Source organism: Vicugna pacos, chromosome 19 (assembly GCF_048564905.1).
Source record: "Vicugna pacos chromosome 19, VicPac4, whole genome shotgun sequence".
In the NCBI taxonomy this organism is placed as follows: Eukaryota; Metazoa; Chordata; class Mammalia; order Artiodactyla; family Camelidae; genus Vicugna; species Vicugna pacos.
Genome location: NC_133005.1, coordinates 4580944 through 4652087, shown reverse-complemented (window position 1 = coordinate 4652087; position 71144 = coordinate 4580944). Strand labels below are relative to the sequence as shown.

Genomic DNA, 71144 nt, shown 5'->3' with positions numbered 1-71144 from the left:
TGTCCTGAGGACACCCAAGCAGCCCCGTGGAGAGATCGGTGGGGTGAAGACTAGAGGCCTCCTGCCAACGGCCAGCATGAACTCCTCATCCATGTGAGTGAGTCGCCTTGGAAGCTGACCTTCCAGCCCCAGTTAGCCTTCAGATGAGCGTACACCCCACTGCAACTTGACTGTAATGTGTGGGAGACACTGATCCAGGACTACTCCGCTAAACCACTCCTGGATTCCAGACCCACAGAAACTGTCAGAAAGTGCATGACTGTTGCTGCTTTAGGCCACCACATTGTTTCACATGATGTAGCATTAGGCAGCCTAATATTCTGGGTGACAAAGTCTGAAGAGGTCAGCCTCCAGGGGCAAGGAGCAGAGTGACAAAGGGCAGAGAATGGACATGGTCACTAATCCAGCACACGTGGTTTCCTGATCCCTTACTGTCCTGCCCCTCATTGTATAAAAGGAAGAAGGTGTTAAAAAATGTAACAGAGTTATCCAATACGCTCCAACAAGCAGTGAGGACCTAGGGAGCCCCCCTTTCATGAGCTGGACACTACCCTCCCACAAAGTGCCCCAAATTATGTTTTTCTTATAAAAAATACTATACAGCACTCTTGACTACAAGAGCCCTGAGCTCCTTTTTGCACAGACTACTGCCCAGCCAGGGCCCCTCCGCCAGTTCTGCACTTGGGCAATGGATTTCTCTTCAAAAATCTAAACTTCTCTCTCACCAGTTTCATCTTAGCTTCATGTTGAAGTTCCAGGATATCGAGATAGCTAAGCTCGGCGATCACCTTCACTCTTCCCTCCAGCATCACGTCTCCGGCACATCTGACACTGTTGTTTCTCACCATCTGCGTCTGGAAAGCTGAGTGAAATATCAACCTGGGCAGAGCTAACGCAGAGCCCTTTGGCCCTCCTCTGCAGACGCCACCACCACGCGGGGCCAGAGGTCCCCTGACTATGTAACACTTGGCAGAGAGCAGTGCAACCTGCCATAAATCTCCTGGAAGTGCTCTCACTATCAACCAGTTTGCCAGCCCGTGATTCAAATGCTGGCTGGACCCAAGCTTATTCACTCCATTCACCAGCATTGTCTACAAAGAAAGTTAGCCCTCACTTGTGTATTAGTTTCCAGCAGCCGCCGTAACAGATTACAAATCCGGTGGCGTAAAACGGTAGAAGTGTATCCTCTCACGGTTCCGGAGGCCAGAAGTCTGCATCACGGGGCGGAAATCAGGGTGCGGGCAGGGCTGTGCTCCTTCTGGGGGAGAACCGGCTCCTGTACCTTCTAGCTCAGGTGGCTGCTGGCAGTCCTTGGCTTGTGGCTGATCCACTCCAATTTTCAAGTCCAGCATCTTCAAATCTTTCTCTGCTCTGTCTTCACTTCATTTTGTCCTCTCCATGTGCCAGGTCTCCCTCTGCCTGTCTCTTATAAGGATGCACGTGATGGCATCAAGGGTCCACCCGGATAATCCAGAATAATCTACCTCAAGATCCTTAGCACATCTGCAAAGACCCTTTTTGCTTATAACATCAACAGGTTCCAGGGATTAGGACCTGATACCTCTTGGGGGCCGTTATTCAGCTCACCCCCACCAGGCTTTCTCACCTCATGATCATCGCACTCTTTTCTGATATCCACAAATAAGCCATGTCACGCTCTGGTCTATAATTTTCCAAAAGTCAGCATCAAGGTTACCACGTCTTTTATTCATCCACTTGGGAACTCTGCTTCCCCAGGCCATGTCAGTCTGGACGTAAAAATGGAGTGATAAGATACAAGAACAGTGCTTCTCCAGCCCCCTAGAAACATCGGGAATCCCTAAAATGTGTCGCTTAAGTGGGGGCAGCCTAGAGGTTGAGATCACCGTTTCTCAGCTTGGACGGCCTGGGTTTGAAATCTGGCACCATCACTGTGGCCAACTGCACTTTCCAAAGATGGCCACAAAAATCCCTCCCATCCCACGTGCCCTTCTGCAGCATGGACTCGGCCCCCACACCATCAAGAGTTGGAGCCCAGCGGGGAGAGCATAGCTCAGTGGTAGAGCGTGTGCTTAGCCGGCAGAAGGTCCCAGGTGCAACCCCCAGTACCTCCATTCATAAATAAATAAATAACTTAATTAGCTCTCCCCCCCAAAAAAAATAAAAATAAAAATAAATTATTAATTTAAAAAAAGGTGGAGTCCATTTCTCCACGCTCTTCAGTCTGGGCCAGCCTGCCGTGCTTCCTCCCACAGAACGTGGTGGAAGCGATGCTGTGCCGTTTCCAGGCAAAGCCCTCAACTGGGCTGGCAGCTTCCTGTTCCTGCCTCTGGGAGTGTTTGCTCTTGGGGCGCTCCTCTCTGAGGCCAGGCACCATGCTGCGAGCAGCCCCGCACACAGAGCCTAGCTGAGCTGCCAGCCATCAACCGCCAACATGAGGAGCCACCATGGATGTCCAGCCCAGTCGAGACTTCAGATGCCTCCAGCCCCACCAACATCTGACTGCGGCCACGGGAGACCCCAGGCGAAAACCGCCCGGCGAGTCCAGCCCGTGCACAGAACAGGAGTGGTAATAAATTGTTGCCCAAGCCATCAAGTCTCGGGGTGGCTTCTCACGCCGCGGCAATGGCTATTCAGATGAGCCACACACGTGTTAACTGCGTAGCTTGCAGCAAGTGACAGGCTTCAGTTGAGGGTCTGGCCAGAATCAGAGCCTGCAGCAGACACCTGGTACTTGTAGTTTAGCCGGATTCCAGGAAACACAGGTAGGAGGAGGGGAGGGGAGAAAGGGAAGGGGAGGCAGCCATGGAAGGAGAGCAGTTATGAGCAGGTCACCACTGTGATCATTCCCTCTGGGGACCCACAATTGTCTCATCAATAAAACAGCGCAGCTACTGTGAAAAACAGTATAAAGCTTTCTCAGAAAAGTTACAAATAAAATGACCATATGACCCAGCAACCCCACTTCTCCATGTACACCTAAAATGACTGAACACAGGATCTCATGGAGGTATGTGCACGCCCATGTTCATAGCGGCATTATTCACAGTAGCCCAGAGGTGGAAGCAACCCGCGGTCCATCAGTGGACGAATGGATAAAGAAGATGAGGTATACACCTACAAAGGAATATTTTCCAGCCTAAAAAATGAGGAAATTCCGTCACATGCTGCAGTATAGATGCACCTTGAGAACTTTATGCTGAATGAAATAAGCCAGTCACAGGACAAATGCTGCAGCTCCTACTCGTATGCAGTATTTAAAGTAGTCAAATTCATAGAAACAGAGAGTAGAATGGTGGTTGCCAGGACCGGGGGGAGGGGGAACGGGGAGCCGTTCCGTGGGTGCAGGGTTTCAGTTCTGCAAGATGAAAAGTTCTAGAGATCTGCTGCACAACACAGTGCGTACAGGTGACACCGTAAACGTCAAGATGGTTAAGGTGGTAAGTCTCACGTAATGTGTTTTTTTAACCGCAGTAAAAAAGAATTGTCTCATCAAGGAGCAACCAAGTTGGGGTATTCCCCACCAAGTCCCTGGTTAAGGGTCACCCTTGGGGCATTAAGTCCCCACACCCCGAGAGCCAGAGAACGCCCCTGCAGAGTTACAGGAAGCCGTCCCCACACATGGGACTCTCAGGAGTGAGCTCTGGGTGACTGAGGGCACGGGTTGGGGCACTGATGGGAATCTGCCACTTCACCTACCTTACGGTCTCCGTTTCCTCGTCTGTGAAGTGGGAATGAGAAATACCCACCTGGACGGTCGGTTATGAAGGCTATTTTGGGGAACATAAGCTCCCTGCCGGTCCCACCCTGTGGGCCTCCTCAGCCTGAATTTAAGTGCACATAGCTTCGTCTCAACTTGGGACTCCCCCATCACCACCTACCCTGCCTCCCCCTACCCCCTTTTATTTTTACACATCATGGTGGGACGATATAGCTCAGTGGTGGAGTGCATGTTCAGCATGTGTGAGGTGCTGGGTTCAATCCCCAGTACCTCCATCAAAAGAAAAATTTTTAAATAAGCCTAATTACCCACCCCCCAAATTAAAAAAAAATAGTTATGGAATAATGAAAATAATAAATAAACCAAATTACCTCCTGCTCAAAAAAATCTTGGAAAAAAAGTTCGGCTATTTTTATACATCAGTGAAATACTCGCCCAGCCCCAAACATTTGGAATCAGTCTCTTGATTTTTACAGAGACCGAGGCAGTGGCTCTGGGTCCCAAACATACACTCTGTCCCCTCCCTGGACTTGATTCCCTCCCACCCAGCCCCCAGATGTCATCACCACTGGGGGACGTGGACACGCAGGCCACGTCTCTTGCCACCCTCCACCAGCATGACATCACCCTCTCCAGCCAAGAAGACTTAGGTCTCCTTTATCTGGCTTCATGCTCCACGCACGACTTGAAAAGCCCTTTCTGGGACCAGGAGGAAACGTGCCAAAACATTAGCATGGGAACAGCTGGTTGCGGGGCTCAGGGAGTAGCTGTTTTCTTCTTTACGCTTTCTGGATTGTCTACGATAGGCAAAAATTCTATTTTTTATGACAGAAAAACAAGTTCGTGTTTTTTTAAGCAAGCAATTTAAAAGGCCGCGTGGTTGTCATCAGCATTTTTCATCGCCTCAGCTCATTCTGGGCGTCAGCTTTTCAAACACTATTCTGTTTCCTCCCCGTCTGGTTTGAGTCCTCTGCCTTTGCACCTTCGCTCCTATCCTTTGAAAATTTGAGCTCATTGCACTTGTGCAAACCACACCAGCCTCCCTAGATGCGTCTTGATTTCCCTTCTCCCTGGGAATGTTTAGAATCCAAATTTGTGTTACAGCCTCCCAGAGACACTGGCCTCGTGTTCTCCTGATACAATGCACTGAGACGAGCACAACCGCCCTTCCCCAATATTCTCACCAAAATGCCACGGCCTGAGTAATCGTGAGGCAACATCAGACAGACCCAGTGGAGGGACTTTCTATAAGATAACTGGCTCTTACTCTTCAAAAACGTTAATGTCATGAAAGTCAAAGAAAGCCTGCTCCAGACTGGAGGAGGGACAGGAAGACCAAATGCAACTTGTGACCCTGGAGATCATTTTGTTAAAAAGGAGGCTACTGGGACAGATGGTGGCATCTGAATCTGAGTAAGGCCTGAGATGAGGTCACAGGATGGATGGAAGGTTCCTGGCTGGGGAGGCCACACTGCAGTTTCTATAAGAAAATGTCCTTTATAGTTTTAGGAATTATACAATTGAAGCTTCGAAAGATAGAGTATCCCAATTGCGACCTATTCTTGTATGATTCAGGGGAAAAAAAAATGCACACACAGAGAATGTGGATAAAGAGTAAAAGCAAGTTCTCTGTTCTCTTCTTACGGTTTATCTATAAGCCTGAAATTACGTAAAAATTAAAAGTTAAAAGGAAACAAAGTCCTGCAGACCTCGGGCACCACAGGCACGTCGGCCCTCGGGGCGGTCCCCTCCCTCCCGTCTGGGGCTCATCTCTCTCTCACCCACAATTCCCCACCGACCCTGCAGAATTTCCACTGGGGACCACCTCAGGATCCCTTTCTGTAAGAAAGACAATGAGGACCCCCGCGCCCCCCACTGGCAGGACAGCAGGAACCCGCCTCCGCTGCGGGTCCTGGGTTCTCCTCCGTCACAACAGTGGTTCCCAGCCTCGGGAGCCCTTAAAACTCCTCGCTGAGGAAACACCCTAGATTAGACTCTCTGGTGGGGGGACCCAAGCACCTGGGCTTTGAAAGCGCTCCAGGTGATTCTATTAAGTAACCAAGACTTTAAAAAACTGACCCTGCATCCCACCCAGAAAGACGTCACAGTTCACACGCCCGGGCTGCATTCCAGAACAGTCAGCCCAGAATGCCTAGGGTTAGGGCCTGAGCAACCGGCTTTTTTAAACTCCCCAGGAAATTATACCTCCGTCATGCTGATTTCTAAATACGAAAATCGAAAATAATCGAAAACAAAGCAAAAAAATTAGTAACACTTCAAACCCACGAAGTGTACTTTTACCTTGTTCTCATTTGACCAATAGAAACCAAGATGTTCAGCTGTGAAGCATCAGGTGTTAGAAGGGAGGCACCTACTGGCAACACATGGGATTACAACCTAGCGCAATCAGACCCTGGAAACGGGCCAGAGGCGGGGCTCCGACAGCGGTCGCTGGAGTACCAGGGAGTCCGCAAGTGTGGGAGAAATCCCATATCGGGAGAGGATCGGGGATGAGCATCCAGGAGGAGACACTGAGTCAGAGAACCCCTCCATCACCAGGCTGAAATCTCCAGCATCACATACCTCACGCCTAGCACAACGCCTGTCACCAAGGAGATACTTAGTCAGTTACTTAATGACTGACTGATTGAGTCTGAGGATTCCAGAATTGCACCACTGAGCATTTCATCCTCTTACCACTTTTTTTCCAATTGGACACATCCCTTACATTATGAAGTCAATGGAGAAGCAGTATTTACTGTTTCAGACACTTAGCTGACACAAAAGTGTTCAATAATCAAGGGAGGTTATGAAATCGTCAAGACACCAACATTTTTGAGTCTCTGCTAAAACAGGAAAAGACGTTAAAACACATTAAAGCTACAAGTGCAGTGGGTGCCCACTCACCAGAACGATTAAACCAAACCTCTGGAAATGTCAAGGGAGGGAGAGACGGGAGCAGTCAGAATCGGACACAGCGTCGGTGGGAGTGTGGATTGGTGCAAGCACTTCAGTGAATACTATTCAGGTACAAAAAATATAATGAGGATGCTGTCTGTGCACAGACATTGAAAGGTTTTCAAGATATATTTTCAAGTGGGAAAAAAAGATGCGTAACAGTTCTTTAGTGTAAAATCACTTGTTTTAAGTAAATAAATACATACATACATAAATGGTGTATATATGAATAGGGTATAGAAGAATTTATTTGTTTTTATAGACCTCTCAAAAATCTTTGCAAGTGTCAGGGAGGAAAAACTCTCCTCCACCCTCTTATGTTTGTTATTGGGGCCTGCAGATTAAGCTGACAAGAGACGGAGTAGCAAGAGAAAAGACAGTTTATTCATTCACACACGTGGAAGTGCTCAATGATGCTTAAAAGCAGTCCTTAGAATTTGGCCTTACATACTCTATGCCTAACTTAGTACGAGAGATAGAGGGGGAGGAAAAAGACTTCCATGGGAAGAACAAACAGATTGCTTTAGGAAAGACAAATGGGTTTTTAGGAAAACAAACCAGCGATAAGAAAGTTTATGATTATATTTGTTTATGCAGGTTTTTCCATTTTCTTCATGGCCATGAAACTCTCCCAAGAGGGGATTTTTCTAAGGTTTGCTCTTGGTCTCTCTCTGGAATTAGAAACTGTCCCAAAGAGGAACTTTCTGGTGGTCCTCAATTCTCAGAAGTTTCTGCTTTTACTCAGATAAACTCCAAGAAGACTTCTTTCTGCATCTGTTGACTCTCAAACATTTAGTGTAAAATAATCTTTATTCCAACCCTGGGCTTCTGAGTGGGTTCTCACACAAGGATACACAAGAAACTGAAAATAGTGGTCATGCATTTGTAGGGCAGGGGGTGGAGGCAGATGGGAACTGGGAAGTTGGGACAAAGGTATAGGGAAAACATTTGGGGCACACTTTTGAAATGTTTTAAATTTTAGAAAGATATGAATGCATTGTCTATTCAAAAAATTTAAGTTCCAAGTATGTTTCCAGTTGACTTAAGGATTAGTTTCTACCTCTTATTTAAGAAAAGATGGATTTTTGCCTCATTAGTAAGGCCTAACGGGATCCAGGCCTGAGGGAGGTGCAAAGATCTTTTCATCATTGGCTGCAGCTTCTACCCAGAAAGGTTATGAGTCAGGTCACCCTTTCCACTCTGTTGGGAGGGACACTGTCAGCAATGTCTCAGCTCTAAGTCCCAGGACCGTCTCTCATTGTTCCCCTCTGGTCTCCAGGAACACAGGGCAGCTGTGGAGGACAGGGGTGGACTAAACGTGGGTCTCCAAGACCCAGCAGACAATGCAAACCTTCCCTCTTCGAACAGATGTCAGGGTCATCACGTGGGCTTCGCACGTGGGTCAAAGGACGAGTTAAATGAACACATCCCCTTTTCTCATTTATTCTCTTCAGAACCCTTACCACCCTCAAGTTCTTATTTGCTTGTCCTGTGTCTCTCCCGGTGAGAATGTCCTCTAAGGGTACTCCTTCCTTAGAGCAGCTGCCCAGCACGTGGTGGGTGCTCGAGATCTGCCCAGTTAGTGATCAGATAAGTAACGCTGAACTTGAGATGTCTGTGAAATATCCCAGGCGAGATGTCAAAAATCAAAAGTTGGAAGCATCTCCAATGTCCATCAAGAGCAGAATGGACAAACTCATGGTACATTCCTCCAATGAAATATGAATCACCAGTTAAAGCGAATGTGCTTATTCATAACAGCCAAAGGAAGAAACAGCCAAAGGAAGAAACAACCAAAGTGGCCGTCAACAGATGAATAAACAAACGCAGTATATACATAGGATGGAAATTATTCAGCTTTAAAAAAGAAATTAAATTCCGACACATGCTACAACATGAATGTACCTTGAAAACATTATGCTAAATAAAGTAAGCCAGACACCAAAACACAAAGACTATATGATTCCACTCATGTGAGGAACTTAAAATAAGCAAATTCATTGCGACAGCAAGAGGACCAGAGGTTAACAGGGACTGGGGGGAGAAGGTAACGAGGGTTTTGTTTAATGCGGACAGTTTCAATATGGGATGATGAAAATTTTCTGGAGATGGGTAATGGTGACGGTTGCACAACATTGTGAATGTACTTAACGTCACTGAATTGTGCACTTAGAAATGGTTTAGATGGTAATTTTTTGTTATGTATATTTTATAATTTAAAAATGCAAAAAAGATACTGATTTTTGCAGAAACATTGGAATATTCAGAAAACTAGAAGAAGGAAACTAATCACCCATTTAAAAAAAAAAAAAGGTTTGTCAAGTGTGGGAAAGATCCTGGATGGAGGTATGTAGTTAGACATCATTAGAAAAAATTCAGGTTTTAAATCCATAGAAATCAATTAATCACCTGAAGAGAGACTTGAGGAAGAGTCTGTGCTCCTAGGAATCCAAAATTAAGAGGTTGGGTAGAGAAAAGGGAGCAAATAAAAAAAAGCAAGAAAACCCCAGCGAGGCAGAAGGAAAACCAGAAGAAGCAGGGGTCCCAGAGGCTGAGAAACAAGAGTATTTCAAGGAGAAGGGAGCAGCCGCCTGCATGGAACGCAGCCCCTGGGGTGACCAGCCCGGAGGCGGTCAGGACAAGACAATTCCAGTGCGTGGTGGGCAGAAGTTGGTCCAGGAATGGACCGAGGACGAATGGGCAGTGAGAAAATGAGAGCATGAGGGCCGATGACCCTCTCCCGGAGGTTGGCTGCATTGGATGGCGGATAAACTGGGTGTTGCTAAAGGCAGCCATGAATCAAGGGAAGTTTCCCTTCTGCCCAACTTTGGATTGCGAAAAATTTCAAACCTGCAGAAAGTTGAAGGATGTACTCAACACAAGTCTCTTCACCTTTCACCTTAATTCATCATTTGTTAACATTCTGCCATATTTACTACACCCCCACACACACATATCTATATTCATTTTGGGGTGAATCATTGGAAGTAAAGTTGCAAATATTCCTGAATACCTTTTTAAATATATATTTTATTGATGTATAGTCAGTTTACAATGTTGTGTCAATTTCTCGTGTACAGCACAATGCTTCAGTCATACAGGAACATACACATACTCGTTTTCATATTCTTTTTCAATAAGTTACTACAAGATACTGAGTATGGTTCCCTGTGCTATACAGTATAAATTTGTTGTTTATTAAAAGTATTTATTTATTTTAATGGAGGTACTGGGGATTGAACCCAGAACCTTGTGCATGCTAAGTAAGCATGCACTCTACCACTGAGCTACACTCTCCTGCCCTCAAAATACTTGAGTTTGATTTTCCTAAGAACAAAGCCATTCTCCTATTTGGCCTCAAGGCTATATCCCACTCAGAGGAATTTGACATTGAATCAATTACATCATGTAATGAACAGACCATACTTAACATTTCTCCAACAGTCCAGGAACGTCCTCTATAGATGCCCTCTTCTTCCTGGTCCTGGATCCAAACAGGGCTCACGCATCCTTTTTGGTTGTCACATGTCTGTACTCTCCTCTAATCGGAAACAGTCCCCTGTCTCCCCTCCTTTCTCCCCTCCTTTCTCCCTTCCTTCCTCCCTCCCTCCCTCCTTTCCTTTCTTCTTCCTTTCTTTCTTTCTTTCTTTCTTTCTTTCTTTCTTTCTTTCTTTCTTTCTTTCTTTCTTTCTTTCTTTCTTTCTTTCTTCTTTCTTTCTTTCTTTCTTTCTTTCTTTCTTCCTTTCTTCCTTTCTTCCTTTCTTCCTTTCTTCCTTTCTTCCTTTCTTTCATCTCTCATGGCACTGACACGCTTGAAGAGTTCAGGCCAGTTGTCACATAGCACATCCCACAGACTGGATTTGTCTGACAGTTTCCTCATGACTGGATTCAGGTTAAACATTTTTGGCAGGAATACCACACAGATGATGTGAACTTCTCAAGGGAGAGTTTTTTTTGTCAAAGATGGAAAATACTCAGCCTACTTAAACGTGGGTGTACATGATGCTGTAGATCAGGACAGGTGATGGGGAAGGAAAGTGGAAAAATGAATGAGATAATAACATCTTTAAATTGGTGGGGGAGGGGGCTTGGGGGAGGGTGGAGCAGGAGGGAGGGTAGAACCAGATGAAGGGATTTACCCTGATCAGCAGCAGATGAGTTTCCTTGGTTGTAGCAAACAAGAAGGAGAAGCAGAAGATGGTGTGAAGGAATGAACACAGTCTGACCTAAGGGGGATGAGTCTGATCTGAGAGCTTCCACACTCTCACTGAAATGAGGCAACGTCAGCAGCAGAAATTGAGAGTCAGGGTAGAAGAGGGGAGGAGGGAGTTTTGAGGAAGGAAGACAAAGTATGACTCGGTCACTGAGAGCAGTGGAAAGCAGGCTTATTAGAGAAATATAGAAAGTTAGGCAGCATTGTTGGTGGGAATGTAAAATGGTGCAGCCGCTCCGGGAAACAGTGTGGCAGTTCCTCAAAAAATTAAACAGAGTATTGGAGCAAAGAGCACTGGCCTGCTATGAGGTTGTCAGTGCTGAAGAGCGGTGATCAGCAGTGCAGAGTTTAAGGTGACAGCAGCACCTCAGCCCAAGAAGAGGTTATGCCGCAGCAGGAGCAGAATTTGAAGTCTCAAGGACCAGTGGCTGCCATCAATTTGGACTCTCAAACTCTAGGCTTCCACTTTTGGTGTAGAAACATGCTTGCCTTGTGCTGGGTGTCAGAGGGACCATTCTTACCAATGAGAGAGCCAAGAAATTGACCTGGCAACCTTTTTCTGGAACAGGTACTTTTGGTGTCATTAAATTCATAAGTTTTCTAATATTATCTCTTTAACCAGAAGGAGCATTTGTACTTTTAAATACTGTATACATTTGTTAAGTTGAGTGAGGATCTAAGCTCTTTGAACTGAAAATTCCCTCCTGAAATTATCTCCATGGAGCTACCATAAACATAGTGCAAGAAAGAAAAAAAAAAAAGACGGTTCTTTGAAAAGAAAAATAAAATTGATAAGCCTCTAGCCAGAATAAGAAAAAATGACCAATACCAAAAATGATAGAAGGGACACACTACAGATCCCATGAACATTAAAAGGATAATAAGGGAATACTATGGACAACTCTATGCCCACAAATTCAACAACCTAGATGAAACGGACCAATTCTTTGAGAGATATAACATGCTACAACTTACACAAGAAGAAATAGGCTATCTGAATAGGCTTGTATTTATTAAAGAAATTGAATCAATAATTAATAACCTTCCAAAACAGAAAGCACCAGACCCAAATGGTTTCCTGGTGAATTCTACCAAACACTTAAGGAACAAATTTTACCAATTCTCTACAATCTCTTTCAGAGCATAGAAGCAGAAAGAATACTTCCTAATTCATTCTTTGAGGCCTGCATCACCCTACTACCAAAACAAAAGACATTACAACAAAAAAAAACTATGGACCATTATCTCTCATGAATATAGATGCAAAAACCCTCAACAAAATATTAGCAAGTCAAATCCAACCATGTATAAAGAGAATTATACAGCATGACCAAGTGGGATTTATCCCGGGTATGCAAGGCTGGTCAACATTTGAAATTCAATTAATGTAATCCATACTTGGACAGGCTGAAAAAGAAAAATCACATGATCATATTAATAGATGCAGAGACATCATTTGACAAAATCCAACACCCATTCATGATAAAAACTCTCAGTAAAGAACAAAGAACATCTACCCCCAAAAAATCTATAGCTAACATCATACTTAATCAAAGTTTTCCCACAAAATCTTATGATAGACAAGGATGTCCACTACTTTTCAACATTGTACTGGAGTTTCCAGCTAAGGTAGTAAGACAAGAAAAGGAAATAAATGGTATACAAACTGAGAAGGAAGACATAAAACTAAAACTGTTCATGGATGACATGATTGTCTATGTAGAAAATCTGAACCAATCAAGACAAAGACTCCTAAAACTAATAAGCAGTTATGGAAGGTTACAGGATACAAGGTCAATACATAAAAGTCAACCATGGGGGAGGGTGTAGCTCAGTGGTTAGAGCGCATACTTAGCATGCACAGGGTCCTGGATCCAATTCCCAATACCTCCACTTCAAACAAACAAACAAACAAACTTAATTACTTCCCCTAAATAAATAAATAAATAAAGTCCATCACATTTTTATATACCAGAAGGAAATACACAGAATTTGAAACTGAAAACACAATACCATTGGACTGCTGGTGCAGACTCAGAAACCTAGCCTGAGCCCATCCTGCCAGACCCATGCTCCCAAATTTCCCATTTTCTCCAGTCAACCCACACACCAAGGCAGCCTGACACTCCCTCACATTTTCCCTGTCCCTCCCTTGCCCCATCCCTGCCCCAGTGGCCACTACCACTCTAAAAAAAATAATCAAGTCTATTTAGAGAGGGGGAAAAAAGAGGAAAAAGTAATCCAAAAGAAACAAACCAACGTAGGGAGCAGAAAAAATTTTCCTAATATATAATTACAGATTAAGTCTCAGAGAGATATGAGAATATTGCATCCAAGAAACAAGAATAGGATGTGGGGAGGGGGGGAGCAACAATTAGAAAACAAGAATCTCTGGAAATTAAAAATAAGATAGCCAAAATTTTAAAATTCAACACAAGGAGATTTCTGCCTCCAGAAAGATGGAATAAATATACCACTAGCTTTTCTTTCTCCTGCATATGATTAAAAACCCTGAACATGGTACGCATTTAAAGGAAATATAAGAAGACTCTGAAAGACAGAGAGTAGAAGACACATGATTAGGGGCCTTGGCGCCCAAAGAATGGCATGGCAACAAATTCCCTTGTTTTTCTTTTTGTGTTTTATATTCCAATAGGTGCCTGAGAAGCCCACAACCCAGAAATGCCAACACATACAGATTTTTAAAAGCCCTAAGAAAACGCTGTTCCTTAGCCAAAGGACTGGGGGCAAAGCAGCCCTGCAGGAAAAGTTGGAAGGTAGAATTATAAAATTACCCAATCTGAAAACCAGAGAGAAAATAGGCTTTAAAAAGAAAAGCAGAGCCTCAAAAACCTATAGGACTATGACAAAAGATCTAACATTTGTGCCATCAGAATCTTGGAAGGAAAGGAGAAAGAGAGCAGGAAAAATTGCTCAAAAAATAACGACTAAAAACTTCTCAAATTTGGCAAAAGACATAAACTCATAGATTTAGGAAGTTGTGTGATTCCCCAAACAAGATAAACCTAAAAGAATCCACACCAAGATACATAATAAAACCTCTGAAAAATAAAGATAAGACAAATCTTGAAAGCAGCAAGAGAGAAATGATATGTTACCTATAAGGAAGAAATCTGAATGACAGTGGATTTCTCATCAGAAACTATGGAGCCCAGAGGGAAGTGGCACAACATTTTCCAAGGGATGAAAGAATTGTCAACTCAGACTCCTGTATCCAGTAAAAACAGGGAAAACTAAGATATCTTCAGATGAAGAAAAACTGATCATTTGTCACGAGCAGACTTACCCTAGAAGAATGGCTAAAGGAAGTTTCCTAAATAGAAAAGAATCAATAAGATGAGTACTTTCAGTGTATAGGAATAAAATGAACATCAGGAAGAGGAAGGAAACAGTAAGCAAAAGTATGAGCAAATACAAAAGACTCTCCATCTCCTCTTGAGTCTCCTAAATTATGCTTGATAGTTTAAGAAAAATTATAATGCTGTCTGATGTAGTTCTAAATGTATATGAAGGAAATATTTAATACAATTATGTTATAAATACTTAGGGTAAACTGATGTAAAGGGAAGTTAGTGGACTATGAAAAATAACTGTGTGAGTAACTATGGGAAGTTATATGCATATAATGTAATAATAACAGCAACCACCAAGCCAAAAAAAGCTATTCAAAGAGATATAGTCAAAATAATATAAATAAATCCAAATATAATTCTAAAAATGTTCAAGTAACCTATAGAAAAGCAGCAGAAAACAAAAACAGAGAAACAAAAAACACAGAGACAGCAACAGAAAATTAAAAAAATTAAATGGCATATTTAAGCCCTAATAATATCAATAATTATATTAAATGCAAATGGTCTAAATACACCAAGTAAAAGACAGAGATTGGTAGAGTGGATTAAGAAACATGACACAGTATGCTGTCTATAAGAAACGCATTTCAAATACAATGATAGAGGCAGAATGTAACAGAATAGAAACAGATGTGTCATGCATGCATCAATTGAAGGAAAGTAGGAGTGGCTATAGTAGTATCAGATAAAGTAGAATATTACTAGAGACAGAGCAAGACATTATATAATGACATGGGTCAATTCACCAGGAAGACAGCTATTCTAATGCGTATGCACCAAACAACAGAGTCACAAAAAATGTAAAGCAAAACTAACAGAACTGAAAGAATAAATAGACAAACCCACAATTAGCGTTGGAGCCTTCAACATCCCTCTCACAACAACTGACAGAACAACTAAACAGAAAATCACAGATACAAAATAATTCAACACCACCAGCGAACAACAGAATCTAATTAACATCTATAGAACATTCCATCCAGCAACAGCAGAACACACATTCTTTTCTACTTACCACATAACACATGCTAAGACAGACCACATCCTGGGCCCTAAAACAAACAAGCAAATTTAAAGAAATTGAAATTATGTCAAGTATGTTCTCCAACCTTGATGAAATCACAATAGAAATCAGTAACAGAAAGATAACAGGAAATCTCCAAATACTTGGAAACTAAACAGCAAACTTCTAATAATCTACAAATCAAAGAGGAAGTCCCAAGGGAAATTTAAAATATATTGAACTGAATGAAAATGAAAATACAACATATCAAAACTCCCAGGACGTAGCTAAAGCAGCGCTGAGAGGGACATTTACAGTATTAAATGCACACGTTAGAAAAGAGGAAACGCCTTAAATGAATAATCTAGACTCCCAGCTCAAGAACTTAGAAAAAGAAGCACAAAATAAATTTAAAGCAAGTAGAGGAAAGGCAGCTATCAAGGACAGAAATCAGTGAAAATGAAAACAGGGAAACAATGGAGAAAAATCAGTGAAGCAAAGAGTTATTTCTTTGAGAGGATCAACAAAATTGCCAAAGCTCTCCCAGGCCTGACAAGGAAAAAAGACACAAATTACCGATATCAGGGATGAAATGGCATCTCACTCAGCCTTAGTAGATACCAAAAAGATAACAGGGAACATTACAAACAACTCTTCACACACAAATTTGACAACTTAGATGAAAGGGATCAGTTCCCCAAAATATACAAACTACCGTAACTCACCCAGTATAAAATAGATAGTGTGAAGAGCCTTGTAACTATTAAGGAAATTGAATTTGTAACTTAAAAACTCGCAAAAAAGAAGTTCTCAGGCTCAGATGTTTTCACTGGAAAATTTTATAAAATATTTAAGGAAGACTTAACACTAATTTGACACAATCTCTTCCAGAAAATAGGAAAGAAGGGAGTACTTGCCAATGTCCTCCCTTCTTTTTTATGAAGCTAATATTACTCTGATACCAGAACCCAACAAAACAATACAGAAAACTACAGACCCACATCTCTCATGAATATAGATGCGAAAACCCTTGACAAAATTCTTAGCAAGAAAAGTCAGTCGTGTATCAAATGAATCATACATAATGACCAAGTGAGGTTTATTTCAAACAGTAAAATATCTGAATACAACTTTGGTTCAGTATTTTTTAAACCTCTCAGTGTAATCCACCACACTACCAGTCTTAAGAAGAAAAATCACATAATCATTTCAATCAATGCAGAAAAAGCTTTTGACAAAATTCTGTAACAATTTATGATTTTTAAAAAAAACTCTCAGAAAAACAGGAATAGAGAGGAACTTCTTCAACTTGAAAAGGGAATCTATCAAAAAAACTATCACTAATGTTATATTTATTGGCAAAAGACTGAATGTTTTACCCATAAAATCAGGAAAAAGGCAAGTCAAGGCTCTCATGGCTCTTAGTTAAGATTCTGCTGGAAGTTTTAGCCAGTGTAATAAGGCAAAGAGAAAAACAAAACAAAACAAAAAAGTAGGAAAGATAAAAGGCATACAACTGGAAGGAAAAAAAATTGTTCCTATTTACAGATGACATGATTGTCTATGTAGAAAATTCCAAGAAATACAGAAAAAAATTCTAGAATAAGTGAGTTCAACAAGGTCTCAGAAAATATAAAATACCTTAGAGTTAGAAAGATTTTTTTTTTAAACAAGATCCCCAAAGCCTGAAGAATAAGGCAAAGATTTGATGGATTTGACTATATCAAAATTAGGAAATTTTTCTTCCATGAAGAATGTGGAATCTGTTTATGAAGTTAGCAGATTTATAGTAGACAGGAAGAAGACATTTTTTTAGTGTACAAATCAAAAAAAGGATTAGTATTTAGAATGTATATAATAGTTATGAAAATCAACAAGAATAAAAGACAAGAAACAGGAAAATCAGCAAAGGGTATTAATGGACAATTTTTAGAAGGGACAGTCTAATAAGACAAGATATCATTCTCACTATGATGAGAGAGATTCAATTAACTCATTTCAAGTTAGTTTATTATAATCAAATTGGCAAAATCCAAAAGGTTGAATAATAAAAAGATTTCTGTTTAAAATGTATTTATCTGATAAATGCTGGAAAGGCTGTGGAGAAAGGGGAACCCTCTTACACTGCTGGTGGGAATGCAGTTTGGTGCAGTCACTGTGGAAAATAGTATGGAGATTCCTCAAAAGACTAAAAATAGACTTACCAAATGACCTAGCAATCCCACTCCTGGGCATATATCCAGAAGGAACCCTAATTCAAAAAGACACCCACACCCCAATGTTCAAAGCAGCACTATTTACAATAGCCAAGACATGGGAACAGCCTAAATATCCATCAACAGACGACCAGATAAAGAAGTTCTGGTATATTTATACAATGGAATACTACTCAGTCATAAAAAATGACAACATAGTGCCATTTGCGGCAACATGGATGTCCCTGGAGAATGTCATTAATAAAGTAAGCCAGAAAGAGAAAAAAAAATACCATATGGTATCATTCATATGTGGGATCTAAAAAAAAGAGAAGAAGAAGACAAATGAACTTATATATAAAACAAAAACAGACTCACAGACATAGAATACAGACTTGTGCTTGCTGGAGGGAGGGGGATGGGAAGGAATAAACTAGGAGTTCGAGATTTGTAGATACTGACAGGTACATATAAACTAGATACACAAGTTTATACTGTATAGCACAGGGAAATATATTCAACATCTTGTAGTAGCTCACAGTGAAAAACAATATGAAAATGAATATATGTATGTTCATGTATGACTAAAGAATTATGCTCTACACCAGAAACTGACACAACATTGTAAACTGACTATAGCTCAATTTAAAAAAAAGTGGAAAAAAAAAACAAGGTCTCAGGACACAAGGTAAACATATCAAAATCCATTGTATTTGCACATTCTAGTCATGAACAGTAGGCACCAAAATTAAAACCACAATACCATTCACAACTGCACCAAAAGAAAATGAGATACTCATAGGTACATCCAACAAGACTTGTTCAAGATCTGTCTGCTGAAATGACAAAATGCGATTAAAGAAATCAAAGCAGGTCTAAGTAAATGGGGAGACACAGTATGACCATGAGGTAGAAGACTCAACATAATACAGATGTTAATTCTTGACAAATTGATATACCGGTCAAAATCCCACCACAGGTTTTTTTTTAGATATAGACAAGATTATTTTAAAATTTATGCCAAAAGGCAAAGGAACTAAGATAGCTAAAATAATTTTGAGACAGATAAATAAAGAGGGAGGAATCAGTCTGTCAGATTTCAAGACCTGCTACAATGCCACAGCAATTAAGAATGCATGGGACTGGTGGAGGGATAGACAGATAGATCAAGGGAACAGAACAGAAAATTCAACAATAGACATACACAGACTTGCCCAACTGATTTTTGACAAAGGTATGAATGCAATGCAATGAAGGAAAGACAGCCTTTCCACGAGTGTGCCAGAGCAATCAGACAACCACAGACAAAAAAATTAACATCCACCTAAACCTCACACCCAATAGAAAAATTAACTCCAAATGGATTGCTGACTTCAATGTAAAATGTAAAAGTATAAAACTTCTAAGAATATGTGTGGGAGAAAATCTCTGGAATCTGTAGCTTATATTTGATATCAAAAGCACCATTAATAAAAGGAAAAATCAGTAAATTGGATGTCATCAAAATTAAAAACTTTTGCTCTAGAAAAGACTGTGTTAAGAAGCTAGAAAGGTAAGTTATAAACAGGAAAAAATTGCAAGCCACTTAGCCAACAATGAACTACTGTCTAGAATACATAAAGAACTCTCAAAACTCAGCAATAAGAGAAACAAACAATCACATTAGAAGATGGGCAAAAGACATGAAGAAACATTTCTGAAGAGGACAGACAGGGAGCGCACATGCACGTGAAAAGATGCTCAATGTTACCAGCCATCAGGGAAACACGATTTGAAGCCACTCTATCAGTACATATTCATCAGAACGGCAAAATAAGAAACGGTGACAACACCAAATGCTGACAAGGACGGTGGAGAAAATGAATCCCTCCCACACTGTTGAAGGGAATGTAAAATGGAACAGCCACCCAGGGTCTTAAAGAAGCTAAACGTGCAACCCCCATGTGACCCAGAAATTGCACTCTGGGGCAATTATCTCAGAGAAATGAAGACTTCTAGTCAGACATAACCTCGTCCATAGCAGCCTTATCATCATAGCCAAAAACTGGAAACAAACCAAATTCTCTTAAGAGGCAAATGGTTAAAGCGATGGTAGGACATTCCTACCATGGAATACTACTCAGCAGCATACAGGGACAACCTCCTGATACCAGCAGTACCCAGGATGAATCCCTAGAAAACTATGCTGTGTGAAGAAAAAGCCAACTGCCAAAGGCTACATGCTGTGTGATGCCATTTACGATTGTTGAAATGACAAAATTATAGAAATGAATGAAGGAGGGAAAGGCGTGGCTCTAACAGCCCAACTTGAGAGATCTGCCTCTTGGGTGGAGGGGGTACAGGGTCCGCGGGATCGCTCTGTATCATTTCTTACTATTACTTGTGTATCTACAATTATCTCAAAATAAACAGTTTAATTGAAAAAAAAATTCAGTGGAATCATTAGGAAATATAGTCAATGACGGTTTCCAACAGTAGATCAGCCATGAAAAATAACCTGGAAACTAGGAAAGAAAACCTAAGAAAAATACAGCATTCATCCAGGTGGTCTGACATCGGGCTAAGATGAGTTTCGGTGGGGGGGAAGCAAAAAACAAAGAAAAACAGAGGGAGGGGGAGATTATCAAGGGAATTATACAATAAAATGACCAGAATGAAAGGAAGTGATTTTTGTGTGGGAAATTCCTTTGAAGGCAAATCATCAGGGATGTCAGAGCTCTAGGGTCGAAGAACCAGAGAGGAGAAGAGAAGGGCCTTTGGGGGTTCTTTGGTGTAAGTACCCTTCCACTCCCCGCACTGTCCCTGAGGATTCGGCTGCTGAGTCAGTTAAGACTCCATCCGCCTCCCAGCCCCTCCTCTTCACGTCTGTGGGGTTTGTCTCTGCTTACTGTCACCTGAGCCAGGATTCAGGAAGGAGTCCCGGTGAAAGATGGGTTACACTAGATCCGGGAGGCCAGGAGGGGACAGAGGAACAGTGCAGAGCCGGACACACCACAGTGCAGCTCCGTGTGGGGAAGCTCTCTCCCCTGGAGGAACCTGGGGCCAGAGAGAGAAACAGGTGATCTGTCAGCCCGACGGTCAAAGCCAACGTGAAGCCAGGGGTTTCTTCTGTCTAGTCACCTAGTCTTTTCACGCTGCTTGCTTGGGGCATTGACGTAACTCCAGCCTCCTGAAATAATACCGGGGCTTTTCCCCATCCAACTCAAATAATGAACGTGCAACTACCAAGACAGTGCATCACCCCCATCAGCCCGGGGCTAGGCGCGCCTTCTGCAAACATGCACCCGCCCAGCCGGCGAGGTCATTTCCAGGCCAGCCAGCAGGCAGCGGAGGAGGGACTTGTCAAGAGAAGCTGGGGCAAAGGGAGAAGACTCTAGAGTCTCGGGTGGAGACTTAGAGCCATCGAACACAGTCCTCCCCCTAATTCATAGCTCCTGGGCCAGCTCTCAGTACTAACTACCTCCAGACCCCAGATGAGTCACTTAGCATCTCTGCACCTCAGTTTCTTCACCTGTGAAGTGGGGAGAGGCCTGTAGTGGATGCTGTTGGGGCCTTGCCCATAACCAGTAGACCCTTAGCATTTCTGTGCATAGCTTTGCCTGCGGTCTTTCTCTAGCCCAAGAGCCCGCTCTGCCTGGCTGCTTAGAAGTACTAGAGAATTAACACTCCCAGGAGCAGCCGTCAACCAAAACTAACAGGAGTTGGGGTATAAATACTCCAGGTCCTGAGGGCCAGAGAGCCCTTAAGTACGAGTTGCAGTCTCCCAGACCCCTCCAGAAGGACTGACATCCAGCTGGTCGCGGTGATGCGCTTGATAATACAGTAAGACTCCAGTGATGGCTGCCCCCCACTCTCTGTCTCACTCCGCCACACCGCCCCCCCCCACCCCCGGAGATCACCTCCCATAGAAAGTCCTTGCCCTTGAACTCTTATAACAAGGTCAGCTTCTGAGGGGGCCCCAAACCAAGAAACTTCCCAGCTGTCTCGGTTGTTGCTAAGATCAGGCAAAGCTCTTGGACCGAGGTCAAGGGTATCATCACGAAGTCTTGGCAGGCTTGTGTCTGCCAGGCATAGGGAGCTGCTGGTCAGTATGAGCTAGGTGTCCCTGGGCTTGGAACCCTAGGTGCTCGCTGGGGACAGAAACCATAAAAGACTGCCATTTTGGAGCTTAACTGGGTCCTGCCTGGTTTGAACAGCCACAACACATCACAACTTCCAACCTCCCAGTGGTGGAGATATCTCCAAAGACCCAGGGCTGCCCACACACCAGACAAGGAATAAGTTTTTAGCATCATCTAGCCCATAACTGGTATCAAACAGGAGATGTGACCTGTGGCTCCAATGGCCGCAGAACCCAAGAAGAGTGTCTAATGACTAGCTGAGCAAGGCCAGCAGCAAACCCTGGAACAGCAGGGGGAGCCAGGAAAGATGCGGGCTAGTCAAAGGGTCACAGGGGCCCTGAAGGCGCTCCCAACGGCCAGGCTGGAGAAAGTTGAACAACAAAACAAAAAATGATGACATCAGATTATCACCCATGGAATAAAATATCCCTCAGTCCACACGGATGTAAGTAACTACTTGATTAACAAACTCGATGGAGCAGAAGGAACCACTCTTTTTTGCAGTGGACAGTCCATCAGTACACGTGGAGGGAAGGAGGGAGGGAGGGGAAGCCAGCATTAGGCCAATACCACAGAGGTGACCACCTCAGACAAGATCTGCTGAGATGCCAGCATCTGGCGAGGTTAGAGGAGAAAAGGCATCTGCATGGCCTCAGGGTCTCTCTCCTGAGCCTCTGTTGCCAAGGCAGAGGATGGGAGGCAAAAATAACTTTACAGAGGAAAAGGCCCTCGGGGACCACTTGACCGGAGAGCCAGGCATCACTGCAGAAATCAGCCCTGTGACCCTGTGGCCTGGGGACTGAGCTCCACGTCTGTGGCGGCCTTGCCGGATGCATGACCTCCACCTAGCGGTGAGGAGACCCACAAAGCCACATGACTGACCAACACTCTACGTGGTACCCAGCTCCTGAAAGACAAGAAATGTCTTAGGAACCATTGTGGACGGCAAGACACCAGAGCCATCAAACAGCTCAATGCAAGCTTGCGTTCCTGGACGGTTCCTGGAGCAAAGGAAGGACCTTAGTGGAAAAGCCGGTGAGGGTGACGCAGGGCCTTGAATTGGATTCAGGGTGTTGAGTAGCAGAGTTCACCTCCCGGGTTTGGTCGTTTGAATGAGTTTGTGAGGTTGGGGAGGGCGGAGAGGAGGGCAGGAAACTGTCTGTGCTGTTCCGGCAACTTGAATACTATTTACTACTTCCCTTCACTCCTACTTTCGAAATGTACTGCAAAATAAAAAGTCTTTTTAAAACAGCAGCAAGCGTCCAGTTTGCCAGCAGCATCTACTGGAAAAGGAACAATCCCCACACCTGTGCTGATCTGAGCAACGCTCAAAACTGGGGCAACGGATCTCAGAATGTTTTGCGACGTGGGAGTGGGGAGGGGGGGAGGGCTGAGGCCTTCTCTCCCTGCAACGTGCCCCCCAGGGTCAAAGGAGGCAAAAATGACAAGACCCCAGCTGAATAGATTTGGCAGAAAAAATGTTCGGGGACTTGTCCGCGGGCAGGTCACACATCCTTCAACAGTGTTCACGGCTCTGTGTTCCCAGCTGGGGTCTCCCAGGCCCATGCACGGCGTCAGCCAAGGCCGGGATCTGATTTTGTAGAAGATCAGGTCCTTTCACCACAACCTCTGTGGTTCGTTCGAACTGGGATTGGGGGCCTGTGCTGCCACCAGGACTGTTTTTTGGAACATTTAGAATGTTCTGAGGACCTCAGTTCTGGGCCTGTGGGTCAGATACAATGTGTATGGAGCCAGAGGACAGGTTCAGCGTGGAGGCCAGCGACATGGGGAAGCGGTGCTGGGGCCACCAGAGGTGAGGCCGCCAGGGGAGACTGCTTGCAGAGAAGGGGGCAGCCCCCAGGGAAAGGCCGGGAAGCAGAGCGCAAGGCGAGGAGCAAGGTCCGCTCCTGCCCTTTAAGCAAATACCAGGCTGTCTGCGGCCAGAGAAGAAATAAATATTGACAAAGAAGAGGAGCAATACAAAGCCAGGTGGGAAGGAGCCTGGCCTGGAAGGAGCCCCCTGGAGGGAGCGCCCCTCCCCAGGGCCTTGGAGAGGGGCCCTTCCAGCTGATGCTCTGGGATCCTGGGGGACTTCGAGTTACTGGCCAGGATGGTAAGCTAGGCCAGGGGCTCAGTGGCTCGTGTTTGGCAAAGGTGTAGCCAGAAGGGGCCATCCGTGACCTCTGACGAGTGCCAGGCCTGGGAGGTCCTGGGTATAAACTCAGGTCCTGCCTCTACAGGGTGCTAGATGGATCCCCAGGTCCAAAGGGCCTGCTGGCATTCCCGGGGTACAGGGGTGCTTCTCAAAGTGGGGGCGCAGGGCTCTCATCAGAGGACCCTGGGGTGCTGGGAGAAAATGCACATTCTTGGGCCCCACCTGCCTCTCCAGACCCTCAGGGATGAAGCCTGGGACTGAGTTTTTAGCATCTTCCCTATTGATTCTGATGTGTTCCAGGGTGAGGCAGGTTAGACCCATTTAATGGAAGAGTAAGCCAAGGCCCAGAGAGTGGGTACAGCTTTCTTTGGCCTCACAAGGAGTGAGGGGCAGGGAGGGAGGAGAGCCCAGGGTCGTGACTTCCATGTCACCTCTTCCAGCCTCCTAGGGGGAGAAGTCAACTGCTTCCATCACCTTGGCTGGGAATGCCTTTCCCCCACTCCCACCCAGACGGTCCACATAACCTTCTTGGCTTCTCTGACCCCCACCTCCAATCCAGGGAAGGCACCCCTGCCTGTCCTAGGGCCCCAGCCCCTGGGCCTCCCGCTCTCTCGGCACTGGCCACAGTGGAGTGTGACTAACACTGACCTTGGCAGCATGGTGCCTGGCATGTGGAGCAATGCCATCAGGGACTCTGCAGCACCACGCTTACCCTACCCCCAGAGCCCCCATCTCCACCCCTCTGGCAGCTCTAACAGGCCGGGAGCTTGTCCTCAAAGTCCCAGGGCTGACCCTCATCAGCCTGCCTGGGCCAGGGGGGAAGGCTCTCCCGCGCAGACCTCAGCGCTCTGGCCGCACCTGCGGGCAGAGGGTAGGGGCAGCTACCGCAGAAGAGCTGGACTGAGAACAGAGGAGAGGAACCTACGGGAGAGTCGGAGGTCTTTCAAAAGGAGGGAGGAGCTGGGTGGGCAAAGCCCAGCATATGTCTACCCAGCCTATCCCCCTCCTGACCCAGGGCTGTGCTGATGACCAGAGCGCTTCAGAATCGAGTCCAGTCCTATCTCCCTGCCTCTCCTGCACATCGCACCTGGCTGTGCCTTCTGGTACCACCACAACAACCTCTCCCTTTGCTCATCTGACAGATCCTGAAGGGCTTGCTGGCAGCTCTCAGCTCCCCCACCAACCACCCCAAACTCCACTCCACTCACATTGGTGAATCCCTGGCCCAGCACTCCCACTTCCTTTGCCCAGAATTCTAGACCCTTCCCCTGCCCCACCATGGACTCCTGTCTCACATGGGCCACTTCCCTGCTCAAACCCTCAATGGCTCCCTATTACCTGCCACTCCCTATTACCTCTCACTCTAGTGTTCAAGTTCCACCTAAATCTGGCCTCCAATGTATCTCTGGCAGTGGTCATTATTCCAAAAGCCTATTTTGATGACTTATAACAAAAAAGATAAATATCTCCAAATTCTCCGGCCCTCCTAGAGACTGTACCTGCTTGTGGCCACTCTTTTCTTCATCCTTATTCTCACGTGGGATAAAAAAGACACCAGCAACCTCATTCCCTTCCACTCACTTTTGCTGCGAGCCTAAAACTGCTCTAAGAAACAGTCTTAAAAAGAAAGAAGCCACCAGCTGAAAAAGTATTTGAGAGAGGGGGAGAGGGGGAGAGAGGGAGAGAGGGTGTGTGTTTGAGGTGGGTTGGGGGTTCACACATGTGTCTGCAGGAAGAAAGCCTGGAAGGCTATTTGGGCATCTCACCCCTGCATCCTGCCCCTGCCCCTCAGTGACTCAACTTGCTTTTCTATATTTTCTACCCTAACATGAAATTTGGGGGAAATTTAAAAATCAGTTTAAGAAACTTGGAGGACAAAAGGCAGTTTACACTAGAAAAGGCACCAACCATGACTTTAAACAGGCATAGGTTGGAATCTCAGTGGTCAAGTGGCCTCGGGTGAGTGACTTGTGCCTTTTTGTCTCTGAGCCCTGGCTTCTCACCTGCAGGGCAAGGGATTACAGAAAATTGCAAAAGTGGCTGCAGCCTCTCTGATCAAAAGATGGAGTTGATTTGCCATCCCCCTACCTTGAATCTTATAAGTTGTTTCACTGACAGAACATGTCAGAAGGGATGCTGTGCTGGTTCTGGGCCCACACTTACTCTCCTGGAAACTTGCCCAGCAGCCAAGAGCACAAGCCAGGCAAGACCAGCTAGGGACCAAGAGCCCAAGGAGCTGAGACCAGCCATGCCAGTGGAGGCCATTCTAAGCCCCCAACCCCAGCCAGCCTAGCAGCTGACCTCAGGCCGTTGAGTGAGCCATGGCTACCAGAAGAACTGTCCAGCTAAGTCCAGTCATTAGAAATAAACAGCTGCTATTTTAAGCTACTAGGAGCTGGGATGGCTTGTTACGCAGCAATAGCTAACAGATACACCCACTAAAAACGCCCTGGAACTCTCTTCCCCCAGATATCCACATGCCTTTCTCTCTGATAGCCCTCAGGCCTCTGCTCAGTGAGGCCATCCCTGGCAGGTTTATATAAAATAACAGCTCCATTCCCACTCACTCTCCCAGATACAAACCTCACCAGAGTACGCATCACCTCACCCCTCTGTGTATCTGCTTGCCCCAACACTCATAGTAGAACAAAGCTCCATGAGGACAAGGACATTGTTTTGTCCACTGCTATCCCTGGGGCCCAGCATGGGGTACAGCTGCTTGTAGAAGGCATGGATTAGTTCATGTGACCCTTGTCCAGTGGGCCATGGACCTTGGCCGTGGACCACCCTTGGCCATGGACCACCACTCACTCTGGGCCTCCCCATCTGCCCACCTTGCCCTGGACACTCGCTGCCCTGAGTTGCATTGGTCTTTGCATTTGAATGATCCCCTTGGAGTCTGAGAGGGGCTTCCCCAGCATCTGTTGATCCCTCTTCCCCTCCATCTATGACTGGGGACACTCCCACCTCTATTTTTCAAACAGAAACTGAGGGCTGAGTGACTTGCCCCAGGAAATGGGGGTATTTTGAAGCACATCTTGCCCAGAGCTCCCTCAGACCACTGACAGGTACCTCCTGCTTCCCAGCCCAGGGCCGCAGCAGACTTGCAGCCAGGAGACTCCATTCAGAGCCCTTTCTCCTCCTCCCGGCTGCAGTGGGCCTGACCTCACTACGGAAGCCTCCAACAACCCCAGCACCTCAGGACGCTGCCTCTAGTGTTATTTGACGTGAAGCAAACAACAGGGGCTCTCAGATCTTGGCCAGGGCACCTGGCATTCTGAGGGCTTCAGAGACCCAGAAAGATCAGAAAGGAGTGGGGCCCTGCAGCCTTCAGGCTGCTGCCACCTGCATCTCAACCTCCCTCCCGCCCCCATGGGCGCCTCAGGGAAGATCCCGGTAATCTGGGAGGAAAACCACACGGTTCAAGTTCTCTGGAGTCCATAAGCAAGTGCTCTGTCATGTTTGCTGTGGTCCAGGCTCTCCCAGAGCTGAGAGAGAGGAGGACGCCGGCCTGGGAGGCCCAGCAGTGGGTGTGGAGGTGAGCCAGGATCTGGGACTGTGTGGAGCCCACCTCCATCCCAGAGGGGTGTGGACCCTACAGCTCCTGCCCCAGGGGGAGCAGGCACACCCCAGGACAGAGGGCCAGCCTGTGTGTGCAGGAAACGTGGCAGGTGGCCTTGGTGGCCTGAGCCTTGGGGGGAAACCAGTGTTTAACCCAGGGCACCGCAGTGCCCCAGGGGACAGAGACCAAAGAGCAGCTCCCTCGGGGTGTGTCAGCAGGGGAGGCCGCCGCCAGGACGTGGAGGACTGTGTGGTCGACCGTCCACCTCCAGGCTGGCTGCTGGATTTTCCCACAAAGGCCCGGGCGCGCTCTCGGAGGGCAGCTCCACCACCTGGGGGCGGGGCCCAGGGAAAGGGGGCGGGGCCCAGGCCGCCGCGGGAGCTGCCAGGCTGGCCACTGCAGCCTCTGGCTGCACCGTGCACGCCTGAGATGTGAACTCCGGTGGAGGTGGAATTCCTAGCATCAAGGCACCAGATAAACGGGTCCAAACCGGTGGAACAACCAGCCCTGACTGGGAGTCGGCTGTGCGCACGGCCCGCAGCCAGGAGACGGCAGCTACTATGACAGAACGACGTCACGTTTATTAAGCGCTTACTACAGGCCGAGCACTGTGCGTCTAAAGGTTTGCATGGACACCCTTGCTTGGTTCTCACGGCCCCTCCAAATGGTCTGAAGTCTTAGCCTCATCCTAGAGGAGACTGATACTCCAAATGCCTCTTGTGTGCAGGCAGGAGCCAAACTCCCCCCACTGGACCCCCCTGTTGTGCTCAGAGCAAACCCCCCTCCTACCAGTACCAGCGTGCAGAGGCGTGAGCTTCCTTCAGTCACAGCAGAAACAAACCCATGCACGGACCGGGTGACTCAAAACAGCACAAAGTCCTCACGCGCACGGTCCAGTCGGAGTAACAAAACCAGGGGAAAGTGAGCAAGAGAAGTTAAACCCCAGCATGAGGTAGTGACACAGGAGAGGTCACCGCCTGGAGCCAGCGCTGGGCACCCAGATGTCCTGCCCCCGCTGTCTTTAAAATTTCTTAAAAGGGTCTGAAAAGGAACCTAGGGCAGCACTTGGTGGACAGAAGGAGTTACTGCCTCTTACTCTAAAACTTCTGCCAACAGGTTTTCCCACCCCTTACAGGTCTCTGCAGAAAGCCACTGTCCCCTCCCTCCCCCAGAGGAGTCAGCCAGCAGGAAAGCAGCCCCTTTCATTAAGGTAGGGAGGGGCTCCGCCTGGCAACAGAGCCTCCAGGGCTTGGGAAACTGCTGAGTAGACAATAAAATTAGAGGGAAGGGCACTGAGCAAATTACAGAGCGGGAGTGGGCTGGCCGGAGAGCCTCTCATTAGCCTGATTAGCTGTGGTAGGAGCCCCGCGGAGGGAGGGAAGGCCCTCGGGGAATGGTTACCTACCTCCTGGGGGACTGAGGGCCCCTCCAAAGCCCAGGGGCCCCCAGCCCGGCCTCCACCCTCTAGGCAGACCCTGTCCCCTCACTGTAGGGGGAGGGCCCAAGAGTCTCCCAGATGCTCCCTTTGACTCTGGATGCCAGGCCGAGCCACTGAGCCTCATTTTCCTCATCTGTAAAACGGGGTTGATGAGAAATCCGCGCTCACAAGCAATGACCAGGATTCACCTAACAAGTGGTCCTAATCCTGCCTGGAGATCAGAACCGCAGGCGAATGTTGTGAACCGCCAACATGTGGGCTGGACCCTGTCCCACTGAAATCAGAACCTTTGTGGATGGGCCCGGGCAGTAGCATTTTAAATCTCTCATGGTGACAGCAGGCTGAGACAAGACCCTGCCTATCAAAGTGGCTACAACTCCTGGGTTTGTGTCACCAAGTTAAATGGCCCATCTCGGGGTCACCCTCCCAGACCCCCCCTTCTAGAACAGACGCTACTCATCTGTCACAGCCACCTCTGTATCCCCAAGGCCTGGGACAGTTTCTGGCACAGAGTGTTTGTTGAATGAACTCTTAACAGAACAAAACCTTAAACCGACAGGGACTCTCGGGGCAGCGAACACCGACAGCCACTCTTGAGGTGAGTCTGGGAAGAGGGCGCCGCCTCCTCCACTTCACATCTGTTCACTCCACCCACGAACGTCTGCTGAGGGCCCACCGTGTGTCGGGCTCCATTCTAGGCACATGGGGCACATTGGAGAACATGGAAGGTGTTGAAGACCCCGGCCCTCCCTCCTAGCTCACAGTTCTATGAAGAGACAGAAATAAGGTCTACGTACAGAGAGTAAAGGTGTGAAAAACTTCAGTAGAGTTAAACAGGGAAAGCAGATCAGGGATTAAATAAGGTTGGCAGGGAAGGCCTCACTGAAAGGTGAGATTTGAGCAAAGATTGGCAGCAGGTGAGGGAATGAGCCAAGGGCGGGTGTGCAGGACAAAATCAACAGGGAGCAGCTGAGCAAAGGGCCAGAGGCGAGGTCAGCCCGGGTTCCAGAGGGGAATGAGCTTCTGCAGAGTAACAAACCACCACGAATTTAGTGCGTAAAGCAACCGCCACTGCCCAGTGCTCAGGACTCAGGGCCTTGGGGAAATCTCTTGTCTCTGTTACCCAGTGTCCGGGGCTTCGACTGGGAAACCCTGCCTGTCTTGGGGTGACAGGAACGACTGAATCTCGTGTTCTGTAGCGTGTTCTGTCCAGTACAGTAGCCACCACGCACACATGGCTATTTAAATTAATTAATTTTAAAAAACTGAAACATCACTTTCTCGGTTGCACTTGCTGCATTCCAGGGGCCACATGTTGCAAATAAAAATACAGGATACCCAGTAAATTTGGGTATCAGAGAAGTAACCAGTAATTGTTTCAGTATGAATCTATCCCAGATACTACATGAGACACACTTAGACCGAATGAGTCATTATTGTTTATCTCAAATTCAAACTGGACAGGGTGTTCTGCGTTTTCTCTGACCCTAGCTACCGTATGGCTAATGGCCACTGCACTGGTCAACACGGACGCAGGACGTTTCCATCACACAGAAAGTCCTATCGGTCACCGCTGGTCTAGAGATTTCTGCGTTCACCTGTCTGGTTCCTGGGCTGGGATGACTTGAAGGCTGGGCTTAGCTGGGACTCATGGCCTTCCCCACATGTGGCTTGGCATCTTCCCCACATGGCAGCTAGAGAGGCAAAGACAGGGACTGAGACACTGGAGGGGGCAGAGACAGGCTTCCTCTTGTCTATACTGGAAAGTCCCCCTGCATCACACCCCCACCCCCGGCCCTGGCACTCTGTCCCACTCTGTGGACTGTAAATGTGTCACTAAAGCCAGCCCAGGTTTTAAGGGGAGCGGAATTAGATTTCTGTGCCAGGCGGTCACATTACAGAAACACACTTGGGACGTGGACACCTTTGGAAAAATAGAACTTGAGGGTGGGAGCTGCAACCAGGACAGGGCCGTGCAGTCGTTGGAAGGGCTTGGGCCTTTATGTTGCATTGGAAGGGTTTTTTATAAACAAGGGTCATTATCAGACTTAGGTTTTAAAATGAGCCGGAAGGAGAGAAGGGACGGAGCGGGAGCTTGTCCAGGACATGGCCAGGCTGGGCTCAGGCCACCAATGCTGGTGACGCAGGGGCTCCGGGACAACCGCGGCCCAACAAGAACCCTCGAGGCAGCACCTCACGCTGGCCTGTCTCTGGCCCCCGACTCTGTGACTCTGTTCCCAACCTCCATCCTTGTTTCCTGTCCCTGCCACGCAAGTAGGACAAGCGCTTTGCAGGCCGTGCAAATGGGGCCAAAGCGCTGCAGACACAAACCAGGGAAAACACTTGTACAAGACCCGCAGGACTGGCACAGGCATTCCCAGCTTTTCCCTTGTGAGCGCCCAGACTCAGGACTTCCTGTCCTCTGGGGCGGTCACCCAGCTGGCCAAGGACAGCTTCCAGGAAGGAAGGAATGGACTTATCCACCGCCTATTTGCGGGCATTCACTATCTTCCTCTGCCCTCCTCCCCTGAGGAGCCCTTTCCTTCTCCTCCTCCTGCCACTTTTTCTGCCCCACATTCATACGCAGCTGCCGGCCTCCCAACGGGACTAAATGGGAGCATGAGACAATCAACAACCCGAGGAGCCAGCTGGACTCAGCCGGACTCGAAGGCTGACTCTAGCTCGCAGTCTCCACCCTCAAGTGACCCCCTCAGCTGCTTTGCAGAAACCTCCCCTCCCCGGGCAGGACAGGCCAGCGCGGAGCTGGGACTTCCATCACTGTGCCAAGAACTACCACATGCATCAGGCCTGAACCTGGAGTGACTCCTACCAGCTTAACACCCAGCAGAACTCTTTTCATTTGCTGTTTTTCTGAATCTTGCCTTGTCTTAGGTTGACCGCCCAGTGCAGGAACAATCCCGTCCTGTGGTTTTGCAGTGTGGGGGGGACGTGGCAAAGAACAGACACACAATCTCCATTCCATCTCCAAGCTCCACCAAAATGACAGCAAAGGGTCTGCAACATGGCAGTTAAAAAATAAGGCCAGTGATAAACAGTTCCTGATACACGAGCAGCTGGCTAGCTTTCTACTACATAATCTTTGCAGCAAACTTCAGTGAAAATCCTATCTGAATCTCCCCCCAAGTCCTCCCCTTTGACTGATGCTAAAAAAATCCTCCTTTAGCTGAGGGTGCAGCGGATGAATTAATGCAAGAGTTAGAAGGCAACAGTTCAGAAACGAAAACGGCTCTGGGCTGGGATTATGGGCTCTTTTTTCCTGAGTGTTCGGAAGATTACAGGTCTCACAATTTAACAAGCTTTAAAAAGAATTTTGTAAAGCATGACAGTAAGACCCAATTAAGATGAAAATCCTCCTAAAATGCGTGTAAGTCATTCAGTCTAACAAGTGAAGACCTCGCAGCAGGATGGGGGAGGGCTGCTGGAGGGTGGGCCGGGGCTGGGAGGGCCAAGATACCCCTGCCTCCTCCACACTGTGTCTCCAGGGGGTCCCGCCCTCCTTCTGGTGGGAGCGCCAGTTGCAAGACACAGATGCTAATGAGGCATTCAGACCTCTGGACCACGGGGATCATCCCAAAAGGAACTCAACAGCTAGGAACCTCCAGAAACGAAGCCCTACTCTGGCATCTTCAATGGTTTTCTGTAAGAGGCACTACATATACAGATGGGGGAAAAAATCAGAAACACATTTAGTGACTTTTATGGAATGTGGCAAAATAAAGGGTTTTTTCTTCCTAGTTTATCCATTTGTATTGCTTGAATTCAAGTCAGAAATAAAAATAAAAAACAGAAAGTAAATGCCTTTTCAATGGCGACAAACCAAACCTCCAGTAAGTGACCTCTTTGCTCTGCGTACCCTGGCGAGGGGAGCCCTGCATCTGTCCAGGCGGGTGGGGGGCAGGGAAGGGCAGGCTCCGCTTTCAGCTCCCAGCCGTCTTCCGTTCGTAAGCCGCACGCCGCACCCGCCCAGCCGTGGTGCTCCCTGCCTGCCTTCCAGACATGTCACATGGCCCGGCTCTGAACCCACTACCTCACAGCTGTTTGACACCAGGCCCAGAACAGAAGGAGCAGCTTCAGCAAGAGGCTGTGTCTGGGGTCACCAGGAACGAGGCCCATGTGTGCCCTGGAGAGGACTGCTGGTCTGGGGAGATACCATCTGGAACAACTTGCAATCTCAGATCCCAAGACTTTTCTCTTCCTGCTACAAAATGATCCCTCAAGCAACTCTGCAGGAATACCAGGCTCCCGCTTCAGTTGCACCCAGAGCCTCCACGAGGCATGTCGCTGCCCTGGGTACCTCTGCCCCCTACAGACAGAAGGCTGATGGTGCAGGGCGACGACTTCCTTGCCTACTGGAAACAGCTTCCAAACGGAAACCACTCCTTAAAGAGCTGAGTCAGGGCCTTATCTCAAATGCACCTCAAAACCACAAAAGATGGAAATGAAGGTAGGGCAAGCGAACACGTGGGGAGGGCGGGCCCACTGCCTGTGCTGTTACCACTGACAACAAAGACACAAAGTGACCTCAATTTCCTACCAAAGCTTTACAGAGCAGAGGGGAGTCTTCCCTTGCCTATCTGCACCCCCTCACCTTCCCTTAGGGAAAAGGCAGATACATGGCTGTGTGGATCACTAGCTGTCAGGTCCCCAAGCAATCCTCAACCCCCCAGCACACTTATCGTTGAAGCTTTAAGACAAAGACACCCCAACAAAGCCTCCCGCATCACTCACGTGGCCCCAATTCACCTATCGGCTTTAAGGAAACCATTGTAGAATGCTCTAACCCCACCGGCATCTTGGAAGGTGCCTCGGCAGCTGTAGCTCCTCCCACGGCTTCCCTTCTACCGAGGCTGCATGCTGCTTCCCTGGGACACGAAGCCCAAGCTGCATGACATCCAGTCCACACAGCCTGTCAGGGGCTGGCCGCCTCTCCAGCCAGCTCACCTAACTCCCCAGGGACAGAGCACAGGTTTGCACGAAGGTGGCAATGGCTCCACTGACCCAGATGGGTAGGACAAGGAAAGGGCTGAAACACCCCTCACCCACCCCGAACCCCATGGAGTTTCATAAATGACCAGCAGAAAGTAAACACACACATTTGAGGCCCCTGGTATAAAATTAGCCTGAGGGGCACCAGTTCAAAGCATTGCTGCAACTCGACTTGTCCAGCTCAGAATGGGGGCCCCCTTAGCCACCATGCAAGCAGGGACAGGACTTGGGCCCCAGCAGCCCAGCCACCTGACATCCAGCAACAGACCCAGTCCAAATGCAGTGCCCCCTGTCAAGCCCTGAAGTGAGATGAGCCAAAAGCCAGAACCCCGGGGAGCAGCTGCAACCCAGGTACGCTAGAAGTCGCCCACCCCAACCACTGGGGCTACTATGGGGAATACAGGGGTGACAGGTAAGCAAGACAGACACGTGGGTAGGAACCCAAACTGGGGCTACAAGTATGTTTAAACCCACTCATTTCCTGCACCATGCTTCCCAAACACGTAGCATGAAGAGAAGCTACCGAGTCCAGCCTGTTTAGTAAATTTTAGCTACTGTAACTGACAAGCTGGGGAAGCGTGTCTTCAACATCAGTTTAGTGTAAGAAAAGGTTCTGTGTGGTGTTCAAAATCAGTGTTTTACAACCCTCACACCAGTTACAACTGATTAAAACAAGAACAGAAGCTAAAACCAGTGGATAAATGTTTTTATATAGCCTCAATGTATATTCCCAACAGTTAATTACAAAGTAAAACAACACAGTAAAACTTCACAAGGAGAAAACCTGGCAGACACCACCTGGAGGCTCAGTCACACCAATGATGGGACAGGCAGACCCTGAAAAACTGGCCTGTGGTCTTCAGAAATGTTAAGATTAGAACAGAGGCCAGGACAACTCCTAGCAGAAACGCCAAAGCCCTTACCACCCCCAAAGCTTAGCTGCAACTGCAGTCTTCGGGCACATCTGGCCTTGTTTTCCACAAAAACACTCCACTGTAGAACATGGTTTATCATTTTATTATGTACTTTATAAAAAGTCCGAACACAAAACAAATACCGCCCCCCCACTACTATTAAGGAGGGTTCACATCTTGCTGTAGAACTGGCCACCTTCTAAAGCAGGCCACATTCCTCTTCTTACACCCTTAGAATGTTTCTCTCCCCTCAAATATTTGTATTCCAGCTACAAAGATGGAACTGCAAAGGGTGTACGTACAGACGAGATCTGTCTTGCTCTTGTAACAGTACAGACAACTTGAGGTGACTGAAGACCCTTGAGGAGGGAGGAAACCAGCTAATGAAGGGATGGAATGTCTGTTACCTGTAACAAGTAGCTAAATTCTGTTTTAACGGCACCTACCTACCCTACAGTAACCGGTCTGCAGGGACACGGGCACATGAAACAGGTGCCAGGCAATCGCTTACACTCGCCGCCAGGAGGCACGTGATTCTCGCCCACTTTCTTAATGATTGAAGACAAACTAGAACCAGGATTCAGACGCCACCCACTCTGAGGTACTAAATGCGTAAGGAAAAGATCTGTTATGTCCAAGTAGCATGCAACAGAAACATTTTAAAACATGGGTTAAGCGTTAAGATCTTTAGAAATCAAAATATTTATCCACATAATTTTAAACTCAAGTCAAAGGTAGTAAATCTGTGGTGATGATCTGAGTGCAAGCAAGGCCGCTCTCCTCACGTTCGCGTCCATCAGAGAAGAGGCAGGTCAGTTGTTCTTGAACAAGTCAATGCAGCTCTGCAAGAGGGAGACACTGTTCTGGAAGACAGAAGCCAAGGTGGGCCAGTGAGCGCGTGCTCCGGGGCCCAAGGTTTCCTATTATCTGTAAGAATTAACCTCAAACCAGCTTTTGACAAGAGCTGGTGCTTTTCATTAATAACAACCAAACCGGAACCCACACCCCTCACCCCAATTTCACGTTAGGAAGCTCTACCCTCTCAGAATGCCGCCACAGCACCCACACCCCCACACGCCCCGGCATGCTCCTAATGGAGTCACACCAATCCTGCTTACGTGCCTTAACCTAACTGTAATATAAACCTGATGTTCTTTTAAGTTGAAGGCTTTGGAAAGACTGGATATAAAGTTGCTAAAAATTAGTTATGAGTGAGATTATAAATGAAATTACAGATGATACATACGCAGATAACACTTTACACAAAATATTCTACGAAGTTCTCGCTTTAAAGGAGTTCAGAAAACTTAGAATACTCAGATTATGAAAATTATATACAAATGATACATAAGTGACACTTGAAAATTTAAAAGGCCTTACATGGCAAGGAGTTAACGTCTATGTTGCAGCTAAAACAAAGGAATTCAAAATACACAACAAATGTTCAAAGGCCTCCTGCTTTAACTAATGCTGACGGCCAGTGACAGTGACCCAACTGCCCTGAACCAGACAGCACCCTGGGGCTCGCTGTCTACTGTCCCCCCAGTCACCAAGAGAGCCATGCCCAGGAACCGAGTGAGTGGGCCCGGGCAGCCAACACCCATAAAAGCTCCCTCAGAAGGCGCCACTGTGTTCCAGCGTCTCTGGGCTGAATCATGCTATACACACGATGCATGTAAGGAAGATTCTCTTCCTTTTTTTTTTCTAAACGAAAATTAGTATCAGAAGACATTTAGCAAAGTAGAAAACAATTACTTAAAAAAAGTTGTTTTCCATGAAAACTCCAGACAGTGACGAGCTTTGGGGCCGCGGCGGACGCGCCCGAATTACTGGGGCAGGTTTTTCGAGTGTGAGGACCTGGGAGACGGAAGCAGGGTAACCGCCACCAGGAGTGCGCTTCTCAAAAAGCAGGGCACTTCATCAAGACATTACGAATTCTAGGATTGCAGTGGAGAAAAATATTCCAGCGAGTGGCTCCCACCCACATCACAGGGGATTAAAACCGCAAAGCAAACCCCATCTTTTGGATGACACTGAAATAGTGAGCTGGGAAATCACTCAGGGGAAAAAAAAAACCCAAAAGTTGTTGGCTTAATCTGAAGGTAACACTTACCCTGGCATGCTTTATTTCCAGTTCAGACATTTCAATTAGATTCTTTCTAAATGCTGCCACTCTCTTTCGTTTGAAACTGATTAGCTCTACAAAACAAAGTTTACCAAGAAAAGGTGAACAATTTTCATCTTTAACTTCCAAATATCATTCTCACAAATAAAATGACCTCCAGAGCTTTGGTACACTAATTTTTTCTCTCATTTTTATTACCTCTGTGAAGGGAGCACACACCAAGACACTAATGATATGCCTGCCACGGTATATGGACATCACCCCATCCCAGTATGGCCACTGACTACCTGGAGAATTGAGCCGAGCAGACCTGCCCTTGACCTCTAGGAATCGATGCTGGTGGAGCGTGGGAAAGGGCTAAGTAGTGAGCCAAACGTGCCTGCATCAGTGACCTTTTTTAATGGATTATTTTTAAGCTCTGAAAACTGCAATTCTCGTGTCCAGCTTTTCTGTGGTAAGATCTACAGGACATGCCACCTTCAGGTCTATCCTTTCCTACTGCCACCATTAGAATTCAGGATTAATGTACTATTAGAAATTAGGGTAAACCAAAAAAAATGCACTAACTCCCTCTAATTCCTTCCACAAACTTGTGAACTTAATTTAAGCTCCTTGCCTTGCAGCTTTCAACAGCACGCCTTTGATCAAAACCCTCCCTCGGCTTAAGCTGCTGCTCCAGGGCACTCAGGAGCCAACTTACCTCCTGTACCTTGTCCATTAGGACAGAAACAACACAAACAGCCACGTTAAAAAGTAAAGAAACAATGTATAATGAAGGTAGTGACAGTACCTTGGATACATTAGGCTTGTCTTGCCAGATGTCAGGGTAAGCTCTCCTCCTCTCCCCCTGGGACCACTGCCTCCCGTGACGCCTGCCCACGTACTTGTTCAACTAACTTCTACCACACGCCCAATAATCTCAGTATTCTAAAAATCGTACACTCATGCCTCTTTGAATAAAGAGGATACAATCAAACAGCACAGGGACAAACCTTAGGCAATAAACACATGCCTAAACAGGAACCATTTTAAAGCTTTGTGGTTTTTCTTTTTAAAAAAAGACCAGAGCCACTAAAGTTTGGCTTATAGAAGACTTTAACTCGGTAGTTTTTGAAGTGTTCTTTTCCTTGTAAATTTAAATTAGCTTAAAAAAAAAAAAGGGCCAGAATTGACTAAGTATAGGGCAGCAAGAAGGTGGTTTCTCTGAAAGAACCCAAAGAACAGCCACATGAGTGCGTCTGCAAACCATCTGCAAAGATTTGACAGAGAAGCTCTGTTCCTTACATCAAGGCATTGTAGTCCTGAACAGACACGGGCCAAGACAGAGGGGCAGAACTCTACTCAATATGCCTGGACTTTGCGGGGGGGGGGGGGGGGTAAAGTGTTAAAATGAGAGGGGTATTTTGCACGAAAACCTGAGTTTTGAAGGTAAATCAAGTATAGTGTCCCACTGTAATCTACCTTCACATTCTGGAAGATACATTCTTTACTTTTTGCTCTGGTGTGTTCCATGGCCCCCAAGAACTACAGGGAAGTGAAATCTTTTAAGTAGAAGACTCTTTTACACTTGTGTTCAATGAAAATGGTCCACCATCTCCTAATAAAGGTAAACTACACATGAAAAGCCCCTTACTCCAGAATGGCGGATGGCAAGAACGAACCCTGTGGATGTGGACTAGAACTGAGTTCTCATCGCAGACTCGTAATTCCTGAGTGTGTGAAGCAACGTGCATGTGCCCATGTCCCTGCATTTCCTCAATGTCAGATGAAGGGTCTAGAAGCAGAGGCACTCCAGAAGCAACGAGCCATCAATCCTGTTATTATTCCCTAAGTAAGAAGAACCTGGGCTCCTGGAAGAAACAGCAATTTCCAGGGCTGCAGTAAAAAAGGTCTAAGATTAATTGGCAGAGAACATCCAACTGCTCAAAAATATGCAGGTGCCATCCGCTGGTGTCTCCTACCACTCCCACCTTTAAGGATGCAGGGTTGTCAGGACCCCATAACAGTCAGGGACAGCACTACACCCACAGTTCAGCAGGAAGTAGATACGGAATGAGACCTTTGTCCCTGATTTGTCACTGCCCATCCGTCAGGGGGGACTGTGGGGCCCACTGATGTCCTTCAAAGTCCAACGACCCACCCATTCCTGGGCTCTCAGATGTGTCTGTGATCTCTCAACAGATAAAGTACATTCTTTATTGGGTGTGTTTCCCCATTAAACTAATAGCCCCAGGTAATCTCACAGTAGCTCATGCTTATCAGCACACCTTATCAGTCAAACCCTAAAGCCCTTCACAGACCCTCAATCTCTTACCTCACCTACAAACCAGTCAGAGACTTGTGCAAAGCCCTCGGGGCTCACACAGGCACCTCTAGTCTGTGTGACTCACTGCTGTCTACAGCAGTGCACTCTAATAAACTCCTTTCTAGTCTCAAAAAATGGGGTGTCATAAGGACACACCAGCCTAAAGGCACTTGCACTGGCTAAGTCTGGACAGTATGAACACCAAAATAATAGTATAGTCATGAATCTAAAAACTTTTTGAAGACAGGAATCCGACTCTAATAAAGATGATAAATACAGGAGAGAAGGGAAGGCTTGTGCTTAGCGGACAGCACCAAGCGCTGCCCCGAAGAAGGGCCCGCCGAGCTGGGGGAGGGGAGCTGCTCGTGGTTGGCTCCGGGAAGAATCACCAACAGGCTGAATCTAGGACAAAGCATGACAAAGAGTAGGACGGTCTGTCCCTACAGATTGCCAGTCGGTGGCATGGGGGGAAAGGTATCATACACAGTGGAGAAATCAACTGGACCCCCCCGACTGGGTAATCAAAACACCAAAAGCGAGGGGAAGGTGAACACAACATGACCTCACACATGATGCCCTAAGAAGCACACATTATTTATGGAGTATTCTGCTGGCAATGCGAGCCAGAATCCAACTGCAAGGAAACGGACCAACCAAAAATGAGGCGCATTCTACTTGTAAAAAGAAATTATCTTCAAAAAGGCAAATGTTTAAAAAAAAAAAAAAGCTGAGGTAGGTTTCTTTCAAATTAAGGGAGACTTCAGAGATATGGTAACTAAACGCAACCCTAGACTGCAGGAAACGACTGGCACAAGCACGAGAATGCAGACAGCAGACTGCACCGTCACCAGTTCACAGAAGCTGCTCACTGCACTATCAGTTTCTAGGGATAAAAAGACCATGAAATATACAAATTCATCCCAAATGGTTCAAAGAAACCCCAGGATATGTTTATAAAAAACACAAGTGGGGGTACGTGTGCCCAAGTGACAAGCTGTGGTCAGAAAGGTGACTCCCAGAGGACGAAGGGCTGCTCTCGGCACCATTCATGCAACTTCTCTGAGCTTGAAATTATCTACAAATGAAAAGCAGAAAGGAAGGAGGGGTCTGACCCCGCTCCACCTTCTTTCGCAGACTCAGAAAGCTGTTCAAACTTCTGGCAGCACTCCTGCTGGTGTGCTTCAGCCAACTTGACGTCTTTGCTTTTTAACCGGGCCTTATCCAAGGCTTTGTTTGAGTTCTCGTAGTCAGTGAGGGCTTTGGTGCGTCTGTATAAGAGATCCTGGGGAGAAAATTAAATATGGTATGTAGTTAAACCTATCCTGAAAAATCTGTAGAGCAAAACAGGAAGACTAAATGTATGAAGTACTCTAAAAAACAGACCAAGTACCACCGTGCAACACACAGCCTAAAATAGGTCAGCGGCAACCATGTCATGTACCTACCCCCACCATTTTAAGTATCAAAATTAGGCTGGGAAACAGCAATTCTTTTCCTTTTTTGGTTTTCTGTTGTTTTTGTATTTTTTAAACTTATTTTAGGAACAGTCATTCTTAATGCATTGTTGAGAGCCTTTCCAGAATTCTTTATGTGGATCAAGAGAAGAAAGGACTTTTTTCCTAGTTGAGTCAATAAACAAAAGTCATTTCAGAAAATTAATCACTGTGTATCAGAACACATACAGTTGCTGCTGAGTGAGTCAAGTGATGCTGCTAGAATGCAACTGGGCAACGAGGTGGTAAAACATCACCCCGCCAATCCCGCCTCAGGGCCCACCCTGAGCACCTAACCTGAAACACAGCCTCTGTGATCTCAGGGCAAAGCAGAAGTGACCTCAGTATCTAAAACAGAAGTTCTGGGGCACATGTGCATGATAGACATACAATTTATGTCTACTCCTGCACGTACTCAAAAAAGTGCATCGTCAGCTCTTAAGTCTGTAAGAGTAGAAGATAAACTGAAGAAGATACAGACTAACGTGCATTAAAGACATCCAAATATGTTACACAACGAAAACATGTCAAAAGACAAATTACTTCAAATAAAACTAAAACTATGAGGAAAAGAAGGAATTTCTATTTCCCGATGCCATTTTCCCGTTAGGTGTTTTCCCTGCTTAATTTCATATGCTGCCTGACTTACTGTTTTTCATATAAAAATGACTGAAACAGCCCCTTTGGCACAGGTCCAGTTATGTCTACCTCTGTTAACATAATCCCCCGAACTATTCCGTCTACTCAGCACTAGGCCTGCTGCTCCTCAGCAGTACAAACTAAGGGCACAAGGTCACAAAAATGCACATCACTGTGAAAAGACTTCCATCTAAAATGGGACTCGAGGATACATACAACACACCCTCAGAACGGGACTTAAGAATTGAGGACTGATTTCCCATAAATGCCTGGTATCCAGACGTCCAAGACTTATCTCCTCACTAATGACGACCTGTCACAGCCAGCTTGGGACCAGCACCCTCAAGCCAATGAACTTACTGCTTGGACTCTTCCTCTCCGCACCCCTTGCCCATAACACAGCCCACCCCAAACCCTCAATGGACTCTCCCGCGTAACTGCAATTCCTGAACAAACTATTTCTGAGAATTCGCGCTTCCCTCGGTTTACCTCTTTATTTAGGTTGACACCACCTACATTATTATTTATGAACAATCCTGATTCCCATCTTCCTTCACTCCTAACAAAGAGGACAGTGTGTATCACCATATTTCTGCTGGGTCACGGCAGGGAGGATCCAAGAGCCCATCTTACCTTAGCGGCCTCTATGTTGAGCATGTAGTATCGGAGGAGCTCCGTCAGCTTTAAGTCCTCGTCCGAGGAGACTCGACTCTCTACTTTCTGTTAAAAAGTTAAAGGTCACTAAGCAGAAGTCTACAGGCCATAAAATACATATGAAAGCCAACATAAAAATCCTTACCCTAAGTTTTTCAAATAGCTCGGCAACCTTCAATAGGTACCTGAAAATATACACGATTCTGGCTTAAGGTCTTAAATCATGCAGAAAATACGATCTTATCAATGACATGAAGGTAGATTCAGGAGTCCTAGCCCGTGGTGCTTTAGAATTAACTTATCAAAGCAGAGCCTTTATCACAATCGTCCCCGATCTAGCAGAGAAGAAAACCGAGCGCGGTCACAGTGCCTTGTTCATGGGCATCCGCCTCCCTCAGGGCCCCTCAGCCGTGCTGCATGAGAACCCGTGTCCCCAGACTGGTAAACGAGGTCAGGTTCTAAGCCATAAACGTGCTACTACCTCGTCTTGGTTCTACAGCAGCCCGACTTCCATTCTGAAACCTGAAACACCACACCCGGTTACACCAAGCCTAGGTGTAAGGACAACACTCCATCCCCCTGCCCCACAGACACTAAAATCCAGGGGCTCAACTCCCTTATACAGATGGCGCATGTGCACATAACCCATGCACACCCTCCTGTATCCTTTAGACCATCTCTAGGTTACTTACACTCCTATTAAAAAGTAAACGCTACGTGAATAGTTAAGTAAACGTAAATGCTATGCAAATAGTTGCTGTCGTGCAGCAAATTCAAGTTTTTCCTTGAAGTTTGGAACTTTCTGGAATTAAGTATTTTCAACGTGAAGTTGTTTGAACTTACAGATGCAGATCCCATGGATATGGAGGACTATACCTTCTCAAACTAGGAATAACCAGAACGGAAAAACTGAAAAACTCAGAGATCAGACTGAGCAATGACTGTATCCTTACGGCCACCTTCACCAAACCTCTTCACGTCAGTCCACAGTATTTCCAAGAAAAGAGCAAGCACCACTTGCCATAACACAGAGCAAACTTCACTCAAAGACAACTCCAAAATCAAAATAATCAACGAGAAACAGACACAGGTAAGTGACAGAAATAAAGGCTCTGACAGCAGCTACCACGTTTGCCATGGAAGTGCCCTGAGTCCCGGACAAACGTCTTAGAGGTGATTATGCTCGGAAGGTCTGTAAGATGTGGGTGCTGGAGACCAGTCCCCTCTCAGGGAGCCTGCACTCAAGAGCCAAGCTGAACCTACGCAGTCATCACTCGTTACACTTTTAATTATCCCACCCAACACTCTCGATTAGGGGATTAGTGAGAATGCCTTCCAACAAAGACTCACTTCTTGATGACTGTGGGCTCCTCTAGAGCCAGGCTGTGCAGGCAGGCTGCGGTGTGGATGTAATCATCCGCGACATCTGCGGGAACAAGGACAGTGCTTTTTACATGAAGGAAGCTGGCGCGTTCGCAAAGCTAAGTGGCTAGTGGGTGGATATTTACTTTTGTGAGATCTGGTCATCCTGTCAGCCTTCCCACATGAATCCTTGATCCTATTATAATAGTTAATGAGGAAATTCTTCTCTTGCTCAAAGAAGTCATCTACCTCCTAAATGGAAGGAAAAAAGACATTAAAGCAGCAAAACTAAGAATGCCAGTATATATTTTATATTAGAAAAAAAACATTAAAGAAATAAGCTTATGCATAAGAAGTTTAACCTCTAAAGACCAGGGAAATACAAGTAACAATTTTGTTTTATAAAACTGCCATTTCATATCCAAGATTAGCAAAAATGAAATGCTGGCAGGAAATGTCAACAGAGAGAATGCCCCACCCCCACCCAGGAGAACCATTGTAAAGAGCCATGTAGCAAAGCCGGGTAAAACTTGGGCATCCTCTCTAACATCTAGCAAATCCACTAGAGCAGTGGTTCTGCCTGGTGGGCTGCTCTCACCTTGGATACCCGCATCTGCGAATCTGGCTGATTCCAGATTGAGAGGCAGCACTGGCATCCTGTGGGCACTGGCCAGGGCTGCCAAACCCCCGGCAACGCACAGGTATAATGACAGCCCTGCACACCTTCAATTGTGCCACAGAGATGGCCCAAGAGTTTGCAAATTTCTGACGACGCCCTCTTTTATCAGCACCTATACCCTGGGCTCCTTACTCAAACCCTCAAGTGGCAAAGTCAGACACCAGACAGTAATTGTTAAGGCAGCTCAGTTAAAAAGGGAGGGAGGGCTAAGAAGAGAATAAATAAATCACCCGTACGAGGAGAGAGGAACCTCGTATATTTATTTGATGTTCTAGATCAGCATTGTCCAACAGAAATACATGAGCCTCACTCTCACGGATTTATTTCAAAATCTGCACTTCTTGGGGAGTGATTAAAATTTTGGTGATGGTTTCACAGGTGTATACGCCTGTCAAAATTCAACAAATTGTACATCTGAAATATGTGTAGTTTGCTGTACAGAAATTATACCAGTTTAAATGATAGTTGTTTAAAAAAAAAAACCGGTAAAATTACTTCTAATGGTTTTGTTTTTTCCCTCATATCAAGTCCTTGCAATCCAGTGTGTAAATCAAATTTTAAATTCGGGTCCTTACTTACATCAGTTAACTGTACTCAACCGCCACGTGCAACCAGGGCTAGCCAGAGACAGTGCAGCTCTGGAGAACAGCATGAAACACAGGTCTGTAGCTAATTTTCTTTTTAAAATAATTGAGTAACCTCTCTCCTTACAGAAAAGTGTAGGAAACAGTGTAGAAAAGTGTCCCCTTTAAGTGTAGGAAGCCTCCCTTCCCTTCTCCTGGGAAAGAACAGGATATTGGGAAAATAAGCGTAAGTTCAATGAGTAGATGAAAATAACCAAAATTTGAAAAAATTACTTATAATTTTGAGAAGTTAGTGTCAACTGTTTCACAGATACCTGTTCTGAAGAAGTAAGAGGTCACCTATTTACATGACGAGAAGAATCTTCCAGAGCAGCGCAGAGCCACTCACCTTCACTCCGGACAAGAGGACCTCATCAGCACTCTTCACCACACTTTTGAAAAAGCCACCAAACATCTCTTTGGTATTCTTCCGCCTAACACTCAGCTGGAGAGAAAAGCAGAACAGTTCATGGTGTGTATCTTTTTCATCAAGTCCTGCACACACTCCAGGTCACTACTAGTACAGGGACATACATAAGACACCCCTCATTCCATCTTAACTAGCAGATCCAAAATACTAAATAAACAGCTAACCTAAACACAGGTTATAATTCTGAACGTGTGATTTAGATGTTTTGAAAAACTATAAAGGCACAAAGCCTTAGTGGTTTTAAATTCTCAGTAGAATTACTCTTCTGTTATGTTGATACTGTCTTACACTTCTGATGTATTGGGGGGTGGGAAGAACAACATCTAAAAATTTTCCATCATGTTGAAACTCAACTCTGAAAGTCAACTTTTCAGAAAACATATCGAGTATATTCTTGTGTACATTTTAACCAGATCACGGAAATGAAATAAAAATGCCTTACATCTTGATCATATTCCAGGAAAACATGAAAGTTGCGATCTTTACTGAGAACAGGGTGAGAGGAGAGCCGCTGAAGAAAGACTTCGTGGGAAGAGACAGTCTTCTTAAAGACAGCGAGATACTCACTGAAAGAGAAGCGCACAAGGCATTTGGTTGGCTTGGCTCAGCTAGCTGAGAGATTCTGCTCCTGTGACCACCACTGAGCTGCTCCTGCAGCCATGCACACACCTGAACTGGACCCAAAGCATCTTGGCATAACTTAGTATCTACATAGGTAATACGGCAGTTCTCATTTTGGCATCTGTGGAATAGCCACCTAAGGGGAAAGTGATGTAACTGGGGTTGATGGAGCATGTCAGCAAAGCCCACACCCACAGAACATTTAACACAATGAAAACCCTTTAATTCTGCAGCCATGTACACAGCACTGAGTCTACTAAGCCTTGGAACTATCAGAAAGGACAAAGTGGCTTTATCTCCATCTATACGTTAAAGATGACTGAATTTCCTAACTTTAGTCTGCTGTGTTCAGAGTCCTCAGAGCTGTCATGAGGCATTCGAGTGCACGCTGAATTACTCAGTACTGGAGGTGCGTGAGCCCTGGCCCTGGACAACACAGGCCTGGAGCAGAGCATTGCTGGGACTGCTGAAATGCACACCTGAAACCCAATACACTGATGAAGAAGGGAGGGGGCCGAGATAAAGCAGTGCGGGGAAGGTTTCATAATAAACTTTAATGCAAACCTCCAACTATGATACAAGATAGAGAGTCCATTTTTCTCTGAAATAATTACAGCCAGATTAAAGTATGCTTTATGCAGAGCTGGACTTCTTTCAAGTCATCAATGTGGGTCTTATTAGAATGCTTCTTTATAACAGGATTCACTGCAATCTAGTGTCAACTATACTTCAGTCAACAAACTTCAAGGAAGAAAGTTTTGTACACTGTCAGTAGCCTGAAGAATTATTTATATATAAAGACACAAAGGTTTAGTTCATCACTATGCCAGACCAACATTCCATGACAAGCATGGTCTACACAGAGGAAAACAATCAGTCTATCCAGTGTCAGCAGTACAAAGACCACACCCCCCTCACCCACACTCTGCAAAATGCAGTTCGAGAAGACAGCAACTAGGCAACGAATTAACTGTCATACTTAAAAAAAATTAACTGTCAGATTCTTACTTCTGTACACATCACCACTTCTCCTCTCCAAAGACAGAGCCCCATCAAGAAAATCCACTTACGCTTCCAGCTCTTGCTTCATCTTGGCAAATTCTTCTTTGGTCATAGACCCTTCGCCCTCTCCCAGTTTCTGCATCTTTTCTCGAGGGCCATCAAAGTCAGGCTTCGTGGGCGCAGGCGGAATCTGCAGCAAAGGCAAGTGACTCGTGAGCCCTCTTGCCCCCAGTGAAGTTCCAACTTGGTGCCTGTGCACAGGAGGCAGGTAGCCCAGTGGGGCTGTCTAAAAACCAACTCCTGCTTTTCTCTTAACCTTATTCCTTTTGGCCATTTAAAAGAACCATTCTCCCTACATCCAGGCACTCACTTTGACTCTGACAGTTTATCCTGCTGCGGCTGTTAGTTTAACTTACATATTACAATCAGTGCTGAAATGAAACCAGTTAATGTAAGTACCGTCAAGATTATAGTCTCTAGGCTTACAAGTACTTTTTATTCCAGAGGATAATCAAGAGATTCTAATTCTGAGTGAACATTCTTAAATATAAGCTTCAGTACTAATTTCAATTTTTTGGCCAGATTCTTCAGTTGGCCTGGTAGGACAAGCCACATTGATCTCTCCTTTAAAATCAGTTAAGTCTCTTCCCTGCAGCCATGCATTAACTCTGAAGGGCACAAGGGTAACTGCCTCCTTTACTCCTTCAGCAGACTGTACTTGAGAAGTCTGGTGCACACCACCACCAATGGAAATCCACTCCACTTGATGCCTGAAAGGAAATGCCAGAGAAATGCCAAACCTAAAGGCAGACAGGACGTCGTGAACCACAGAACTGCTGACAGTCATACTGTGGAGTGTAGGACTATGCTTCATCTTGTAGCTGTAACACCGTTTTCATATACTTTAAACTTTACCAGTAATAGTTAACATACACTCTAGTTGACAGATGAAGTCAGACTAACTTCACAGTCTATTACAAAAAGTGGCTAAGTTTCTTGAAACAAAATGAAGAGCAAGATAGAAGAAACTGGCTTCAACAGTTTTCTGATTTTCCAAAATGCACTTACAATAAGCCCGGCGTAGTCTGCAGTTTCAATAAGAGTGTCATGTAGCCACACGAAGTCTTCATGTTGCCGTGTGACAGAAAACTCTGGGCTCTGAAACGTGGGGAGCGTGGTCTGTGAAGAAAAGAAGTAACTGCTAACCACCATTTTTAGATAAAGCGGTTTGGGTTTCACGGGGTGCACTATGGGAAATTCTGCATGATAAAACATCCAGCGAAGAACAAAGCAGCAACATAACCCCCACCACTACCAAAGTCTTCACTAAGATTCAACATGTCCTTTAATTCTTTTCATACAACTCCACCTTTCAGGTCAGCTCAGGCAGATATAATCATGTAGCCCTCACACTGCCTCCTGAGTAACAGGTATGTTAATCAGTCCAAGGTATGAAAAGAAAACCACGTGGGAGAGGACCTTGTAGGTAACAGATGTATGTATGCTGGAGATTGCATAAACCAAGAGCGCTTCAAACTTTCTGATTCAAACTGTGCCTTAGCCATTTACCTTCTTTAAACCTGTACCTCAGTTCCTCACCTGTAAGAGGGGGATAACAGAACATCACCATAAGGTTGTTAGAGAATATTAAATCCCTGTAAACCCTTTACAAGTGTCTGGCATAATACGTTTTAACTAGAATGGAATGAGAAAGGAGGCTGGAAATGTTCTTGGAAGGATTCTGAGAAATTAAGCTTTCTGTATTTTTCAGATTGGCATATCACTTTGTCAAATAAATAATTCGGAGGAGGAAAAAAAGTCTTTGAATCACAACAGGTGAGGTGAAGGCCAAAAACTTGGTAAATACGGGGAAAGCAAGCATTTCCCACGAATACAAATTAAAAACAAAGGTGGAGCTGTGCAGGGAGGCGGCTCCACCTATGTTACTCTGCCTGGTCTGCTTCCCCACAGCGCAGAGTACAAGCCACATTTAACACCAGCAAGGCCCACAACCCTAGGGCCCCCACCAGTGGAGAACGCTGTCCTAAGAGCACCTATCTGATGCTTACTAGGAGCACCAGCAGGGAGGGCCTCCCTGAGCAGAATGCTACACTGCACCTCAGGTCAGGCAGTCTCTTCACCCCCACTGGGAACAAAGCTGTCACCGGGCACTGTTTTTTATTACTGAAGTCATTTTGTCGCTTACCTTGGTGTGCACTGTAAATTTGACTTTGTCTCTCTCACTGAGTGCATCAGGTATGTCAATCTGAAGCGCGGGGTCAACATTCAGGTCCACTGATACAGATCTCAGCTGAAATACATTTTTTGGCTATTAGTCTCAAATTCATTTTAGTCCTAAAGAGCATTCTTCCAAGTACAGGGAGCTAGTAGTTAAAAAGCAGTCTGTAAGACCATCTAGAACAAAGTTGCAGTATCTCTAAGTCTATCTGAAACTGTGGGGAAACCTGCCCTTAAACTCATGGGCGGGGCCAGCAAATCCCTATAATCTGAACAAAGCAACTATATGATTCTATTATCACATACGTTACATACTTTGTCTACATGAAAAATACATTTAACCAAATACTTGGAAGAACCATACTAAGGCTTCAACTAGACAGAAAGAAATCCTGAACTTCTTAAATGCCCAAATTACAAGAACACTTAAGAGGCATTAACAGAGTAGGTGTATCTGAAAGTTAGAGACTAGGAAAACTTGGAGAAAATAGTCATGTGGCACAGGATCTTGGGTAGAGAAATAAAATCCAACTTAAGAGTGGACCTATTTATATTCAGGGGCTGTCTCAAGGAGATGAGAAATCTAGGCACAAGAGATGAATTGTAAAAACTAACAAAGGCCCTAATTAGCAGAATCCCACTGTGGTTACATATAAGGAACTAGTGTGAGCACTGCCTTGGAAGCAAAAGTAACTTACTTTGTAAGTTGGAAATTCAGAGAAAATATCCAACTCCATTTTTGCCAGCTTAAGGAAGAATTCTTGGAAGAAGTGGACTATTAGGAAAAAGTGGTTAAAACGGTTTTCCTTTTCAAGTTTCCCTACTGAACTTAAAATACAGTAATTTTTTAAAAATACAATAAATTCTTTTTTAAAGCAGACAAGCTGACAGTCAATCTGAACACCTGACACGAACGAGAGACTGCATGGAATATGCATCCCATCCCTGCCCCGACTCCCAACCATAAGCTTGTGCTAAAGGTAAACTGCCATCCTTAACACTCCAGATTACTGAACACAGGGAGAATGCCACGTGAAGACTAGCATTAAGATGAGAGAACTTGGAACACTGAGGTATTTCCTTCTAAACTTGCCTTTGGATTCTTTTCTTCAAAATGGAAATGCCAAAGACTGACGGACTGTATTTCTGAAAACAGAAAAGCTGGTTCTATCAGGTATAAAAAGATTAAATACATTATTTTAAAGCACATGGATTACTTCTCTCCTTTGTATCTCAGAAGCTGTCAGTACTTCCCTTTTTCCTTCAGCATTGTGACTAAGAAAAGTTTTAACTGCAAAAGCCAGAGTTAGCCATGTAACAATGGCTTTCCTCTAAAAAAGAAGCCTCAAGTTCTGTCACCAGAACTTCATTTTAACGTCAGGTAGTAGTAAGACCATGGTATACTGAACTGTTCCTGATTATTTCAAGCTAAATACATCTTCCAAATGAATTCTTGATGACTCCTATGAAATAGTTGCTTGTTTGGCTTAATTTTCACATGTCCATTTATGAGATCCCTGCAAACAAAGATAAGGCTTCAAGGTCAGGGACACTTCATTTTATCAGAACTGTGACTCTAGCTCTGACACTTTTCTGATAAAAGTTTCCTTCCTTCTCATAATTTACCACTAAGTCAATACAACATTCAAAAAGACTTCAAAATATACACTAAAATTTTACTGCAAAGAACACTAGCCATCCCACTGATCTTAAATGTATCCACGCCAGAGTTAGTACATGATTTATTCACTTTACATGGACCAGGTTACATGGAACAGGCAGCCCATGGGCCAGGTCCAAGGTGCATTTCCCCGAGCTCAGCAACCATTGCCATGCTTCCTGAGATCCCATTTCCTAAAGAGGTCACAAGTCCTGGTTTCTAGCCATCTCTCAATTTCTGAACATGCTGACAATTTCATTTTAGCTCACTACAAGCCCAGTGAGCCTGCAAGCTCCACACAGCCTACCTTTGGAATTAGGGCTGGAAAACCCAAGGGGAACGTAATCTAGTAAACGGGGCTCATCTGAGTGCCAGTCAAAGCTGCAACGGGCTTCACGAACTGCTTTTTGTTCTACTGAACTCTGCTTTCACCTCTTTTCCTGTACTCCCAACCACACAAAGGAACAGCCCTTACTATTTAACATACTACTATCATCCTTTCTTGTCAGCATAGGTATTTTGGGTTTCGCTGTTCAATACGATGAGGACACAAAAGAATAACAAACACCATACAGCAAGGCATCGAGCACCCAAGCTTCTCTAGCAGTGATTACCTTTGCCTGGACATAACACCGTAGGAAGTGATTCAAACAAAAATCTGACCACTGACTTGACAAACACTCCCCACCCTACCCCACCAAAAAACAAACACAACAAACACAGAAAAGTCTGCATTTGAGCCTTAAAGAATTGTCTGAATAAGGACAGTGGCAAAATTCTGAGTATACAGGCCATCACCAACTCATACAATCCCTATTCACAAGGCAAATGAACTTTCTTGTATATAACCCTCCAGATAATGAAAGCAGATAAATCATCAAGGAGTAAAAAGTTGTGAGCTGTCTAAAGCTTCTAAGTCAGCACTGGATCCTCTCTCGGAAGCATCAAGTGTGAATAAAAGCTCAGCATTCCTTTCTCTGCTCAGCCAACAAAACAAATATCCCACAGCCCCAGGCCACAGCAGCTGCTAAATAAATCACCCTCCAAATTCTTTCCCCCATTCACCCACCTCTATCCCCTGTCCTAAGTAAGCACCCGGAATGCCTTAGCCCTGCCGGCCAACACTGTGTCTGACCACACTGGCCACAGATGTCCAAATGCCCAGAATGGCTGTTTAAATTAGTGGGGAAAGGCAGGCATGTTAATTCTTCCATTTCCCAGTTCCCTTAGGTCACTTATGAGAATCAAATTTAAAACAGTTACTCTCCAATCTGGAATGTAAGTTTCAAAAAAAAAAAAAAAAACACAAAACTTTCTTCTGTAGATTTCCATAGAAACCACTGCACCACATATCAGTCCCAATATACCTCCCTCCAGATTAATTAATCCTTACAGTAAACATTACAATCTTCGTGAGAAGGATATACAAGCACTGCCTGTTTTAAGAAATCTGAATGTTTGGTAAGAGAGGCTAAGAAGGAGAATAACTAATGCAAAGGACCTGTGCATTCCCTCACCTGTCGTACAAATCTGTAGAACTCCGCACCACTAAGGACGACTTTTGGTCCAGATCCCACTTACGACTCACTCCCTCCTGAAAAGGTTAAACGGCTCACAGAAGGCAAAGAGCACCTATGTGACTGGACAACACAGAAAGCTAAGGATTCAGAAATTCAGGACCCACGGTAGAAGATACGTAAAGATAGTTATGTTATGGCAACTTGACTCCCATCCACACTACTGCCACACAGTCAAACGACAAGACACAATGGTAAGAAATCATCTCCACAGTAACTCATCTGCTAGAATGGAGGCTGGCTGAATAGCCACTTAAATCTAACCAGTTTCGTATTCATGTAATAAGTTGAATATGCCAGCCCCTACAGTCTCATCAGAATTTGAATGTTGCAAGGAAACTACTACCGACAGGAGAAAAAAGGCTACTTGTATATATTTAAATGACTTTCTATTTTCCAGTCCTAAAGCAGAAGAAATGTACTTAGCTAGCACATGCTACATCAGGGTGTCTTCTCTTCAAATTGTTTCTCTAAGATTTTGCTTTATTATCCCTTCACCCCACTGCCTAAGGAACTAAAGATCCCTATCAGGGAGAGGCCGATAATGGTCTGTAAGCACGGAGACAAAACCAGCAGGAAACGTATTTCAGCCTGAAAGGTCCGCATACCTTGCCTGACCCAATAGTTGTAAGAAAATAGATCCAGAACTGCTCTGCTGCAGACACAGAATTTGCAGTAATTTCTGAAAACAGACTCACCTGATATATACTTATGAAACAACATATACTGTTACTGTTTCCACTCACAGGAAGTACTCTGTAAGAAGTTTTAGTACCGTGTCTTCCCCATCCAAATTCCTTTATGGTTCAAATTTTGGTAGTACTGGAATTGTCACTATTTTCTTCCACCCTGAAGGGAACCAAAACCTGTGTTCTACCCCAGCTTTTCCCTGAGGCACCGGTGCATGAAACAGGAGTTAACTGAGCAATATATGAGCTCTGCTTTTACAGAGCTTTGCTCTCATCCCCCGCCCCCCACTATTGGTTCTCTGCTTCTCAGGCCTGCCAGTATCATTTCTTAGTCCTCAAGGACAACAGAACTCAAAGACTTCCATACAGTCTCAGTCTACTAACAGGTAAGAGCTATGGAAGTTAGTTAGGAGCTTTAAAAAACCAGATAAAACGCTGCAGCAAGTGATCAGATTCCACCACTCATCTTGGTGAGATGAGGCCCACAGGGACCCATCCCTGCTGACACCAACCACTCTTACCGGTAGTCCCCAACGCACACGCTGTCCACAGTAGAACACCGTGGACTGCGGGGCACTTGGGGGCTACAGAGCCCAGAGATCCCAGAACAGGAGCCGAGGCTTGGAAGGAGGTCAGGGCAGCGCACTCAGCGAATGGATAAACTGAATCATCATTTCACAAGGCTGCAAACCCATGAACCAGTCAATTTCAACATGGGCTCGGAAAGAGACCTCGCTGAATTACTGGCTAAAATTAACATGCATTTCAAGAAGTCCAAGTAATTACAAGATACCTAGGTTATTGTCAAATGAGTTGACAAAGTGAAAAGGGTTGAACTGTATATTATCTATAAAGACTTCCTAGCAGAGAAATTACACTGGAAATCCACGCACCAATGGTACAGAGAAAGCAGCTGCCAAAAACAAAAAACTAATTTCTCCCGTTCAGGCTCCCTCCCAAAAGTTTCTGGTCTATCAAGTCCACAGCTCTTTACCAAAAACCAGTCTTACTTTATGATCAACACAAGATAAAACAAATAGATTTGAGAATAAAATTTACCTTTACCACCACCAAAGATTCAGCAACATGGACAGAACTGTCTGTGCTCAAGCTTGTGTCATCTCAGTTTGAGACACCAATGGCAGCATGGAGAGAAAAGGCTGCTTGCTTCCTGGCGAGATTTCTTGGGCCTTTAGTCAGACGTATCACACACTTCCCAGATCACTGATATAAATATTCCAGTATCTCTCTTTATCACTCATCAGCTACCTGGTATCCGTTAGCACCCATGCAAGCTTTGCACAGCTCTTCATGAAAGATCAGGCGAAAGCCCTAAGGTTGGCGACACCTACGTTTGTACTCCCCACCATTAACTGGACAGAAGGTTTAGGGATCTACCCCTAAAAAAAAGTAAACTATAAACTCTTCTGGCAGAAAACGCATACCACACAAACTACTTTTTTGAGAAAACTACTTTTCCCGCCAGACCATACAGCGGTGCCTGAAAAAGTTACACCAAATAAAAAAAGGGTGGGAAGGAGCCAAGGCAAGGACCCAATTTCTAAACTCAAGCTCAGTAATCTCTCCACTGCACCTCAACTGCAACTTCACTTCTCCCAGGGTATTTACGGTTTGCCTCGGGGGTATGGAACAGCTGACTAACTCCACGTCCCCTTTCAGGAGGAATCTCTTCTTAAGTTATGTCAGAAAATACGCGTCTCAGTTTATAACTGCAAAAAACAAATTCACCATTCATGCAAGACAAGATGTCCCACAGCCATCTTCCTTCACTATTTCAGAAAGAAAAGGCTGAACTTACAAAGCTCACTTTCCTCAAAAAAACTAAACTGATTAAAAGGTTGTTTCCCTAAATTTTACCTAACTTCATTCACTGCATGCTCCTCTCTCCGCTGGGTACTTGAAGTTTTCAGGGTACCGACCCACAGAACTATTCTTGCCTAATTTCAAGTAGTAAGGACAAGAGGCACAATGTTTAAAAAGCAGGATTTTAATCCAAGTTCTACCTTGCAGCATGTTTCTCAGTGAGCTTCAATTCTGCCCCACAACGGCTGAGTGCTGTGGCCTCAGAGCCTCAGGTTTCCCCTGTCCAAAGTGGGCACTAAACTCCAACAAAGCGAACACAACTGCCTCTTCGTAACCCTCAACTACCCAGAACCCTTCACTGGTTTTTGTTAAGATTCCTAAATATTGGGGGGGGGGGTGCTAATTCTACCAAAGATTAGGCAACAATGCTTCTGTTTCACACAGCATGTTATCTCCTTAGCATTTATCACAGATTTGAAAAGTAGCTTGAAACAAACTGGCACATTAAAGATTAGTCTCTTCAACACCTGACCCACCCACATCACACCATTTTAGAAAGGAAAGTTTAAATCGGTAAGTCTCAACCAGGGGACATTTGACAACGTCTCCACTTATTTCTGACTGTCACTAATGGAGAGAAGGGAGCATCTGTCACCCAATAGAGGCCAGGAATAATTCCACAATGCACAGGAAGGACAACTCCTCACAGCAAAAAATCATCAGGCCTAAAATGTCAACCAACAGTGCTCAGGTTAAGAAATTCTGGTTTAAACTGAAGCTCTAGTAAGTCACTTACTAGGTCTCATACCAAATGACAATTTGGACCTGAGAATCCAGAAAATTCTGTATCAGCCTCCCTTCAGCCATTTCGTCCTACAGCCAAAAAAAAAAAAAAAAAAAAGGGAGATTATGACCTGCTGTTGTGTATTCACAAATGGGGATCTGAAGACACTGTGTGCAAGTTACTGGCCCAGAACTAAGACTTGGGCAGCTTTCATATGCCCTCCTTCTCAAACTTAAAAAAGTGAAATCCAGTCATCAAATGCAGCAGAAGACCTCATTCTACAGGAATCACTTAATATGGACTGGCACTGGTGAAAATTCAAGTTATTCCTGTACTGACCCTCAATTTAACCTGGTGGAGAGTACTGTCCCTAGCGACAACGTCCACAGCAGCGAACAAAAAACTACCGGCAAACCACAGGGCAGCAGCGTAACAAAATACTGACGGCTGGCTCTGAGAAGGAAACACCGTCCACCCAAAGCCCACGTAGCCAACCAGAGCCGAGGTGAAGGAACAGCACCCGGCTGAGAAGGGCAGTCACCACCTGCTTTTACAAAGCTTTTCCTGTGCACTCCAATTACTTCAGTCCACTAACAATTTAACAATTACTTTTTTTAAAAAGTCCCAGGAAACAAGGACCCATCCTCCATTTGCCACAGGTTTGCAAGATTAACGGGAACTCATCATATGGAATCTGTGAGTGGAAACCGAAACATGATGCCAGCTGTTTAAAAGGCTTTTTTGGCAAACAGAAGGCCTGGAGAACCTAGAAGGTGCAAAATGACTAGGGGCCTAGGTAAATGTTACTTTTATGGGAACAAGGTTTTGCAAAATCTCCAACCAATTTTCCCCCAAACCACTAAAACCTCCAGACACCCGAGAATGCTGATTCAAATCACTGTGGGAGGTGGGGAGGAGGCAGCACTGTATTCATTTATCATGAAAAAGGGGCCTAACAATGTTAATATTTCAGTTAACTTTTTCAGGGGCTGGAGACTTGGCAAAATCTTTTTCTAAATGAAAAGATCACAATACAATCTTTCCCATCAGCAGAGGACTAGATAAACACCAATCATGCAACTTTCCCAGAAAACTGCTTTTTGGGGAAGAAGAGAAATTAACAACCTCAGCTAAGAAGGATATGACTAAATGGAAGTGCCATGCTACCAAATACAGGCTGCCTCCTTTTTTGCTTAACTAGTCATAAGTTCTGTACCAGCATTCAAAAATCCTCAAGAATCAATCACGTCCCCTGCATTTTTAGTGGGTCTCAATTCAAGAACCCCATCCTCCCATCAGCACAGCACCCTCTTGAGAAAACTTTCCAAAGCAGATGAGACAGTTCAAACTTAAAATACTTTCAGCAAAAACAGAAAGTATTTCAGTAGACTAACAAAGCTTTATTACAGTAAGAGATTACTTTGCCCAAGATTTGCCCTCGTGTTATTTCACACTTGTCCTAAACTTTTCCTGTACAGTAAAAACCCTCTAGACTTGATCCACATCACAGAAGCACCGAAGATCAGAAAGAAAAATGAATCCATGTGTTTGAGTGATATTTTATTAACTTCATTATTTCCTTATTTCTGCAATCTAAAAAAATTAGGAAAGAAATTCTGTGCAATCCTTTCCTGTAGCCACTAAAACCAGGAGGCAGGAAACAGCAGTCATAACAGTCCCATTTTGCTGAAGAATCGGTGTTGGGGAAATTATTTTAAAAACCAGCAATGGTTATACAACAAATAGGAAGGTAGTTAAACCGGTTAAGTTTTAACCAGCTATCTAAAATAGACTCTGGATCAAGAATGAAAGTAGGTGGGGGGTGGGCGGAGGGGGAATAAATGTACCAAAATTTCTATTTAACCATAAAAACTCTAGAAAGCAAATTACCTTTGGAATGTCCCAGAAAGAATCGTTTTCAAGTTTACACTCTGGCTTTATGGAGAGAAAAGAATTTACTTCAACTTAACATACATACCCCAACCAAGACCCTCATGCGTATGTATTCCATTTCAGTAACGAATACAGCAGGGACAGCCTTGCTGGAACAACTCAGCAACCCTGTGTGATCTCTGGCACTTACTAGATGAAAAAGTCTTTCCAAAGCGCTGGGGATCAAAGCTGCCTTTGATTTTTAGAGATGCCTTGCAGGTTACTTCAATTTGAGAGCGCCCGGAATTTTTAGACCACTTTTTTTAATCGTCAGAGAAACTTTCCTGTGGATAATTCTGCACAAAACGTTGTACTCTTACCAACCCCTATTAATTTCGAAACTTATACGTAAACGGCCAAGAGCAGAGGCTTCCCCTACATCTTTAACTGGCTATGGTACCATGAACGTTATTGCGTTAGTTACCTTTCAGACCTCAAGGTCCAAGCCGCATAGGGGTGATTCCAGAAATAACCAAGTTTTAAAACTCTTAAAAGCGAAAACAAAATTCAACCATTTAAGCACCCACCAGAAAAACAGAACTCCCGCAGTGACGCATTTAGCGCCTACAAAGCTGTAAGGAACACGCTTCAGATTTGACTTGATGGAATTTCCCCGTATTTGGGCCAAAAAGAGTTTTCTCAATGGGGTGGCGCGCGGACATGAGGCAAAAAAAATAGAGCTCTGCAGTTTGCTACAAAGGTCGTGGATTTCATGTTTCACCCTCCGGTGTTCGCCGAACCAAGGAAGTTTTAAGAACTTTCTACGACAAGCACGCGTCCCCGGGTCTCTAGGGAGCGAGCCCGCCGCTCGGGTTCTCTCCCCGGCGAGTCCGCAGAGAGCGCCTGGGGCAGCTCAGGGGGCGGACGGCGCGGGGGAGCAACGCCCACGCTGGGAGCCCTAAGGGACGGAGGACTGAGTGCGGAGCCCGGGAGGTCGGCGGGCCTCCCGTCCTGGAGCCTGAGGGCGGGCAGGGCCTCACCTTGCCGCAGTCCTCCTCCTGCTGCTGCAGCAACTCGGGAACCGCAGCCATGGCGACGCGGGCCTCGAGTGGGGCCGCCTGGCTGTGCGAGGAAAGAAGAGGCTGGGCCGCCGCCGCCGCCGCCGGGGAGCCTCTCAGGGGCGGCCGCGGCCCCGCCTCCGCCAGCCTCCCTGTCCGACGGCGGCGGGAGGCCTCGGAACTCCGCCACCATCCCAGCAGCCCCGGGAAAGGCGAGCGGCGCCCCCACGTGCTTCCCCAGAGCGGCCTCCCACGTCCCCGCTGCCGTCCATCTTGGAGCCGGGCAAAGAAGCTACGCGGCGCCTACCCTCGCTGCGGGCCACGCGGAAACCGCCGACCACAGGGCCGCGACGGGAGCGCAGTGCAGCAGAAACTCTCTCACCGAAGCGCGTCTCGCGAAAGACCGCGCTCTCGTTCGGTGGGAATTTATTACTCAGCCAGAGTCCAAGATGGCGACGAGCTCTGACGTAGACAAGATCTCGTGAGAGCGAAAGGGCGCGATTTGGAGGCGCCCGCGCTTCCGCCCTCGGATCGCCTGGGTGTCTGTGGAAGGGAACGAAGGCTGGGGGCGGGGCGTGAGCGCCGCAGTGCCTACTGGGACCGCAGTGCCTGGGGCGGAGCCTGACTCCAGACCAAAGCGCGGGATCCGCGAAAACACCGGCCCGAGGGTTAGTTCGCACCCTGGGAGTTAGCGAAGTGTCGTGGCTTCTGAGGTACCTTCCCCTGCTGTGGGCTGGGCTTCTACTGGGTCGTCGCTTCCCTGATTCTGCCTCCCACCGTGGTTCCGCCTCTCCCGGAGCGGAGACGGCCTTCTGGGGTCGGCGGTGGCCCTGCTGACCGCTCCTCCACAGCGCAGACCTGGCGGGATCTTCAGGAGCTCGGCTGCCACGTCTTAAAGTGGGTCGCAGTAGCACCCACCTTAGAGGGCGTAAGGGGTTAAGTGGGAAACACCCACGCAGGGTACCTGGCGAGGCATCTGGTGTTTAGCCATGAACTGCCCGCTGTGGCTCGGGCCCGCACCTGCGCTTCGCAGGCAGCTCACGGCTCCGTACTGAATATTGGGGGTGTCTTGCCCCACGCTGTCTACTATGTCACACTTAAGCGCTGGTCCTTCTCGTGTTGATGAGAGGATTTCTTTGGAAATAGTTTGGTCCAGATGTTACAGGCTCATACTGCTCGCAGGCACAGACAAGCCAGTAAATCGACAGATGAGTTGCTGGGGTAAGGAACCGTGATTGTATTCGGAAAGCCAGCAAACCCCGAAGATGGTGGTCTAGTGTCCCTAGTTAAAAATTAAGGCTACTTTTATAGGAAAGAGGGACGGGGTGTGGCTGGTTGTAGCAAACTTCTACTTCTTGGTGCTAGAATCCTTTGTTCTTGCAGCTGTTCACGTAAGTCTGGTCACAGTGTTCCTATAAACCTCCAACAAGACAAATGTTATTCTCTGCTCTGCAACTTTTTATTTCTATATGAATGGAAAAGTGTTACATCCTTAAAGGTCAGAGCCCTGAGAATGGGCTGTCCATACTTAAAGCTATGGGCAATGTTCCTTTGCAAAAGGTGCAGAGCCAGCATGACTAAGCACAGGCAGCAGAGCACGGGGTTGAAGAGTTACAGGAATAGATCCAATATGGAGTCAGGTTTGTTCTCCTCTATTAACATGTCGAAAAAGCTAATTAAATACACCTTTAATGTGCAGTATCATCCTGTTGCAGCTTTTGCTTTGATAGTTCGAGAATTTAACACAATTAGTCTCTAACACCACTTTCCTCTTTGATAGGAATGCAAAAATTATAAAGGCCCTCAGCATTACAAGTAGACTAGAGGGAAGTGGAAGAAAAAAAGAATCTAAAGATGAAGGCATTTCAGACCATCTGCAGGCAGCTGAGAAGTTCAAAGGGGTTTTCTATAGAACCAGCCCCCCATGTGGTTTTCTCCACTTCCTCTTCTTTGTGTGGCCGGAAGAAAAAAGTGAACCCTTATGGAGAAGTGGACCAAGAAAAGTACTCTGATTTGGTAAAGTCTGTCTTGTCATTCAGAGGCCAAGCTCAGACTCCAGAATCATTGTTCGAGGAAGATGCTTTACTCTATGGACCTGTGAGTAAGTGTAAGGCCCCAAAGCAAGATGAGGAAGCAGGAGTTCCACGAAACTGGTTTCCTCTCTTCAATCCAGAGAAAAGCATAAAACCAAATGTCACAGGTGATCCTGCAATTCCTCTGAAAATCCCTCTGCAAAGGGGTATGATACCAAGTGTGACCCGAGTCCTTCAGCAGACCATGACAGCAGAACAGATTTTCTACTTGGAGAGATGGAAACAGCGGATGATTCTGGAACTGGGAGAGGATGGCTTCGCAGAATATACTTCAAGTAATTTTCTCAGTCCTGGTTCTGTATGGCAACTGTGTTTTCTAGTATATAGAGCACCAGCGTCAAAAGAATGAGTTGTTCTGTTTCTAACCTTAACTAGTGAGAAATTACTTTCAAATAATAATTAGTATTAATAGCATTTTATATGTATATTAACTCACTTAATCCTCATGACGACTCTATGAAGGACAGATACTATTATCCCCATGTCACAGAAGCACAGAGATCAAGCACTTTGACTAAATGATTATAAAATTATTTTTATAAGCTGCAAACCTAAGTATTAGAATTGCCTGTTTCCTTTGATAATGGAAGAGTCAGTCACGTCATAATGGAATTCCAGTTGTTCGCTAGACATTCTGTTCAGAATCTAGTAAATACCCCCTTGCTCTACTTACCACTAGAGACTGACTCCTAAATTCAAAGACTAGCAATACCCCGAAACATATGGTCTATATTTAGATCTTAGTGAACTGAGATAATCAGATGCTCTTGATTAGGAACTGAGAATAAACAAACTTTAGCCTTCAGCTCCTAACTTACTAACTTCTTAGACCAGTGAGGAGAATAGCTTTCTTAAAACAGATTGTATTCGAAAACAAGGTGAAAGAAAAGGCCATGGGTACCAGTGAATTAGCTGGTCCCGATCAGGATTACATAGTTGTCTTTTGTTGAAGCTTAAGCTTTACACTGAGTGTTCCTTAGCCCATGCTTCCCAGAGAGCGTTACGCGTACCCTGGTGGTACACAAGCACTTTTATTTTAATTTAAGAGTAATGCACGTTTTGAGGCATCTTAGGGGAAAACTCTGTGTGTGTGTAACACATTAAACCTGTGATCACATACGTCTTAAAAGAAAAAATATTAAGTATTTAGGTGGTACCTGGACTTGGCAAAAATGGTCAAGGCCTAGCCCTTTATAACATTCCTCAACTGCCTGGGGCAGGGAATGTACACTGGGGCTAACTGCCTTTTTTTTTAAATGGTGCTACTGGGGATTGAACCCAGGATCTCATGCATGCTAACTAAGCACGCGTGCTACCACTGAGCTATTGGCCTGGCCCTGAGGCTGCTGTCTTGGATAGTTAATTAGTAACAACCACCAAACTGTTCTCTGCTTTTTAAACTAGCAACTTTTTTCTTTCTAAATCTTGTGGTGGCATCATAAGTTTTTTATTTGTACCACAGAAATTTAGAATAGACATTGTTTCCTCATGGGAAATCGTTTTGCTTGCTTCTCCTTAAACCAGAAATGTCACAGGTTGTGGGAACCTAAGAAACTTAAGGACAGAAACTTGCTGGGACATTGGGAACCTATGTCTGTAGCTCTTGGCACAAAGTAAGGAAATGCTTTGCTGGCCCCTTTGATAAAGGACAGGAATTTCTGTTTGGAATGTGAACGAGCCCCACTAAACCAGGCAGAGAGAAAAGTAGGGTTGTTTTCCATTGAGTCAACTGTGCTGCTCTGGATTACTGTTCTGATATGTTTCTCTGTTAACTTAGGATCAACCTTACGAAACAGGCAGAATCACTTTTTTTTTCATAACCGGACAATCACGTATAGATTAGTGTCGTGGCCAAAAAAAAAAGAAGAAAGAAAAAAAGCATGTCATAACCCGCTGAATTGCTTAATGGATCAGGAGGAGCAGTTTTTAAAATACTGGGTTAATCAATTCCTTTTTGCGTAGACTTGCCAAAGGCCAGAGCAGAGATGGGCCCAGAGCTGGCATTCTCAAACCCGCAGTTTCCCAAGGGTCCATTTACCTTTTGAAAAGTATTTGCCGAGTATAAGAAAGTCTGATGTTGATTTGTAGTTGAGTGTTGGAGAGTATTTTTTCAGTTTTTCTGCTACACTGGTTTTTTGTAATCTTAAAAAATCCACCCTGCCAGTCAGAATACAGGAGACTTACGAATTTTCTTTAACATACTTTGTTTACTGGATGTTGAAAACATTTCACTTTCATTCCTTTAGCTTATAGAGTGAATACTCTTGATGCTATTTGCAATAAATCTTGAATCTTTTAAAATTTATTTTCACAAATTGAATCATGTTTAACATTCTTAGCTTTACAATCTAAGGGATCCCATAGCCTGGATTCTCTTGTTTGGTGCCCCTTCCACGTGAAGAACCTAGTCAGGGGTTGAGTCTGCAGTGGGGAATGAGTTGTCTATTTGCTTGACTGTTGATAAAGCAATTTTTTTCCTTCCTGCTTTTAACATGTTTGTGTCCTGCTTCATTAAAATTAGTCTGTAGATGAATACTGCACTTCTTTTCCCTAGGTTTTAATTCTATCAGTCTTAATTGGTAGGCCTTTTCCGTGCTAAGAAGTCCAGGTGAGTCAAGTAAATCTGGAATGGGATAACTTAGTTCCTCAGTTGAATTTCATTTCACTTTCCAAGTAATATCCCAGAAGTGATTCCATTTTTTACCAATGGTAGAACCGACCTTTCAAAATCTTTGTAAAAGATATTTGACAGATGTAATGTGGTTTGACATAACACTCATTAGATGAGATTGTTTTCCTAATTTTCTGCGGGTCTGTCTCTAAGCATGTGTATTTCCTACTCTGTTTCTGTGTGTATCTGACTGGTGGTCCCTGCGCTTTCCGCTCTCCTCTGCTGTGTGATAGACTGGAATGGACATAGACTCTGGTGCCAGGCTGCCACCCCAGCGTTCTGCTTTGGGGCAAATTAACAGCGCTCCCCTGGCTCATTCATTAAAATGGGGGTAATGATCCTTATCTTCCCAGGTTGTTGTGTTTGAAAGTTAACAGTTTGAAAGCGCCAAGGCCACTGCTTAGCTCAGCAATACCCTCTTTCTTCCTCTCCCTTCCCTTATCAAGAGTCAAGTGAATATGGAGTGTTTCTTGCATTTGTTGAATATATATGTGTCCTCTTAAAAGTGTATGAGGAAAAAAATTCAGGACAGAGCCACTGTCTTAGGCTGTTCTTGCCCTAAAAGAAAGTACGGGAGAAGAATGCCATATATTTCCCCCCCTCCCCCCGCCCAAGTCCCATGACGTTGGTCAATTCGTGTGTGCCCTGATTCTCATTTCTTGCCAGTCACTAAGCCTGTTAGTAAAAGGATGCCTCCACCTGTGTTCATAATTAAAATTTGGTTGTAAAAACAACTGTAAACAAGCACATTTCTCTAAATGCCTGATAACTGTTTATCACAACCAGTTAACTTACTGGTTACGTAAATGAAATGGATACTTAAATCTACAGTACTGTGTGAATTCACTAGGTATGGCCCTGTGGCCCCCAGGTCTTCCATCCGAACTTTGGTGTAATTCTACTAGAAATACGTCATTTTAATCCATTTTATTATCTAAGCTATTCTAGTCCCTTTTGTTTTCAAAGTGCATTCTTAGATTTCACAAGAGTCTGAAGTGTGTCTTAGGGATTGTCACTTAAAGGTAATTCATGTAATTTTCAATCTTATCGCTCAGAGTTTATTGAGTGTTCTTCAGTACTAGCTTTGTTTTGGGTTTGTTGTTGTTTTCCTTTTCCCCTGATTTTCTTTTCAGACATGTTTTTACAAGGGAAACAGTTTCATGAAGCCTTGGAAAGCATACTTTCACCTCAGGGGACCTTAAAAAACAGAGATGAAAATCTCGAATCTGGCTACATCCAAAGTGTCCAGCATGTTTTGAAAGATGTCAGTGGAGTGCGAGCTCTTGAAAGTGCTGTTCAGCATGAGGCCCTAAAGTATGTAGGTCTGCTGGACTGTGTGGCTGATTATCAGTAAGTATTAGATTTTTTTTACATTGAATGAGGTGAATTAATTCTGGTGGACAGGTGTTTCCTCTCCAACACTACTTTTTTCTTTTAACTCTTGCTTCAAGATGTGTCCTCTGTAAAGTCAAAACCTACGTGATAGGTAACGGTCACATCATCCTTGTAAATCTTTGTTCCAAAATCCAAGTGTTTGGTGGAGAAAAGGTGTAACTTTCCAGCATCCCTAAGATGGCCTGTTTTCCAGCATGTTCCTCCTCCCCTCCCCCAAAGCAGAGTACCAGCCATAAGGTCCAATTTGACTCTTGCATTTTTTCCCCTGTTGCCTAAAAATAGCACCTTGATCTGTCGGCCCTGAAAATCAACTCTCTTCCTGGCTTCCAAGCAGTTTTTTACATGGGTAGGAACTCTGGGCTTACTAAAGCATCCTGTGGTTTTTACATTGCTGCTGCTACTGTTTTCCCCACTTACTCCAGATTTCAGGAGCAGAGAGAACCTGCACATACCCCCTATTCCAAGAAAAAGCATTTGAGTGATGCAGCAGGGCTGGGGGAAATCTGAGTATAACCCTGGAACTCTAGTTAATAAAGATACTGGACTCTGGAGACAGGCTGACTGAGTTTGGTTTCTAGCTTTTCTTCTTAACCTTAGGCTCCTTACTTAGCCTCTCTGCACTTCAACTTGTTCATCTGTAAAATAGGACAAATACAGTACCTACCTCGTAGGGTTGTCTTAGAGGTTAAATGAGACATTCCCTGTAACACTGCTTAAAACGCACACTATCTACTCAGTAAACGTCAGCATTATTGTTCAGATCCTGTTCTTTTTAAGTGCTGCTCGGTATTCCTTTGTGTGAATGAGCCGTATCCATTTCCCTGTTGGGAGCATCAGGTTCTGTCTAGTTTTTCACTATTACAAACTGCAGCAGTGACTGTCTCCTCTTAGACCATCATGAGACTGTCTGTCGGCAGGTGCTCGGGTTCCCCTATTTGTTTTGATGAGTGATATGTGAGGTTTGGATAAATTCAGATGACCTGAAGCAGGCCTGGGAATGAATACTTAAATTTTCCAGGCCCTTGTCACTTGCACCCAGGATATGAGACCACTGCTCTCCGTAAAGGCCTGTAACGGGAATTGTGGGGTCACGGAGCACTTGAGTTTTAACATTGTATCTCATCATTTCAGTCCGCATCTCAAACTAGGCTGAGCATCTTTCTATTTATTGAGGAGCTATTTGTGGACTGTCTTATTGTAGTTTTAATTTGGGCTTATGCTACTGAGATTGTTGTTTCACATTATTAAGCCCTACACATTATAGTACATTGCGGGAAACAGTGGAACATGGCAGAAATCTTTATTTTAGGGTATTCTGATTTTCTTCAAGGGAGAGAACTAGGAATGGTAGCCCCCTGAGGTTCCTGGGGCCCTCTTTTCACTTGCATAGATTGTCGGACTTTGCAGTATTACAGATTATAAAGACGGTGTATTACGTCTGTACCTGCACTGTCTAACAGAGTAGCCATAAGCCACGTATGGCCGTTAAGCACCTGAATGTGCCCAGTCCAAACAGGTGTGCTGTAAACACACAAACTAGATTTCAGTGACTTAGTGCAAAAAAGAATGTACAAAATCTCACTAATAACTTTTTAATGTTAATTATGTATTGAAATGATATTTTGGATATGTTGAATAAAATATTAAAATTTCATCTCTTTTTTGATGTAGCTACTAGAAAATTTTAAGTGATATGTGTAGTTTGCATTTTTTTCATTGAGGTATTGTTGATTTACAATGTTGTGTTAGTTTCTGTAGTACAGCATAGTTTATTTCTTTTAGACAGTGCTCCCCTAGACTGATTTTATAAATACCTTGCATAAGTTGTAACTCTGGGACTACAGTGACAGGTAGGTAACATATATACTTTGTACAAGATCTCCCTCTAAACTGCTGCTTTTAAAACTGAAGTCAAGAAAGACAGCAGATAGAGCCTCTGAGAGTCACCGGTTTTCAGTTACTCATTCTGCCGTCCTCTGACATCTGCAGTTGGCAACTGTAAATCCCACCAGGGTTGGGGGTGGGTACTGGTTATTTGACTAAACAAAAGTGGCAGGAATGTTTTTATTTTTCCAACATCCCTCCCCTGTATGTAACTCTTAGGACGGGGACCAGATCTGCTTACTTGCATTTCTGCACACAGTTGATGCCCATTAGGTGCCGATGGGCTTGGACCCCAGCTTTGGTTTGAGGCGCTGTGATGCTGAGTCCTGCGCCATGGGGACTTTGCCCCTGGTCTGTTGTGGTTCCTCCTGATAGACATTTCAGTCAAAATCAACTGAGAAACTAATAGAGGGAGTTTCGGTTCCCTTGTCAACTGTTAAATCATAGAGGTCCAGAGAGATTTCTAGAGAGTTTAGAAACTTGCCCTGGGGAGGCTGTTTCCAGACACTCGCACATGGGCCCGCTCCCGTGGCTCCCGCCCGGGCGCCGTGGGCAGCATTTTCCATCATGTCATCACTGCCCTGGATGCGGGGCTTGAAGGAAAGAACATCCCACACGTTAAAATCCCAAGTAGAGCTCAGGAGAGCGGTCTTTCTGGAAAGCGGGGGATAGAAGCAACAGTCATCAGGTGACAAGTAGTAAAGTGTATGTAAGAAGAGCTTTAACCTAATAGTTTTCCAGTTTGAACTATTACGTACAGAGGCTTCCTTTGGTTTCCCTTCAGGGGCAAGCTGTGTGTGATTGATTGGAAGACGTCGGAGAAGCCAAAACCTTTTATCCGGAATACGTTTGACAACCCGCTGCAAGTCGTGGCCTATGTTGGTGCCATAAACCACGATGCCAACTACAGCTTTCAGGTCAGGACGCCGAGCCTCTGCTTCTGTGTAGCTGGCTCGGTGCTGCTTTGTAGCTTCTTAACTCCTGAGGGTTTTTTTTGCTGTTTGTCACCCACTGCTTCCTCTGTTCCTGTCCCTCTCCCACTTCAAAAGCACCTTCCCCCTCTTCCTGGGCTTCTTGTTAATGGTTCTTTAATGATCACAGTCCATTCTTTAATGTCTTAACGGTCATCTCCGTGTTCTTGTGTATCCTGGTCCAGTCTTTAATCAACCCACCTTAGAAACTGAATTAAAAGATAATTGCTGTAGATTGTTTTGTTCTGAGTTTGCCCCAGAGTAAGAAGGAAATGAACCCCAACTGTGGCGCCACCTTAGAAATGCCGCGCTTGCCCTGTGTTCCTTCCTAGGTTCAGTGTGGCTTGATCGTGGTGGCCTACAAAGACGGGTCCCCTGCCCACCCGCACTTCATGGACGCTGAGCTCTGTTCGCAGTACTGGGCGAAGTGGCTCCTTCGACTGGAAGAGTATAGAAAGAAGGAAAAGAGCCAGAATATTCAGAAGCCAGATTAGGGGGCAGGATGCTGCGTACAGGGTCTGAGAGCTACCTTAACACTAGCAGGACTACTCATTTGTTGAAATTTATCACAACCAAAAAGACAAAGCTGGGAAACTTAAAGACCCGGGCTTCCCCACGTGAAAGAGCAGCTGTGCTACCTCTGACCAGCAAGGGCAAGCGGGATTGGCCTGGTGTTGGTCGCTGTGGGACCCCCACCCCCAGCGCCCCTGTAGACCTTTCTGTGTCTCGGGCAGGATGCCCAGTCCTCGCACTGAGAAATGAAGGGTGGTGAGGCTTGGTGTGCCGTGCGGCTACCCAGGGCACACGGGAGGGAGGGGGCCCCGCGCCCCTAGGTGTGTGTGGAGGGAGGACGTCGCCCACTGCCAACCAGCTTCCTAAAACGTGTTTCATATATTGGGGTCACTGTATTTCACGTGGGGAAAAGGCTTCCCTTTAACATTTTTGAAAAATATGATTCCTTCACTAGCTTCAAGTAAACGCTGCTCTCTGGAAAGATGGGGCGTGTTCACTGTATCACTGGCAAGACCCCTTGGCCTCCCACCATGAACCCCCAGAAGGAGCCAGGCTCCATCTGAGAATTGTAAATGTAGGTGTTTTGGTAGCTGTATTCTGGTTTGAGTCAAGCAATCATGTACACGGAGCAAACGCATTGTTTAGGGGACTTTTCCGCTCTGGGGAACAATAATAACATCTGTTTTCTGTGTTTGGTAAGTAATGAAAACGATTAGTGTCACTGGGCTCGGGAAGCATAAATAAATGCCACTGCAGCCCTGGGGGAGGCTCCCTGTTCTACGCAGTAGGTTAGCGTTTAAGTTACCGCTGCTGTCTTAAAATAATAGGGTGCGACAACCACTTTTTTTCCCTTTCATTAGCCATTAATTATAAGAAATAAAATACAAGATGTGAGTGAAGTAACGAGGCCTTTGCTTTCGCTTTTTTTTTTTGACTTGTGCATTTATAGAGTAATCTCACAAACCTGGAAATTGGTTAGATTTTGTTTTTAGATTCAGATTTTTACCACTGACCCAGTAGCTTTGAGATGTGTTGTATGTAAACACACACACAAAGGAAGAGAGGGGCAAATTGAGGGGGACTTTGTCTTGACTCCATACACTTCACATATTTCTCAAGCAGTGTATATTCCTGTAGGCTGTAGTTTCCAAAGTCACAAATCAAGTGAGGTCATTCAGAGCTGTCCCTGCAGGTGTGGCCACACTGCTCCACCCTGCCCCCTCCTAGAATTCAGGAGCCCAGACCCAGCAAGGCTTGATTTTAGCATCGTGTGAACTAATGTGGCGTGAACTGTTCCATGAAAGACCCTCAGTCTGACCGGGAAGGCGTGACTGGTGTGCGTGGCTACGGTAAATTGGGGGCAGGTGCCCCGACTCACACAGGGCACACCAGTGTCTCCCCACAGCCTTCACAGTCCTCAGTCTCCCCAACAGAGAAAGCTCAGTCCTCCGAGAGGGAGATGTCAATTGAAAAAGTTATTTTCACTACCAAGGCAGAGGAAGAGAAGGCTAAATCTGAGTTTCTAAACGAGTCACAGCTTTTCAAGAATTAGCATGGATGTTACTAACTGGGGGCTACCACCTGCTCCCCTAAGTCATGGAGCATACTAAACGCCAGGGAAATGAAGCAGGACTTGTGACGAGGGATTCTCTAATTGAGGATAATTAAAATGTTTTTTAAAGGAGGTGTACATTGCTCTTCTGAGGCCTCCTCCCTTACAGAATAGACTTCCCATCCTGAGCTCTGACAATCCGTTAGATTTGAAGCTGTTCCCCTTTTCCTCTGCAATTCTACGCATTAACGCGTTCAGCAGCTGGCAAAAACTCCATGCTGGCACTAAAAACCAGTCTTCAATTTCTCCCCCCACAATAATGCCTTTTTCCTCCCTCAGACCTGACCTCTTGCTCAGAGCCATTAGCCCCTGTTAACCTGAGGACATCAACCTCTATAAACCTCTTAGAGTTTTAGGACAACTCGTCAACATGTAGCGTATGGTTTCACATATGTTGACCATCAGCACAGGAAGCAGGTTAGTCATAGGTCATTGTGTTTCTAGGTAACCAATTTGCCTACCAGCTCTAGGAGTTGGAGGTGGGTAATTTGTTTTAATCACTGCATGTTTCCACCTGAGCAATTAAACACTGGATTATAACCTACCCTATCCTCCTCCCGCACACAGAAAGTGAAGCAAGGAAATAGAACTTTTATGTTTAAAGAAACACTTCAGTTGTTAGGAGCTGATACCCTAAAGAGAAACACTATTAAACCAAAGCCATCAGTTACCAAGCGAAGGCAGAACTGACTCTCCCTGCCTCCCTCCTCCTGCCCTCCTCCCCTTCCTTCCAGCCTCTGCAGGGCAGGTTAACAAAGGGACGCCTAACCCACTGAACTCTTAAGTTATTTACAGCAGAGAAGGGAGCTTGGGAGACTCTCTGGGGAGACGCTCCTGACTGAACAAAGGCTTACCTGTTGCCTGGACAGTAACGGTTGTCAGGTTTGAGAAATGCTTTTGTAAGGATCAGTCATAAAATGGTCTGGGTTAGAGCAGGGTTTGTGTTTTTTCCATTTTGCTCAAGAGGTAGGGAAGGAAGGGGTGGGGGGATAATAGACATTACAGGAAAACTGAAAAGCCCTTTTCTTTAATCCCACTTCCCTCTCCCTGAGACTAGCACCGTCATAAATTCGGTGTTACCTTCCTAGCGTATCCTTTTATAGTCTTACTACTTATACCTGCGTTGTTCTCCGTGAATAATACATCGTTCTGCTTTCTGGGTTTGGTTTTTACTGCCGTGTCTCTATGAGTTTTGCGATCATCCGGGTTGACCGCCCCTAAATCTAGTGCTTGGCTTTCCGCCGCTCTGCCTATTGCCTCGCCAGTGGGCCATCAGACAGCAGTGTTCGCTACTACAGACGGTGCTGCAGTGAGCACCCTCCAGGGTGTGCCCGTTTCCTGGAGAACACGAGGCATGGGCAAGGCGGGGGAAGCTGGGTGTGGACCGTGCCTCTGCCACTTACTAGCTCAGTGACCTTGGGCAAGTTACCTGACCTCTCTGGGGCCGATTTCCTCATTTGTAAATCGAGGGGAAATAATAGTACTTCCTAGAGTCCTGAGGATTAAATGAGGCTGAGTGCCTGGTACGTAGCAGGAACAAAATGCCTGTTAGCCGGCCTCATCAGTATCAAGTAATCAAACCAGCCGAGTCCGCTGGGTCCCAGGCTGTGCACGGCTTGAACATCACTGCCCAGTTCCTCTGCGCAACAGTGTTATCAACTCGTGCTCCCACAGTGGCTGCTGAAGCTTCCTGCTTTCCCACATATTCATTAACAAAAGAGTTTTAAGAC

At 45.5% G+C, this 71144-nt stretch overlaps 2 protein-coding genes and 1 non-coding gene across 6 annotated transcripts; 1 reads left to right on the top strand and 2 right to left on the bottom strand.

Annotated features, from left to right (window-relative positions):
* Nucleotides 1-34727: 34727 nt before the first annotated feature.
* SNX5 (sorting nexin 5) lies at nt 34728-58725 on the bottom strand. 2 transcript variants are annotated; one of them, XM_006206178.4, is made up of 14 exons: nt 58583-58725; nt 58258-58339; nt 48780-48884; nt 47642-47752; nt 46642-46763; nt 45393-45516; nt 44870-44965; nt 43365-43470; nt 43207-43282; nt 42002-42041; nt 41836-41922; nt 40193-40352; nt 36754-36839; nt 34728-35503 (listed from the first exon to the last, which is right to left on the bottom strand). In XM_006206178.4, the coding sequence occupies exons 2-14, from the start codon at nt 58306-58308 to the stop codon at nt 35453-35455; spliced, it is 1215 nt and encodes a 404-aa protein (XP_006206240.1). In that variant the 5' UTR covers nt 58309-58339; nt 58583-58725; the 3' UTR covers nt 34728-35452. The 2 variants fall into 2 exon arrangements, with proteins under 2 accessions (XP_006206240.1, XP_072799829.1); XM_072943728.1 differs by having other exon boundaries at nt 58258-58335; nt 58583-58699.
* LOC116278908 (small nucleolar RNA SNORD17) lies at nt 53182-53416 on the bottom strand. The gene has a single exon (XR_004188255.2). It is a non-coding gene; the product is annotated as a small nucleolar RNA SNORD17 (small nucleolar RNA).
* Nucleotides 58726-58735: 10 nt separating the features above from the next.
* MGME1 (mitochondrial genome maintenance exonuclease 1) lies at nt 58736-68712 on the top strand. 3 transcript variants are annotated; one of them, XM_072943729.1, is made up of 5 exons: nt 58736-58943; nt 60056-60643; nt 64173-64389; nt 67103-67235; nt 67622-68712. In XM_072943729.1, the coding sequence occupies exons 2-5, from the start codon at nt 60130-60132 to the stop codon at nt 67781-67783; spliced, it is 1026 nt and encodes a 341-aa protein (XP_072799830.1). In that variant the 5' UTR covers nt 58736-58943; nt 60056-60129; the 3' UTR covers nt 67784-68712. The 3 variants fall into 3 exon arrangements, with proteins under 3 accessions (XP_072799830.1, XP_006206239.2, XP_015096344.2); XM_006206177.4 differs by having other exon boundaries at nt 58812-58988; XM_015240858.3 differs by lacking the exon at nt 58736-58943 and adding an exon at nt 59015-59172.
* The last annotated feature ends 2432 nt before the right edge of the window (nt 68713-71144 follow it).

Excerpts from the sequence above, each read along its gene's own strand:
- SNX5 (XM_006206178.4), bottom strand. The coding sequence starts at position 58,308 with ATGGCTGCGGTTCCCGAGTTGCTGCAGCAGCAGGAGGAGGACTGCGGC. Across the intron at positions 45,517-46,641 it reads ATGAAGCAAGAGCTGGAAGC|TGAGTATCTCGCTGTCTTTA; the intron begins GTAAGTGGATTT and ends CTTCTCTTTCAG. Across the intron at positions 43,471-44,869 it reads TCCTCTTGTCCGGAGTGAAG|GAGGTAGATGACTTCTTTGA; the intron begins GTGAGTGGCTCT and ends CCTTCCATTTAG.
- MGME1 (XM_072943729.1), top strand. The coding sequence starts at position 60,130 with ATGAAGGCATTTCAGACCATCTGCAGGCAGCTGAGAAGTTCAAAGGGG. Across the intron at positions 60,644-64,172 it reads CTTCGCAGAATATACTTCAA|ACATGTTTTTACAAGGGAAA; the intron begins GTAATTTTCTCA and ends TTTTCTTTTCAG. Across the intron at positions 67,236-67,621 it reads ATGCCAACTACAGCTTTCAG|GTTCAGTGTGGCTTGATCGT; the intron begins GTCAGGACGCCG and ends GTTCCTTCCTAG.